This window comes from Nycticebus coucang, chromosome 6 (assembly GCF_027406575.1).
Source record: "Nycticebus coucang isolate mNycCou1 chromosome 6, mNycCou1.pri, whole genome shotgun sequence".
Classification (NCBI taxonomy): domain Eukaryota; kingdom Metazoa; phylum Chordata; class Mammalia; order Primates; family Lorisidae; genus Nycticebus; species Nycticebus coucang.
Genome location: NC_069785.1, coordinates 85,769,213 through 85,834,767, shown reverse-complemented (window position 1 = coordinate 85,834,767; position 65,555 = coordinate 85,769,213). Strand labels below are relative to the sequence as shown.

Below are 65,555 nucleotides of genomic sequence, written 5' to 3'. Positions count from 1 at the left end.
TTTAGCTCTTTTATGTTTACATGGATGGAGCTGGAACATATTCTTCTTAGTAAAGTATCTCAAGAATGCAAGAAAAAGTATCCAATGTACTCAGTACTTTTGAGAAACCAATATGCAATCACCCCCACTTTCATATGAAAGATAAAACACAACTATCGCCCAGAATGAAGGAGGAAAGAGGAGAGTGAGGGGAGGGGAGGGGTCAGGTAATTTGGGGGTGCAGGTAATTTCAAGGGTACATGTCAAATCTATTAAGAGTAGAGTATAAATACGTCTTAACACAATAAGTAAGTAAGTGAGGTGAAGGCTATAGTAAACAGTTTGATGTAAGCATTCCAAATTATATATAAAATCAGCACATTGTACCCCAGAAATGCATTAATGTAAACAGTTATGATTTAATAAAAAATTATTGAGAAATAAAAAAAGATTATAAATATTTTAAACCTGTTGTAAAGCAAACTCTGATGTAGCTCATCAATTCTGTCATTATTGTATAACAGTAGTCATAAAGCAGTCAATACAGACATTAATGAACATCTGCATTATCATAAAACAAAGCTAGCTCACAGGTTGGAGTTCACTCACCCTAGCATGTGATCATGGTTGTAAATAAAGATCACGTTTTACTTCTTCCTTCCAATTAGGATGCCTTTGATTCCTGTTTCTGGCTCACTGTACTGGCCAGAATGTTCAGTGCAATGCTGAATGACAGCACTGAAAGCAGCATTCCTGTGTTGTTCCTGGTCTTAGAGAGAAAGCATTCAGTTCTCCCCATGACATCTGTTAGCTGAAAGTTTATCACAGGTGCTCCTTGTCATGCTGAAGAAGTTCCTTTATATTCTTAGTTTGCTGAGAGTGTTTTTAAATTAAGAATGAGTATTAAATTTTTTCTCATGCCTCCGTCTACTGAGATGGTCCTATAATTCACTTTTGATTTGTAATATGGTGAATAACAGGGATTTTTGAATGTTAAATTAACCCTGTGTTCCTGGGATAAACCTCATTTGTTTATAAGGTATTATCCTTTTAATATATCTTTGAATTTTATTTGTTAACATTTAGTTTAGATTTTTTTAAAGATTTCATTTCTTTTAGAGCCATCTTATTTTATTTATTATTTCAGATTAATATGAGGGTAGATGCCTAGTAATGGGATTGTGGGATATCTGGAAGGTCTGATTTGAGTTCTTTGAGGATTCTCCATACTTCTTTCCAAAGAGGCTGCATTAGTTTTCACTCCCACCAAAAGTGTAAAGCATTGATAATGAACTCCATTCTGAAAGACAGTCAACATAAATAGAGTTATGAGACACTTATACACCAAGGTTGTGAAACCTTAATGAGGGGCTTGTACAGTACTACCAACATAAGCACACGGTTGTGAGTTTGTAAACTTAATTGTCAGGCTTCATATGTCATTCTGTGACTTTCTTTTATTTGCTCAGTATTTGTGAGATCAATCTATATTGACACAAGTATATTTGGTTTAATTTACTTTGCTTTTTATAATATTCCATCACATAAATGCTGCAACATCAAACTCTTTGAAAGCTGTTATGATACTCCTAATGGCTTTTGTATTATGTAGACATATCCACAGATATTCATTTTGTTTTTTATTAATATTGAAACAATTAAAATACAAAACCAGGGTTTATATGTTTATTTATTTGGTAAAAACATCCAACCTATATGGGGCACTGATATTTGATATCCAAAATATTTCCAAGAAACATTCACTTATTTCAGGCCCACATTGACTTTATCTTCCAATATTTCCTTGTAATTCATCTACTGCCATTCACTTGTGTTTTACTGAAATTCATCTTCCATATAGAATTTAGAGTGATTTACTTCGGTGAAAATGGGATAATTAATATCTCTTTGAAATACTAATATCCAAGCACATGAAATTTCATAGAAGGATTTCTGCTATTTCTTCCTTGTCTGCATTTTTTGCTGGCATCCCTGAGCTTCTAGAATGCCTGGCTCACCAATCCCTCTACTGTAGACAAATACATATACATACGTTTTTTCAGGAATTTTTCTCTCTCGCTTTCTGCTTCCTCTCCTGCTCTTATCCTTTCCTGGCACCTACGCCCTTTAATTTGGCTCATCTAAGTGTCAACTCAGACATGATCTCTGGAAAACTCATTTTTGACAGTTTTATTTATATTCCTTCCAGCTACAGCATCAATAATTATTCAGTAAAACAGATAAAGAGTGTTCCAGAAGTTTTGAAATATTGTGCTTACAGTCCAGGGGCAAAGGGTAGAGACATGGCAAGAAACGACTTACAGTTTAGGTAGGAACATTGCAGTAGAGATGACACTAGAGTACTAAGGCAGCCCTGAGGATGGAGGTGCCTATTTATCTGGCGAAACAGCAGGAATCAATGAAGGCTTCATGTAGCAGTCTAAGGCCTTAAAAGATGAAAATAAAATTGTTAGAATAGCAGAGGAAATCTTTTCATATGTAACAAACAGGATGTACACTGATGGAAATATAAAAAGTAACAGAAGTTTGTGAATTATTAATTAAACAACATGCACAGCATGCTGTTGAACGGTACTATTATGAAGTAGAGAACAATCTACAATGTTATTTTATATGTGTATTGTATATTTAAATTATGTTTTTCTTCTAACATTATATGTATATACATTAGGTGGATAAATCTGTGAGTAAATCTGTGATATGTCTGTATTTGTTGAACCTTGTGACATCTAGTTCCCTTTGGGTGGTTTTGTGAAGTTTTGGATAATTAGAAGTATTTTTTCATCAAAGGTTTCTCATAGATCACAAATATCTCAGTTTTGTGAATATTTTCTTTCATGATATCTAATCTTTTTTTTTTTTTTTTTTTCCTATCTGGTGTAGTCTGCCTCTCTGACATTACAATTTACACGTCTATCAGTACAGGTTTTTTTAATTTTTAATTTCTTCCATGTCTATACTTATCTTCTTAAGATTTACATAGGGATAGGGTTGCATTACTTTAAAACAGCTTGTCCCTTTCTGCTGTTGCTTTTATAATTTGAGATAATACCCTATGCAAGAGGCAAGATGTATTTCATGATTATCTTATGCAGTCTGTGTTTTTCCATCCTTCATTATGAGAATGGACACTTCCTGGCGCTATATGAGCACCAGGCTTGGTTTACCTTGATGTTGTTTAGATAATTTTTCTCTTAGTCTCAAATAATTCCTAGCACACATGCACAGTTGCCTATTCTGATAAATACCTGAGAGGGGAATCTCCACACATCTCCAGGATTCTTTCACTATACTGCTTTCTCCTCTTCAGTTGCTATCCTGTGATCACTGTCTGCTTTGGTCTTTTCAGACTCTCCTTACTCAACTACAATTAGGGGAGTCTGGTAGCGTGTAGGTCAGGCTTTTTCTTTTTTTTATTTTTTTCTCCAGGTGTGCTTTCCTGAAAACTCTGTTAAGACAGGGATCTGTTTTTTTATTTTTTTTCTCCAGGTGTGCTTTCCTGAAAACTCTGTTAAGACAGGGATCTGGGGCATTCCCAAGGCTTCCTTCTCTTGTTTTCTATTTTTCAAAGATCTTTGTCTTTGTTGCCTAAATTCTACTGTCTTAATAATAACTGTTTAATGTGTTTTGGCTGGGTTTTTTTTTTTGGGGGGGTAAGGGGGAAGATGGAAAATTAACACCTGTTCCTCTGTCTTGGCTAGAAGGAGATTGCAGTAGAACTTCAGCACATGCTATGGACTGGCCAGCATGCTTTTATTCTTGCTTTACTTTACTGCTTGCTTCTCATCCTTCATTTGTCAGTATGGCCATCTCTTCCTCAGAGAAATCTTCCCTGGGCCCAGTATAGATTAAATTCTCTTACATAACATACTAATTTTCTTACAGAATCTATCTGAATTAATAATTGTCACTGTTTTGTCTTTTTTTTTTTTTTTCACTTTACTTCAAGCTAAATAAGAGCAGAGGTCCTGTCTAGTCTGTAGAGCTCAGTATCACATGTCCGCCACGGTACCCACTGGGTTATATATGTATAATGTGTGAGTGAGTGACTGTGAGAATGTGAAGCCCTTTATATATAAAAACTGTTCCTGTATTCTCTTTCTTTGTTTTCATACTGATATAGATTCTTTTAACCAATTGGAAATTCAAAACACAGCTCTTCCCTATAAGAGCCATGCAGAACGTAATAAAAATTATTATAAAAAACTTACAGATAATATCAAAGCACTGGAAACTATGATTATTTTTCTAAAAATGAAGCTATCTAAAACGAAAGGAATAAACTTACAGTTATACCATCAAAGATGTGAATGGCAGCAAAAACTCCACAGTTTGAGGTATGAAATCCTAGCTTTAAAGAAACATTTGAACTATTTATTTAGAACTATTTATTTGAAATATTTATTTATTTATATATTGGAGAATTTTTGACATTGCTGACATATCATCTGGTATTTAATAGGAGAGAAGTCATCTTAGTCTTCTGCGGTATAAAATTCTTGGAAATAATAAAATAAGTTCTTAATTGTAATTACAATTACTGATAATTAAATGTATATTCTTTTAAATCATAATTCTAATAACTATATTAGAAGTTCACCTTAGGGAAATCTCCTTTTATTTAACAAATTGAATTTGGAATTTTAAATATTTGTATTATAATTAATACTGTTATGAACATTTTTACACAAGTCTTAATTTTCAAATTATATGCCTTTAACATATTCTTCAATATAGAATTCTTGGGTTAAAGTAATCTAATGAAAATGGCTTTGATCAATATTTTGAAATGGTTCTCAGGAATGTTTATGCAAATTTATAACTCAACCAACAGAGTTTCAATTGGCCTTTTTCAACCCAGAAGAAGTTTCTTAAGGAAATTACATAGTTTGTTTTCATAATGCAGGGAATGAAAAGGAAAATGGAAAGTGACTACTGATTCGCTTGTTCAACATCTCTCCTACACAGATAAAATTAATTTAAACTTTTGTGTTGAAAACATATATTATTCTTCATTGTTTAATTAAATATTAGACCTTGTCTTTCCCCAAAAGGAATTTCAGAATTGTTTATAATATATACCAGCATCAACAAGTACCTTGAAATTATCACTCAAAACAGAAACACAGAACACGTGGGTAGCAAATATAAAAATAGCAGTCTGCAATTATATGTTGTGTGAGAGACATCGGAATGAGTTCTCTTACACTGCCAGTGACTTTCAGGAATGCTTGTGTTGTTTTGTGGAGATGAACATTTCCCTCCAGTGAATTCATAAACTTATTTATAAATGGTAAATTTTGGTTAGTTTACACTCCATGATCTGTCCCAGTTTGGGAGTAATTATGACTATGTAAAAAAGTAATTTTCAACTTATACATTTGAAAATTTTCAATATCCTTTTCAAGAGTAACTAAACTAACAGAAACTTACCAATTAGGAGAATGTTCTTTCACATCTACTTTTCATGTGTACATGTCTTTTGGGAGAAAATGAAGTGAGATATTCAAAACCTTAGAACTAGAAAAAACAAATATTCAAGAAAACAGACATTTTATTAGATAATCAATGAATAGATGAAGAGTCAGGTCTCAAAATGAACTTTTCGCTAACAAAATGAATTTTAAGATAAGTATATTTAACTGCAGATTCACACTAAAAGAAATGGAAGAGATGAGAAAAAATGATTCTATAGCATTTGAACAAATTAAGGAAAAGTTAACAAGAGAAATAGAGCAACATAGAAAAGAAGTTGCGATAAAAGAAGAATTGGAACACAGACTGAGAGCCCAAAATGTGGAGTTGGGAACCCTTAGAAATAATCTGGAGGTAAATTAATCTTTGGTTAACATCACATTTATTATTTTACTTCATCACTATTAGTTGTGATGTCTCTTTGATTCAATGCTTATTGTTTAGTTATAAAACAAACCAAAATCTTGCCTTAAAAATTAACTATGATATTTATAGCTAAAGTTGTTTATTATAAATCTTGGCATCCAAGTAGTATCTTATTTCAATACAAAGAATTTTTTAAAATAATATACCATAATATATACTTAATGATGACTTATTAGGTGTTTTGTTCCTAGTAAAACAGTTCAGTGATTTTTCCCCTATTTCACATTTATTACAACTTCAAACATTATGAAGAGGAAAGAAACAAAATGTATTGTAATCTAAAGTAATCTCATGATTTTCTAAGAAGACCTCTGCAAATTTTATCTTATTTGTCATTTGTGTTTTGAAATATAAGGCTTATTTTGCATTTATCTATTTATTCCAGAGAGGTAACTGTGATTTGGTAGATGAGCCTCGTGGGTTAGGATCAGAAGACTGAGGAAAATCCTACAAGGGGCTTATACATTTAATCTCTCCTTTTCAGAATTGTGATCAGTAACTGAGTTAATTGATATATAGAGAAATGCTTTGCACAGTGCCTAGATTTGTCATTTATCAATAGATATAATTGTAATAACTTGGGATAAAAATGTTAGAAGAGTAGAATATCTATAGAATGCTCTCAGAAAAAAAACTTAAAGAACGTTGGCAAATTTTGCCTGTTCTAGTGTACGCAGAGCTGAGGCTCCTACTATGGAGGGGGATGTAGTTTAGACACCAGAGTGTACACCCAACTTTCTAGTGTGTCACAGTTATTAGAGTTTTGTGCATTTGGATTTGTTGTCATTCAAAGAAAGCCTTTTCCAATTTGGAGATTCATAAAAATTCTTTACTGATTTCATTTTTGCTTTCACAGATTCATTGCATTCATGTAAATTTTTGAACTTAAAGGAATTTATGCTCTATAAGGTTTGAGGTTTGGATCCAGCTTCTTTGCCCAGTTAGCTGCTTTTTACAACCCTTTCATTTCATAAATGTGCATGTTATTATTTACTTTCTGGGGAAATCGTGATATTTTATTGAGTGATAGCTAAAAGTTTCCTTTCTTTTACTTAGAATTGTCAAAGGCATGAACATGAAAGAGATCTCCTGAACAAAGAAATTGTCAGACTAAGATTGAAAGTAGAAAGAATGAAAATGAACAATGAGGAGATAGACAAGAAACACTTGCGGGACTTGGAAATCATCAAAGACAAGACTGATGATCTTCAAAATGCTGTAAAGCTCAGTGAAGAAAGGTTAATGAAAGTAACAGCCCAGTATAATGGCCAGCTCAACATACTACGAGACGAGAATAAAGTGCTACAAGCCAAACTGGAGGAAGCGAAAGAAAACCAGGAAAAACTAGAAGCAGAACTTGAATCCCACCGTCTCAGACTGGCAGATGCTAACCATGAGCGTCACCAAAGTCAGGTCTCCCAAAGAGACCTTGCCTTCATTGTCCAGAGAACAAAAGAAGAATGGTCTGGTACACTGGAATATATGAACTCTCGTGCCGAAACCCTTTTCCAACAACTCTGTGATGCAGAAGAGAAATTCAGTTGCCTGCAAGCTGAGTTTTGTCACATGAAAGATGCTCTTCGAGAGAAGAGTTTTGCTCTAGAAGGTGCACAGAGAGACCTGATGGAAGCACAGTTGGAAAAGCAGAACATTCAACTGAAGTATCAAAGTGAACAAAGAACAGTGAGTATGTACATTGTAAAGCAGGAGTCTTTAGAGCAGAGACTGTCCGGACTGCAATGTAAAACTATGTCACTTCAACAACAGCTGGATGATGTTCACAAGGATTCTGCAGATAAAGAGAAGGCAAAACACAGCAGAGACAGCCCGTGTGCTGCAGTGGTGAAGGCTCTTGAAGTAGGGCATGAAAGGTACAGTCTGCTTTTGGAAGAGGAAAACAAGAAGTTGCTTGATGAATGCAATCACTTAAAAGAAAGGCAGTACCAATATAAAAAAGAGAAAGTGAAAAGAGAAGTAAGTATCAAGAAATAAACATTTTTCAAACTTCCAAAAAGAAAAGTGAAGTGGTATTTGGTAGTGACTAAGCATCGTATCTGGTTGAATGTGAGACTATCTAGATCTATATTTGTGATATCAGCCTAGAAACATACCTTGTTTCCAGCAAATAAAAGTTAGTACTGAGAGATGTTTTACTTTGAGTAAAGACAGTGTGTCACTTACAACATTTTAAGAGTTTAAGTTATAAATTGTTAATAGACATAGAGTAAAAATGCTGAAATCATAATTTTAGTGTCTTTATGTTGCCTCATTTTAAGACAGAGCCGAAGCAGAAAAAAGTGAGTAGGAAGCTGAGTAGGGGTAGGAGTTGCAGGAGTTGAGATTAGGGAGGGAGGTGGAGGCCAGCTCACTTAGGGCCTGCAGGAGCCATTGGAATTTTACTTTTATTCTAAAATAGGGATTATTGGGAGAGTTTGAGCAGAGGACTGAATTTGTGAGAAACTTTGAGGCTGATCTGAGCTTCTAATCAAAAAGAAAGAAACCATTTTACAGGGTAGAATTTGCCACCACTATCCCATCCACATGCATATGATCTTTTGTTATGCATTTCACATTCCTTTTAAGCCTTCAGTTGGTCCTTATGCATTTCACATTCATGAGGGGAGGAATGAATAGAGGACTGAATCTGTTGTCTGAGCAGTAGAATACTGACTTGGGGGGGAGGTAGCACTTTCCTTAATGTTCTTAGCCAAATTTAGTGGTCAACAGGAATGTGTACGCAGGAGGAAAAGAAGGTGAGTCAATGCAATGTATGTGATGATAATCTTCAAGGTATATATGTTAAAGTTAAATATTATTAACACATCCTAATAATAAAGTGTTTATAATATCTGCAACAAAAATATCTTACCAGGCAGTTTTGAGACAACTTCGCCAAGAACTGTGTGATACCATGCAAAAACTATCCAGATCGGAGACGTTACTAGAAACTACATCACGTTGTCACATTCATTTAGAAGATGAGACCCAACATTCAATGAGAAAAATAAGTCAGATGACAAACCAAGTATGTACATAATTAACATGCCACCCGTTAATCTAGAGCTGATCCAATAAAATAAAGTGTTTTAGAACACTAGCTGCAGGTGACAGCTTTCTTTTTATATTTTCATTATGAGTAGTTTTGTACAATTTTATTATCTTTATCATGTACTTATTTCTTAAATTCTGACTTTCATTCTTCCACTTTTCCTTAAAATTACTTAGAAATATACCATATTTTCTTATAATATATGCCCTTAGGAAAGTCGAGGATTATGCATCATTTTTCACAGAAGTTGTGAGACATTTTTCCTGTTAAGCAGTAGTTTTCAGTGATTTCTCTATTGCCATTGTGAGGCAAGCCAGATTAAATCAGGGTAATGTCTAATGAAATGTTCCAGAACATATCTTCAATTTTGTGAATGGATACAAAATCTGTGTATACTTATTTCACGGATTTCAAGTTAACTCATAGAGAAAGGCCTTTATATTCTTGTCTAAAATGAAAATGCTGCTCGGGAGGCTGAGGCAAGAGAATCGCTTAAGTCCAGAAGTTGGAGGTTGCTGTGAGCTGTGTGAGGCCACGGCACTCTACAGAGGGCCATAAAGTGAGACTCTGTCTCTAAAAAAAAATAAATAAATAAATAAATAAAATGAAAATGTTTTAGGTTAATTTATAAACTCTTTGCAAAGTTAATTGTCTTCATTTCCATTTCACTTTAATTATATTGTAAAAGCACAGAAATATTCAGGTCTTGGATAGGAGGTACATCCAAAATAAAGAATTAAGAAAATTATCCAGATCCTGCCATTGGATTTTTAAAAGCAAATGTATTGAGGTCTCATTCACATACCATGCAGTTCACCACTTAATGTCTCTTAGTATATTCACAGGGTTGTGGAACCATCATAACAATCAATTTCAGAACATTTGCATCAATGTGAAAAGAAACCCCACATCTTATAACCATAACCTCCACCCTAATCTTATCCCTCCACTTTCCCCAGGCCTGGGCAACCACCATCTACCTTTATCTCCATAGATTTGCTTATCTAGACAGTTCATTTTTGGGGTGGCGGGGTGGCGGGGTGGGGGGGAGGGAGACTTTATCAATCAAATTTTATTTTATTTTTTTCCAAGGGACATATTATACATCCTCACAATGTGCACAATAGGTGAGATCTTGCCTCGTGCCCTCCCTCACTCTGCCAAACGTTCCCCACCCCGCTTCACTCTACCCACAAACTGGACTATAAGAGTGTTTTATTGTTCTTATGAGCATGTAATTGTTTATATATTGATTTCATATAGGTATGGAGGTATGGATTTCATATTGGATATTTATTTTTCTATTCTTATGGTACTTTACTAAAAAGAATGTATTTCAATTCCATCCAGGTAAATGTAAAAGATGTAAAGTCTCCATCTTTTTAATGGCTGAATAATATCCCATGGTATACATATACCACAGTTTGTTGATCCATTCATAGGTTGATGGACACTTAGGTTGCTCCCACGACTGGGCAATTATGAATTGAGTCACAGTAAACACTCTAGCGCAAATGTCTTTGTGGTAAAATGATTTTTGTTATTCTTGATAGATACCTAGTAATGGGATTGCAGCATCAAAATGGTAGGTCTACTTTTAGATTTTTGAGGATCCTCCATACTTCTCTCCAAAAAGGCTGTATTATTTTGCAATCCCACCAGCATGGTAGAAGCGTCCCTTCTCTCCATATCCACAATAGCATCTGTAGTTCTGGGATTGCTGGGGTTAGGTGATATCTTAGAGTGGTTTTGATTTGCATTTCACTGGTGATTAAAAGACAATGAGCATTTTTTCAAGTGTTTGATGGACATTCGTCTGTCATCCTCAGAGAAGTTTCTGTTCAAATCTCTTGCCCACTTATAGAGAGGGTTGTTTATACTTTCTTATGGTTCAATTTGAGTTCTGTGTATGTTCTAGTTATCAGGCCTTTGTCAGATTCATAACATGCAAAAACTTTCTCCCATTTGAAGGCTGGCTGTTGGTTTCATTTGCGATAGCCTTAGGTGTGCAAAAGCTTTTCAGCTCGATCAAGTCCCAGGTATTGATTTTTGGTGTTGCTGTAATTGCTAAGAGGGTCTGTCTCACAAAGTTTTTTCCCAGGCCAATGTATTCAAGTGTTTTCCCCCACTCTTTCCTAGAATTTTTATTGTTTTGTGTCTTATAATTAAATCTTTCATCTACGAAGAATCAATTTTTTGTCAATGGTGAGAGGTGCAGGTCCAGTTTCAGTCTTCTACATGTGGATAACAAGTTCTTCCAGCACCATTTGTTAAATAAGGATCTTTTTCCTCATTGCATGCTCTTTGTAGGCTTTTCAAAGATTAAATGGCGATATGTGGCTAGGTTCATCTCTAAACTCTCTATCCAATTTCATAGATCTACATCTTTATTTTTGTGCCAGTACCATGCTGTTTTGTAGACAGTTCTTATAAATGGAGCCATATACTACTTAGTCCTTTGTGACTGGATTCTTTCACAAAGCGTGTTTTCAGGATGAATCCATGTTGTAGTATGGATCAATACTTCATTTCTTTTCATGGTCTGGTACTGTTCTATTGTGTGGTCCTACTGGTGATCGATTCTTCACTTGCTGGACCTTTAGGTTTGTTTCTACTTTTTGCCACCAATGCATCATAGTCCCATGAACATTAATTTAAATGATATCAAGCGGACGTGTTTTTATTTCCCTGCCATTGACTATCATCCTCAGTTAGTTAGCAGATTTGACCATCTCTCTGCCTTGCTCATGCTGTGCTTCCCGCTTTTTTAGCTTCTGATCATCTAACCTCATTCAGACCTGAGCACAATTTTTCCTTCTTCATGAAACTTTCTCTGAGTGTTCTGACTTTCGTTGACTTTATTCTTTAGTACTTGTTATCTAATCTGTGCAGAATAAGTTAGTCCTTCATTTTGCATTGCTTTTTTTAATTTTTTTATTATTAAATCATAGCTGTGTACATTTGTGCAATCAAGGGGTACAATGTGCTGGTTTCATATACAATCTGAAATATTCTCATCAAACTGTTCAACATAGCCTTCATCGCATTTTCATGCTTATTGTATGTAGACATTTGTATTCTACCTTTAGTAAGTTTCTCCTGTACCCATTCTAAGATGCACCGTGATGTGGCCCCAGCCCTTACCCTCCGTCCACCATAACCTCCCCTCTCCCTTCCCTTCCCTTGGTCCTTTCCCCATATTCTTGAGCTATAGTTAGGTTATAGCCTTCATATGAAAGCTATAAATTAGCTTTATAGTAGGGATGAGTACATTGGATACTTTTTCTTCCATTCTTGAGATACTTTGCTAAGAAGAATATGTTCCAGCTCCATCCATGTAAACATGAAAGAGGTAAAGTCTCCATCTTTCTTTAAGGCTGCATAATGTTCCATGTTATACATGTACCACAATTTGCTAGTCCATTCGTGGGTTGATGGGCACTTGGGCTTCTTCCATGACTTAGCAATTATGAATTGGGCTGCAATAAACATCCTGGTACAGATGTTTTTGTTATATTGTCATTTTTGGTCTTCTGGGTATATACCTAGTAAAGGAATTATAGGATCGAATGGCAGGTCTATTTTTAGATCTCTAAGTATTCTCCAAACATCCTTCCAAAGGGAACATATTAGTGTGCATTCCCACCAGCAGTGTACAATTGTGCTCTTTTCTCCACATCCATGCGAAGATCTCTGGTTTGGGGATTTTGTTATGTGGGCTACTCTTATTCAGGTTAGGTGATATCTCAAAGTAGTTTTGATTGGCATTTCTCTGATGATTAAGAATGATGAGCTTTTCTTCATGTGTCTGTATTCCGTGTGTCTGTCTTCTTTAGAGAAGTTTCTCTTCAAGTTCTTTGCCCACCCTGTGATTGGATCACTTGTTCTTTTCTTGCTAATACGTTTGAGTTCTCTGTGGATTCTGGTTATTAAACCTTTATCGGAGGTATAACCTGCAAATATTTTCTCCCATTCTGAGGGCTTTTATTTTTTCATGAAGAGTCATCTTGTTCAATTATAAATTTGCTTAAGGTGAGAATAATATCTAAGTTGTATATAAAACGAGCACATTGTACCCTATAATTGCATTAATGTACACAGCTATGATTTAATAGCAAAAGTTGATACGTCTATAAGTTATCCTTATATAAATTGAAAATGTTTTAGATTAACATTTGTTAGTATATAATTAAATACTTTATACTATACTGATAATTGATATAATAAAATTTTATTCTAAATATATTTTAAGCAATAAAATATAAAATTGGAACTTTTTATTAAAAAAAACAGAAAAAAACTCTTTCTTGCTATTGTTACTAATTTTCTCTATTTGGGATATATATTTCAGTAACTTTTCCCAAGTTATTTTATAATTAATAGATGGTATTTAACAGAATTTAGTGAAAAGTATTTTGTAAATATGTCTAGCTGTGATTTATCCATTGCAATATCTTCCCAATGAAGTTTGTAATTGGGGAATTAAGGAAATTATATGGAAAGAAGGTGAAGGGGAGTCTCAGGGAAACTTGCCCTTTTCCCCTAGGTTGATGTGCTGAAAAGATCAACTCACAGTTATAGTAGATTAATAAGAGAAAGGTTTATTTCCAAATACCATGCACATGGGGGGTATGAATGATTGCCCAATGTTTCAGTGATAGTCAGTGGCTTTTAAAGATGCCTTTTAGAAGGGAGGGGGGAGAGAAACTGTAAAATATATGTGTAGCAAGTGGTTGCGAGGGATGATGGGTAGATGGAGGGAAACAGACTGAGTTGCAGTTTAACCTGAGAGACAGGTCTCAGTGCTTCAAAGGACATTAGGGCCAGGCCTATGTGATAAGGACTCCAGCAGCCCCTTTTCTGATTCTAAATCAAGTTATTCAGGTTTTATAGAGGAGAGACTAGTGCATTCTAATCAAAAATGGCCTTTTCATTGAAAATATTCTCTATACCAAGGAATTATATTTTGATTTCCTTATCTCCTTCAAAGATATACATCTGGAAAGTACTCTATGTCTTTGCTTATCTCCTCATGTAATCTTATTTAATATTGATAAAGTTTGAAATATTTCCTGTAGTTCTTTCTTATTGTTCGTTGCTGTTTCAACAGTAGCAAGAAAATATTTTTCTGTTTTTTGTTTTTTTCTTTGTTTGTTTTAATGAGTTAGGGCCAAACCAGTCTGCTTCTTTCCTGCTAATACTAATTTAATTTCCAAGGAAAGTGTTCAACCAAATAAATAAGTGAATGTAGATGCAACCAGCAGGAAAAAAAATATATTCATATCATTCTCACTATAGAAAAAAAATTAAATTAGTACTCCTTCATTACAAAGTCAGAATTGGGACTTGTAGATTGATAATTGCCTTTCCAACTGAAAAGCTCTGGCCTTTCTGATCTACCACAGCACATGACCTTAACTTGATCATCAGAGTGCTTGCTAGTGCAGCCCATCATATCCAGTTGCTGGGAATGAAGTGATCAAGGCACCTTGATTTATCAATGGAGTACAGTGTTTTCAGGTTGAGGCTATTGCCTGGGGTCATGTAAGTTCCATACAACTCACTCTAGAAGATGCTCTGTGCACTGCAGTGCATGGTCATCCATCCCACTGATTGCTATGGAGACAAGTAAGCCATGAATTCTTATGAGTGGACGAAAACACTGCTGGCTACTGGAGTTGGTGACTGTTATCTACAGAATTTGGGACTGTTGTGGGCATCATGCTATGCATTTATTGCCCATTTCAGTAGTGTGGAGATAGTTGAGTGCAGCTTTCGGGGACCATTTTCATTGGCATGTCACCTGCCTAAACTATAAAATTAGAACATAAAATACAACAAGATGTTAATAGTAAATATTATATGCCACTCACCATGTGCCTCACGTTTTTCTAAGTGCATTATGTGTATTCCCCAGTTCAGTCTTCCCAACATCCACATGAGGAAATCAGTGCTATTCTGTCCATGTTGTAGATGAAGAAACCAAGTTGCTAATTTGCTAAAGGTCACACAGCTAGTACTGGTGGAGCCAGTACTCAAACCCAGATCTTTTGGCCTCTGTAAAGGTCCACCTCTCGAACTATTCCATGAGACATCTGGTTGTCATCTGAAGCATACACACAACTGAGATGTGAGAGAAAAAGGAAAACCTGGTCCCCTTGCTCTGTGGGAAGCTGAAGGGTGCTGTCCCCCATGTAGCAGTGCACAAAGTTCTAGCCTTTTCTCTATTTTCCCTGTAAATTGGCTCAGAGACTACAATGTGTCTATGAATATGGACAGTTAGCATTTACCAACTTGTGCCTGTCTACTTGCTCATGTTCACAAAAAGAAAAAAATAAAATAAACATCTGGTCACGATGGTTAGTAAAACATAGCTTTGACGTGACTGGGTAGGTTAAGTGGTAATTTTAACATAATGGCCTCTCCTTTGTCATGTTTAATTGCAAAGTTTAATAGTCATCCTCACAGTTTAAGGCGACACATTTAGATTAAATTCTCTCCTAGTGAAAACTTAAGCCTTGCGACTTAACTTTGGGGTTGACATTCTCTGTTGTACTTTTCTTCCCATTTATTTTTAAAAGTCCTTTTCCTTTTCCTAAAAGAAAAGATGATGGTGAGTGTTAGATGCTGAAAGTATATAAGTTGCCTTGTTACAATAAAATTAAATGTGAATAAAATAAAATAATAAAAGTTGATGTTGTGATCTTAGAATACAAAATATACATGCTTATCATAATGTAATCTTCTCTTTCCCCATTTTATCAATTTTATAAATTTGAGTATTTATCTCATACAATATAGTTTGTAAAATTAAGAATAGTGTATTTATTGAGTATTTAATAGTATTTATGTAATACAATATAATTTGTAAAATTAATAATAATACAATATAATTTGTAAAAGCAAGAATAATGTTGTGTTTTCATCCTATAACAGGAGTAGATAACCTACTCTGGGAAGGGCCAAATAGTATATTTTAGGTTTTATGATCCAGAAGATTCCTGTTGCAACAGCTCCACTGTGCAGTGATGGCAGAAAAGTATCTATAAATAATATGCAGAATGAAGGGGTGTGTCAGAGTTCCAATGAAATTTAGCTAAAAAATCTCTTCAGGTGATGAGCAGATTTGTACTAGATCATTATTATTTTTAATGCAAATAGTGTGTTAGTCTAAAAACCTTGTTTTCTATGTGCTACATTTTTTAGCTGTCCATCCAGTGAGGGAAATGTGGGTCATTTCCAAGTGTAAACATTTTTCTAATCTTTGTTTTAGTTTCAAGAAGTAGAGGATCAACTCAAAGAGGAAGGACACCGTGCCGAGAAGATGCTAGACCAATGGAAAAAGTATGCTTTCAAGCAGCAAAAAAGAAAAATAAAAAGACTTGAGTATTATAAAGAAAATAAGTGTTACAGTTTGAGACTAGTGCTAGTTGTAATAGTAACTATATCTGTGTGAATCTTAGGAAAATTTTCAGCTTTAAGCTATTTTGAAATGCATATTTTTTTTTACTTTGTTTCTAAATTTTGCACATTATGCATGGACATTGCTAGAAAAATGATATAGTTGCTTAATCATCTACTTTTCAAATATCTAAGGATTCACATAAACATACCTTCAAGTGTTTGTTCAAAAATTGCATGATATTTAAAAAAATTATCTGACATTAATTATTTTAAAAATTATATTTTAGGATCAAAATGGCAAATTCCAAATTAAAACTTACTGTCAAAGACCAAGCCGAAAAACTCAACCAGTATGAGAAAGACTTGTCAAGTGCAAGTTTCGTAAGTTAATCTCTTATTTTAGTTCTGTGGCAGAATAGGCCGAGTGTATCTTACTCAAAATGCTTTGGACTAGAAATGTTTTGGATTGTGGAATATTTGTACATGCATATTGAAATATCTTGGGAAGGGAATTCAAGTCTAAACACAAATTTATTTGTAATATATACACCATATTCACACACCCTGAAGATAATTTTATGTAATGTTTTATAATTTTGTGCATGAAGCAAAGATGTTTTCACTGCAACATGGCACATGAAGTCAGATGTCAAATTTTCCATTTGGAATGTCATTTTGACCCTAAAAGTGATTAGGATTTGGGGGCATTTTGTATTTTAGGTTCTAATATTAAGATGCTCAACCTGTAGTACAGATGCTCACTGACTTTCAATGGAGTTATATCCCAATAAACCCATCCTCACTTAGCCTAGCCTACCTGGAACATGTTCAGAGCACTTACATTAGCCTTCAGTTGAAAAAATAATCTAGTTGGGCGGCGCCTGTGGCTCAAGGAGTAGGGCGCCGGTCCCATATGCCTGAGGTGGTGGGTTCAAATCCAGCCCCGGCCAAAAAAAAAAAAAAAAAAAGAAAAATAATCTAGTATAAGTCTGTCTGTAATAAAGCATTGTATGTCCCTCATACCACATATTGCTAGCCTGGGAAGGATCATGAATCAAAATTCAACATACATTGAAATTGGGGTGTTTCATATCATTTTAAAGTCAAAAAAATTAAGGTGGCCATCATCATTATGTCAAACTTGCAAGGGCTTCACATCATTATGGAGTCAAACAATAGGAAGTTGGAGGATCCCAAATCAGGGACAACCTGCGTATAAGAATATGGTAGACAATATGAAAAACGTCTCTGATAAAAATATCTATCCCCTTCATAGTGATAGTACTTATTGCAAGTAGTGCCTGTCCCCTTGACTTTACAAAAGAAATTGACTTAATTCCTAAAATTAATGATTTGGGTAGTAAGATTTTTATAAAAACATTGTCATAGCCCAAGAATAATATTTTTATGTATACCACATTTCATTTATCCATTAATCCATTGGTGGACATTTTGTTTTTCCAAGTGTAAATTATTTTTAATCTTTTGTTTTAGGTGCAGAAATCTCTGGAAGATCAGTTAGCAGAGACTATAAAATGTAAAAGGATGATGGAAGACCGCATGCAAAGGTACAGTTAAAAGCAGCACACAAAATAACTTGAGTATTCATAAAGCAAATAGCAGTGTAATATGAGATTGTATCTGTTCAGATAATAAGTATGTTTGTGTGAAGCCAAGGAAAGTTTCAACTTTAAGCTATTTTGAAATGCATGCCTTTGTATATTTTTTCAAAATTTTATACATTTTCCAAAAATACACCTAGAAAAATACCTTTGCCAAATCATCTGCTTTGTTAATCTTTGAGAAATTCTCTAATTATGCCTTTAGATATTTGTTCACAAGCTTTATGGCATTTTAAAAATTTATCTGTGATAAGAATTATTTTATAATATGTATTTTAGCCTTGAAAAAGAAAATTCAAAAATGAAAGTAAACTTTGGAAAGGCACTGGACTGCATTGAGAAGTACGTGTCATCTGCAAGTTCAGTAAGTCAATCTCTTACTTTCTATCATACTTAAAAGAAATTTTTTTTCTCTACTAGTACAGGCTGTACATTCTGCACCCCAAATGCCCAGAAGTATTTCAGATTTTAGAATATTTATATATACACAATAAAATATCTTGAGGATGGGATCCAAGTCTAAACACAATATTCAATAATGTGTCATGAACAACTTATGCACAAAGCCCGAATGTAACTTGATATAATATTTTTAAGTACTAAATTTTGCATGAAACAAAGATGTGTGTTTTCAATGAAACCTGTCACATGAATTCAGATGTGTAATTTTCCACTTGTGCTGTCATCTTTATATGTAAGATGAATAACATTTTGAAGCATTTTGGATTTCAGGTTTGGAGATTTCAGGATAGATGCTCATCCAGGAGCACAGGGAAGGGCCTAGTCAGTGCCTGCAGGTAGTGCTGAGAGGTAAAGCAAACTAAAACTCAAAGATATGGCCTTGATGGCCCTCTTTTTTAATTGGAAGTGTAGGATTGTAAAAGATTTTAGTTTAAAAAAGTGATGAAAAATAGATCTCTGGATGAGACCTTGTATTAAGGAATATTAATACACGGTCATGCCATGGAATCCCAGCACTTTATGAGGCCAAAGTAAAAAGGCCAAGGCAAAAAGATTACCTGAAGCCTGGGCCTATCTCTACAAAAACTATAAACCAATTAGCCCATCATGGTGAACTGTAGTCCTAGCTCCTTGGAGGCCCAGTCAGGTGAATCACTTGAGCCCAGGAATTAGAGACTTCATCAAGCTGTGATGGTAGCACTGTACTTGATCTTGGGTGACAAAGTTATACCTAGTCTCAAAAAAAAAAAAAAAATAGAGTTCAAAGCAAGGGGAGAAACAGGATGATAGAAAAGCTGTAAGAGGTGATTCATGCCTGTAATCTAAGCACTGTAGAAGGCTTGAAACCAGGAGCTGTAGACAAGCCTAGGTAATGTGAGAACAAAAAGAAAGAAAGAGAGAGAAGAAAGAAAGAGAAGAAAGAAATGAAGAAAGAAAGGTAGGAAGGATGGAAGGAAGGAAGGGAGGGAGGGAAGGGAAAGAGAGAAAAGGAAGAAAAGAAAAGAAAAGAAAAAAGAGAGAGAGAGGAGAGAGAGAGAAAGGAAGAAAGGAGGGAGGGAAGGAAGGAAGGAAAGAAGAAAGGAAGTAAGGAGGAAGGAAGGAAGGAAGGAGGGAGGGAGGGAAGGAAGGAAGGAGAGAAGGAAGGAAGGACCTGCAGGTGGTGCTGAGAGGTAAAGCTAACTAAGACTGAAAGATATGGCCTTGATGACCATCTTTTTTAATTGAGGAAGGAAGGGAGGGAGAGAGGGAGTAAGGAAGGAAAAGGAAAGAAAGAAAGAAAAAATAATTATCCAGGTGTGGGTGTGGTGATGCTTCCCTATAGTCCCAGCTATTCAAGAGGCTGCAGTGAGAAAGTAACATGAGCCTTCATATTAGAGGTTGCAATGAGCTATGATCATGGCATTGTACTGAGTCAGAGCAAGACCCTGGCTCAAATAAAAGAAAGTTTAAAACAGAAATAAATAAAATTTAAAATAGAAAGTAAAAGTAAAAATAAATGAAAAGCTGCAAGAAACAGGGAAAAGGCATGTTTATTATAGAGAAGTCTTAAACTTTGTGGGGGTTTGTTTTGTTTTGTTTTTGAGTTTGTTAGGGAAAGTCCCTATTATAATTGTTTCTCACTCTGGGGAGATGTGCCCTATGTTCTTACATGTGCCCATTAGGAGGGACCACGCTGATCCCCTTCCCTTCTCCCCCTTTTTCCTCCCCCCTTAGCTCAACTGGAGTTAAATTGACTTTTTGTTTTGTGGGGGCATGTATTAGTTGGTCTACCAGCTTCCTATTACTGTTGAATCCATTGGATACTTGCTTTTCCATTCTTGTGATACTTTACTAAAAAGAATGTTTTCTAACTATCCAGATGTACATTCTCCATCTTTTTATGGCTAAGTAGTATTTCATAGTATACATATACCACAGTTTGTTAATCCATTCATGAGTTGGTGGGCACTAGGGTAGTTTCCACATCTTGGTGATTGTAAACTGAGCAGCAATAATCAAATGCAGATGTCTTTATGATAAGGTGCCATTTTTTTCTTCTGGGTAGATGCCTAGTAGTGACATTGTGGGATCAAATGGGAGGTATAATTTGAGTTCTTTGAGGACTCTCCCTACTTATTTTCAAAGAGACTCTATTAGTTTGCAATCTCAACAACAGTGTAAAGATGTTCACTTTTCTCCACATTTGCACAAGCATCTCATTTGGGACCCTGTGATGTAAGCTATTCTGAGTGGGGTTAAGTGATATCTAAAAATGATTTTGATTGTATTTCTGTGATGATTAAGACCATTTTTTTCATGTTTCTTAGCCATTCATTTGTCTTCTTCATAGGTTGTATTCATGACTCTTGCCCAGTGATAGATGGGATTGTTTATTCTTTTTATGTTGATTAATCTGAATTCCCTGTGGATTCTAATTATCAACCCTTTGTCAGATTAATAACCTGCAAATATATTTTCCCATTCCAAAGGTTCTTTATTTGCTTTAGTTTTTTTTTATTTTTATTAAATCATAGCTGTGTACATTAGTATGATCATGGGGCACCATAAACTTGGTTCGTAGACCGTTTGACACATTTTCATTACACTAGTTAACATAGCTTTTGTGGCATTCTCTTAGTTATTTGGCTAAGACCTTTACATTCCACTTTTACTAGGATTCACATATTCCCTTGAAGATTACTCAATCTGTTCCAAAAGGTAGAAAAAGAAGGAAGACTACCCAACACGTTCTATGAAGCAAACATCACCCTGATCCCCAAACCAGGAAAAGACCCAACAAGAAAACAAAATTGTAGACCAATATCACTAATGAATATAGATGCAAAAATATTCGACAAGATTCTAACAAACAGAATCCAGCAACATATCAAACAAATCATACATCATGACCAAATCAGTATTATCCCAGGGTCTCAAGGCTGGTTCAATATACGTAAATCTATAAATGTAATTCAGCACATAAACAAATTAAAAAACAAAGACCATATGATTCTCTCAATCGATGCAGAAAAAGCTTTTGATAACATCCAACATCCCTTCATGATCAGAACACTTGAGAAAATTGGTATAGAAGGGACATTTCTTAAACTAATAGAGGCCATATACAGCAAACCCACAGGCAATATCATATTGAATGGAGTTAAATTGGAATAATTTCCACTCAGATCTGGAACCAGACAAGGCTGTCCATTGTCTCCATTGCTCTTTAACATTGTAATGGAAGTAGGCTCAGTGCCTGTGGCTCAAGCGGCTAAGGTGCCAGCCACATACACCTGAGCTGGCAGGTTCAAATCCAAAGCAGAGGCCCACCAAACAACAATGACAACTACAACCAAAAAATAGCCAGGTGTTGTGGCCAGCACCTGTGGTCCCAGCTACTTGGGAGGCAGAGGCAGGAGAATCGCTTAAACCCAGGAGTTAGAGGTTGCTGTGAGCTGTGATGCCACTACACTCTACCCAGGGCGACAGCTTAAGACTCCATCTCAAAAAAAAAAAAATTGTAATGGAAGTTTTAGCCAGCAAAATTAGGAAAGAAAAGGCGATCAAGGGTATCCACATAGGGTCAGAAGAGATCAAACTTTCACTCTTCGCAGATGATATGATTGTATATCTGGAAAATACTAGGGACTCTACTACAAAACTCTTAGAGGTGATCAAGGAATACAGCAGCGTCTCATGTTACAAAATCAACATTCATAAATCAGTAGCCTTTATATATACCTACAATCGTCAAGTTGAAAAAACAATTAAGGACTCTATTCCATTCACAGTAGTGCCAAAGAAGATGAAATACTTTGGAGTTTATCTAACAAAGGACGTGAAAGATCTATATAAAAAGAATTATGAAACTCTAAGAAAAGAGATAGCTGAGAATGTTAACAAATGGAAAAATATACCATGCCATGGTTGGGAAGAATCAACATTGTTAAAATGTCCATATTACCCAAAGCAATATATAATTTCAACGCAATCCCCATTAAAGCTCCACTGTCATACTTTAAAGATCTTGAAAAAACAATACTTAGTTTTATATGAAATCAGAAAAAACCTCGAATAGCCAAGACATTACTCAGAAATAAAAACAAAGCAGGAGGAATCACTCTACCAGACCTCAGACTATACTACAAATCAATAGTGATCAAAACAGCATGCTGGGCAGTGCCTGTGGCTCAAGGGGATAGGGCGCTGGTCCCATATGCCAGAGGTGGTGGGTTCAAACCCAGTCCTGGCCAAAAACCACAAAAACAAACAAACAAACAAAAAAACCAGCATGGTACTGGCACAAAAACAGAGAAGTAGACGTCTGGAACAGAATAGAGAACCAAGAGATGAATCCAGCTAATTACCGTTATTTAATCTTTGACAAGCCAATTAAAAACATTCAATGGGGAAAAGATTCCCTATTTAACAAATGGTGCTGGGTGAACTGGCTGACAACCTGTAGAAGACTGAAACTGGACCCACACCTCTCACCATTAACCAATATAGCCTCTCACTGGATTAAAGATTTAAATCTAAGACATGAAACTATAAAAATACTAGAAGAGAGTGCAGGGAAAACCCTTGAAGAAATTGGGTTGGGCGAGTTTTTCATGAGAAGGATCCCCCAGGCAATTGAAGCTGCTTGAAAAATACACTATTGGGAATTGATCAAACTAAAAAGCTTCTGCACAGCCAAGAACACAGGAAGTAAAGCAAGCAAACAGCCCTCAGAATGGGAAAAGATATTTGCAGGTTATGTCTCTGACAAAGATTTAATAACCAGAATCCACAGAGAACTCAAACGCATTAGCAAGAAAAGAACAAGGGATCCCATCACAGGCTGGGCAAAGGACTTGAAGAGAAACTTCTCTGAAGAAGACAGGCACACGGCCTTCAGACGTATGAAAAAATGCTCATCATCTTTAATCATCAGATAAATGCAAATCAAAACTACTTTGAGATATCATCTAACTCCAGTGAGACTAGCCTACATCACAAAATCCCAAAACCAGAGATGTTGGCGTGGATGTGGAGAAAAGGGAACACTTTTGCACTGCTGGTGGGAATGTAAATTAATACATTCCTTTTGGAAAGAGATACGGAGAACACTTGAAGATCTAAAAATAGATCTGCCGTTCAATCCTGTAATCCCTCTACTGGGCATATACCCAGAAGACCAAAAATCACATCGTAACAAAGATATTTGTATTAGAGTATTTATTGCAACCCTATTCATAATTGGTAAGTCATCAAAAAAGCCCAAGTGCCCATTGATCCATGAATGGATTAATAAATTGTGGTATATGTACACCATGGAATATTATGCAGCCTTAAAAAAAGATGGAGACTTTACCTCTTTCATGTTTACATGGATGGAGCTGGAACATATTTTTCTTAGTAAAGTGTCTCAAGAATGGAAGAAAAAGTACCCAATGTACTCACCCTTTGAAACTAATGTAGGACCTTCACATGAAAGCTATAACCCAGTTACAACGTAATAATAGGGAGAAGGGGGAAAGGAGGGAGGGAGCAGGGAGGGAGGTGGAGGGTGGGGGATTAATGGCATCTTGCTTTAGTTTTTGTGTCCTTACCTGTGCAGAGACTTTCCAGCTTAATTAAGTCCCATTTGTTTAATTTTGGTATTGTTGTGGATTGCCAACTGAGTCTTCATAAAATCTTTCCCCAGGTCTACATCATCAAGTTTTCCCCTGCACTTTCTTCTAGGACTTTTATCATTTCATGTCTTAGATTTAAACTTTTATCCATCTTGAATTCAATTTTTGCAAGTTGACAAAAAGTGCAGATCTACTTTCAGTTTTTATGTGAATTATCCAGTTCTGCCAGTACCATTTATTGAATAGTGATTATTTGTTTGGTTTATCAAAGATCAGATAGCAATAAGAAGCTGGTTTCATCTCTACGTTTTCTATTCTGTTCTATATGCCTGTATTTCTATTTTTGTGCCTGTACCATACTGTTCTGATAACTGTGGATTTACAATATAATGTAAAGTCTGGTAGAGTGATACTTCTGGATTTGTTTTTATTATTAATAATTTCCTTGGCTTTATGGGTTTTTTTATTGTTTCCATACAACATGCAGAACTCTTTCTTCCATTTCTTCAAAGTATGATGTTGGTATTTTAATGGTAATTACATCGAATCCATACATTACTTTGGGTTTTATAAACATTGTAACAATGCAAATCTTCCCAGTCGTGTACATGACATATTCTTCCATATATTCATGTCTCCTGCTATTTCTTTTCTTAGGGTTTCATAATTCTCTTTGTAAAGATCTTTCATGTCCTTGGTTAAGTATATTCCCAGGTATTTCACTTTCTTTGAAGCTGCTCTGAAGGGTATTGTGTCCTTGTTTTCCTCTCATTTTAATTGTTATTTGCATACACAAAGGCTCCTGATTTGAGCACATTGATTTTATACTCCACACCATTACTCTATATCTTGATCACTGCCAGGAGTCGTTTAGTTGAATCAGTTGGGTTCTCTAAGTATAAAATGATAACATTGGCAAAGAGTGAAAGTTTGACCTCCTCGGCCATCATTTGTATCCACTTAATGTCCTTCTCTTTCCTGATTGCATTAGTTAAAACTTCCAGAGCTATGTGGAATATCAGTGGTGATGGTGTACATCCTGTCTAGTTTCAGTTCTAAGTGGAAAACTTTATTCAGTGTGAAATTGGCTATGAGTTTGTCCCAGAAGGCTTCAACCAATTAAGAAATGTGTCATCTCTGCCTATTTTCTTAAGTGTTCTTGTTAGAAAAAGATGCTGAATATTGCCAAATGCTTTTTCTGCATCTATTGAGAGGATTTTATGGTCTTTATTTTGGCTTCTATTGATATGGTGAATTATGTTTATGGACTTGTGTAGGTTAAACTAGCTTCATCTTAGCATCACTGGGATGAAGCCGACTTGATTATGACATAATTTTTTAAATGTATAGATAAAATCTATTTTCTAGGATTTTGTTGAGTATATTTCTGTCGATATTCATTAGTGAAATTGGTCTGTTGTTCTCTTTTTAGTTTGGTCTTTTCTTGGTATTGGTATCAGGGTGATATTTTCTTCATAGAACATGCTAGGGAAGGTTTCTTTCTTCTCAGTGTTTTGGAATTCATTCTGCATGGTACGTATAAGCTCTTCATTGAAGATTTGATCAAATTCTTGTGAAGCCATGTGGTTTAGGGATTTTCTTTTTGTTGTTGGAAGCTTTTTTATTGTTATTTAAATTTCAGTGCTTGATATTTGTCTGTTCTAGAGCTCTATTTCTCCCTGGTTAAGTCTAGGGACACAGTGTGATTCCAGGTATTGGTCCATTTCGTCCACATTGTCAAATTTCTGGGCATAGAGTTGCTTGTAGTAGACAGAGATAATCTCTTGTATCTCTGTGGTATCTGTAGTTATTTCCCCTTTTTTTGTTTCTGATTGAGGTTTTAGAGATTTTAATGCTATCTTTCTATTTAATCTGGCCAAAGGTTTATTGATTTTATTTATCTTTTCAAAGAACGAACTTTCCATTTTATTGATTTTCTGAATGATTCTTTTGTTTACAACTTCATTTATTTCTAATTTAATTTTGGTTATTTCTTTTCTTCTGCTAGGTTTGCAATTGGATTACTCTTCCTTCTCCATTTCTTTGAGATGATTCATTAGGCTGTTGATGTGCTCTCTTTCCATATTTCTTATGTTGGTATCTAATGCAAGAAATTTCCTCTTATGACATCTTTTTCAGTATCCCACAGGTTTTGGGAATCCGTGGCTTCATTGTCATGCTGTTCATGAAATCTAATAATTTCCTTCTTTTATCCTCCTTGATTCAACTGTCGTGTAGCATAAAGTTTGTAGTTTCCAGGACTTTGTGTGTGGATGAAGGTTTTTGTTGCAATCGATTTCTATCTTTATTCCCTGGTGGACTGAAAAGATGCAAAGTATTATTTCAAATTTTCAAAAAAAATTGTTGAGGTTTGATTTGTGTCTGTGGGCTGGAGTATGATCCATGGGCTGATAGAAGAACATATTCTCATTGGCTTTGGGGTTGTGTGTTCTATAGATGTCTATTAAGCATACTGATCTAGGGTAGCATTCAAGTTCCTTGTTTCTATGTGTAGTTTCTGTTTAGTGGCTCTGTCCAGTTCTCTTGGAGGAATGTTAAAGTCCCTAGCTACTGTGGTGTTGTAGGATATTATATTGTTCAGACAATTAGTGTTTGCTTCATAAATCTGGGACCATATAAGTTGGGTGTTATATACTTTTAGAATTGAAATGTCCTCTTGTTCTATTTTTCTCTTGACCAGTATGTAGTGACCCTCTTTGTTATTACTTACTTTTTTGCTTTAAATACAATTGTCTCTGAAAATAAACTTGCAACCCCTCCTTTTCTGATTTCCTTTTGTTTTTTAATATTTTAAATATATTTTCCTTCATTAAATCATAACTGTGTACCTTAATGCATTTATGGGGTATAATGTGGTGATTGTACATGTTGAAGGATAAAACAAGACTAAGGATGAAGGCCTGGAAAACAATAATTCAGGCAAATGGTAATCATCTCCTCGCTTACTTAACTGCTGGTTCACCCTGAGTCTTCTTTTGTCCTTCAACATTAGGTGTGTTTCTAGAGACAGCATATAGATGGATTGTGCTTTTTTATCCAGTCACCCAGTCTGTGCCTTGTCAGTGGGGATTCCAAGCCATTCATTGAGAGAATTGTTAAGTATTGTGGAGTTCTATTCACCTTATTTTGTGAAGGTCCATTGCTTAATTTTATTTTTTGCACCAATGTGGAAGCTATGTTTTGTTCTTCAGTTTCTGGGTGTCTACTTTTCTTGGAGGTCCATTGTGATGGTCAGTATGGAGAATGGGTATGAGTATTTCTGCAGAGCTGGACGTGTAGTGGCAGATTTCATCAATGTTTGCATGTCAATAAAAGATTTGATTTCTCTGTCAAATTTAAAACCTAGTATACAGAATCAGGGCTGAAAATTGTTGTATTCAAGAAAGTTAAATGTCAATGACCACCTTCTTCTGGATTACAAAGTTTCAGCTGAAAGGTCCACTGTCACCCTAATGGATTGGCTCTTATAATTAAATTGGTGCTTACTCTTGGTTGCGTGCAGAATTTTCCCTTTAATTTTGACCTTGGACAGGTTCATTACAATGTGTCTGTTGAGATGAACCAGAGTTTGATATGCATCTAAGAGGACTGTGTCAGAATCTTGGTGATGCTTGGGAAATTTTCATTTACAATATGCTCTAGAAGGGCTTCTATACCTTTGGGTTATTTTCCTTTCCCCTCAGGGATCACTTTTATTTGTGTATTTGTATACTTCATGAATTTCCATAATTCTCTAAGCTCTGCTTTTACTCTTTTCTGCCTCTTTAAATGCCTGAGTTAGCTCAAGAGACACATCCCCTAGCTCTGAGATTCTTCTTTCTCCATGATCTAATCTGTTATTTGTACTTTCTACTGCATCTTCAACTTCCCTGGGTGACTCCTTTATTTCTTTAAGGTCTAGTACCTCTTTCCTATCTTTTATTCACTTCTTAAGTCAATTTTTGGATTTCCCTTCAGTGATTATCCACTTTCCCTTCAATTCCCTTCATCATTTTTGCCATCCATACTCTAAATTCCCTTGATGTTACTTCCATAATTTCCTTCTAGGTAGGATCCTCTATGGTAGATGCCTCATGGTCCCTTGAGTTTAGGGGTGATCTTTTGGTTTTTCGTGTTGCCAGATTTTTTTTCTTGTTGGTTTTTCCTCATATGTGCTTTCTTCTTTATCCATATCCTTCCCCTACTTTTTCCTCTCACGTCCTTCTTCTTAAATGTTCTTGTCTCTGTGCTTGAATGTTGGAGTGGCCTTTTGGTACAGGGACAAAAGGAAGAAAAGAGAAATGAATGAGAAGTGAGAAAAGAAACAGAAAATAAGGGTGAAAGAAAAAGAAAAGAAAGGACAGGAAGAGAAATACGGGAGTAATAGTGGTGTTCAACAGGGTGCATTGACCCATACATGCAATTTCAGGACTCTGAGGGGCCAAGGAAGTTGGGTTCTCCACAGTCAAGAGCTCCTTATCAGCCTGACCAAAAGCAAGACCTTGCCTCCACCATATACAAAAGGAAAACATCTTTGTGTCACTGGGGGGACCTACTAATACTGTCCTTTGGAAGTCTAAAGTGAGAAGGACACCCAAGCCCAGGTTTTAAGGCCTCCTTGAGCCATGCCAATGCCATGGACCCCCAGCCTAGGCCCCAGAGCAAGGCTCTGTCCCATAAATAAAATACAGAATGAAAGAGAACAAAACAGATGAGAATAAAATTAAGAAAATAAATAAAATTATAAACTTTGGGGGGAAAAGGAGGGATAGAGGGATACCTTAGTTTTCATTTGAAAAATTTATGAAGGAAAGATGAGAAAAATCTAGAAAAAGGAAGGAAAGAAAAAATAGAAAAGTAAGTTTAAAAAGCAAAGAAATGCTAACACAAAATGGAATCCTTATTATACAAGAAATTAAAAATGAAAAAATAAAACACAAGGAAAGAAAAACTTAAAAAAATTAGAAGGAAAAAATTTTAAATATACATAAAGATAGCAATATATTACCTGGACTTCAGGTGGCACTCTGGGGGTTGGAGATGCAAAACAAACATGCTGATTCTGCTATATAAGATGGATGTGGGAAGCCACTGTCTAGTTGCTGAGGAAACCCGCTTCCTTCTTTCTGACTTATTATCCCTCAGTCAGGGCATGGTGGTTTCATTAACATTCAGGCATAGCAGGGTGGGGGCCTGAAGCTTTTACCAGACTTTTTAGGATACACACCTCAACTTTCCAAACAGTGCCCCTTGGCCACAATGTGGCTTTTCTGGGATGTGAGAACCATCCACCTCACCCCAAGGATGGCTACCCAGCTCATCAGGTGCACCACAGCCAGTCACGTGCTGGGACCCTGCAGGCTGTTTCTTCCCAGTGGCCCTCCCACAATGACAGCCCTCTGATGGCAGCCAACCTAATCAAAGTTACACCCTGCCTGGTAGTTCAATCCCTGCCACTGGGCACCATTCAAGTTCACTCTCTCACGCAGGCTCTCCCAAGGCAGCTGTGGTGAGCACCCAAGTCCAAAAAATCTGCAGGACAGTACTTCCCTGTCTTTACCCCTCTGCCAGAGGGTCGGCCAGCCTCTGCAAGCAGGCACCTGCTTTCCATGCTGGTCCTACACTGCTCCTGACCTCCTTGTGAATGTGTAGGTGATTATATACTGATTTCATACTAGTATTGAATACACTGGATACTTTTTTCCCCATTTTTGAGATACTTTACTAAGAAGAATAACCTAATTTACATAATGCAATGAGACATTTCTAAACTATTAAGAAAAGCGTACGAATGCCTTACCACATCAAATAAGTAAGCGAGGAGATGGTTCTGTTAATCATTTAAATGTAAGCATTCCACGTTGTCTATCAAATCACATTTTACTTCATAAATGCATTAGTGTACACAGTTACTATTTGATAAATAAAACAAAAAGAAAATCATTTGATTATTAAGAGAAGTTAACATAGATCCACAGGAAAGAAAAAACTGTGATTTAGAAATTAGACCACACTCTTGAATTGTTCTTAAGATACACTATTTAACATTTTTAAAATTTAAATTGATTCTAATATTCTTTGAATGATCATATTACATGAGTTCTAACATAATGATTCCTTTTGTATAATTATATTTAATATTGAATTATATTAACAGCTTACTTTTTTTGTTGTTTTTATTTTTGAGACAGAGTCTCACTCAATAGAGTAACCTTGTGTCACAGCTCACAGCAACCTCAGACTCTTGGGCTTAAGCAATTCTCTTGCTTTAGCTTCCCAAGTAGCTGGGACTACAGGCACCCACCACAATGCCCAGCTATTTTTTTTTGTGTGTGTGTTATAATTGTCCTTGTTTGGCAGGCCTGGGCTGGGTTCAAACTCACCAGCCCCAATGTATGTGGCCAGCACCCTAGCTGCTGAGCTATAGGTGCTTTGCCAACTTAGTTGATCTTGATGATGAACATTTGCAATGTATGCTTTCTCCCCATGTTTAAACTTACTCAGGGCATCACTGACTCAACACATTAAAAAATAAATATACAATAACTATTCATATTATAATTCTTTAAAATGTATCCTTTCAATTTGTTTTAGACTGGAGCATCATCTCAAGGAAAATTAGAGCATATTGTTTCAGCAGGAGCTCAGATGAAATCCTGTATTGCATATCTGGAATCTGAAATCTCTGTAACAGAAACTTCTCGAGAAGAAATCAATGAAACCACATTTCGGAAATACAAGCAACTCTATCTAAAAGAATTGAAAATTAGAAAATTGTCATACAAAAAACTAAGAGAGTAGGTCAAAACACAAAATCATAGAAAATAAATTAAGTTCATTAATTTTCCTCAATGCATAATTTTTTAGGGAGGGAAGCTCATGAAATTATTTGGAAATAAAAACAGGTCTTAGTGAACTTAATTTTGAAATATTCATTCAGAGCAGTTTGTTTTTCTCCCTTTTTATGATTTTATATGAAATTTTTTCATATGAATTATTATGTAGTGAACCTGATCTCTTATTCCTTCAGCTAGATATTTTTGTAGCTTTATAATTTAGACAGTGATATTGTTATAAATTTCTTGCCACCATTCCACTAGGTAAAAATATTAATGAGTTTCATTAATCTAATGAAGATTACAACTTAAACCCAAATAGTCAAGTACTACAACTATTCTTTCAGCATCTTCTGGCACCTGGAAAATTAACTTTTCTTGGCTGTCATCTTTGGTCTTGGCACTAGTGGGCACCTTGAGAAAAAATTTCTGGTATAGTTTTTCCACTCAACACAAAGGCATATTTGCAAAACTTGCATACTTGATTAACACAGAGATAAAGGAATGGATAATTCACGAAGTTCTTAAAAATAATGCCATGGTCAGCCTGAGGTATGGAAGACACACAAAAAGGTTAGGCCCCACCACTCATGCCTTGGTAACAGTGTTAGCAGCTAATTTCCACCGGTGCTTGCTGAAGTTCTTCTTGATCACCAACTCAGCCATCTCATTCTCACCTAGAAGTTGTTGCTCTGAATTATCTCTCAGTGCCCAATACTTAACTTTCCCCATATAGTAGGTGAAATGTAAAAGGGTGGCAAAAGCAAGTGCTTGAAGAAGTCTTTGAGGAACTTTTTTTTTTTTTTTTTTAATCTTTGTACTGGCTTAAGAGAATAAGTTTTTCTCTAACTTTTTTGTTGTGGAATGTTTAGTATAGTCAAGCAAATTGATATATTCCCTATTGCACATAGTTGCTTTCCAAACATAAGTATTTCTAATGATACCCTCAAGTGTTTATTATAAAGAGAGCCATTACAGAAGGCAGCGAGCGTACCCTGTTGATCTTTGCATCATTGACAGCCATACCTCTCCCCTCTGCACTTGAACTATTTTCTTATTAGAAACTATTTTCTTATTTAGAATGCTTTTATAACTGGAGTTGCACAGAGTAGGCCTGCCCTGACACATTTTCAGTTACAAAACACTGTTTAAATGGACATTTTATTTACACTTATGCCAACTTCTTAATATTAAATTGCAAGCCACTTAGGAATGCTTTAGGAAAAATGAAATACTAACCACTCATCTTTTGCAATCTTCATAGAATTCATCAGAATCTAACAGAAGACACTGCTGATTTGCTTGATGAAAAAAAGAGTAACAGATCTTGATGTATCACTCTTGCCATAAGGTCAGTTCTAGATTCACTTGTATTGAAAATATTTAAAAAGTGTAGTTTTCAACAGAAAGTTTATTTGAAGGGAACCTTGGTGATCTGCCTCAAGCCCAGAGATTTCAGATAACAGCCTAGTGAACTACCTAACCAAAGTTAGTTATGTTATCTTTTTTTCTTTTGAGTTTCAAATTTCTGACGTAACTTTTCTTTTTAATTTGTTGAAATGCTGAGTTGTTTAATTGACTTAACATGTTAAGCAAAGATCATAATTATCTACCTTAATTATGAAAAGAAACAGAAATTTTATTTTAAGTCCCTGGTGCTCTCATTTTCAACAGATACCCATTTGTTACCTTGATGGGATAAATATAACTAAACTGATGCATTTTACATTTTTTATTTTTTAATTTTTTATTAAATCATAAAGAGATAGATCTTAACCTGTATGATGTAAGCATTCCAAATTGTGTATGAAATCAGCGCACTGTACCCCATAAATGCATTACTGTATGCATTTTACATTTTCTAAAAAGCTACATTTAAGTTACATTTAGGGCATTGAACATTATTGCCTAATAATCGAATGAATACCCATAGGTGTTCTGAGTTACTTTGTAATTGATTTCACTGTGACTGTGTTTCATAACACTTCAAGGTTTCCTGCACCATCTAAAGTGTTCCACCCCTAATCACAAGGGAATGATTGCCATCCAAAACTTTAACCACATAGGATGTTTACTACCTATAGGAATCCAACATAGACACTTTTTATGAATTAAATAAGCCTGTAATACAAAGAAATATTAATTTCTGTTTCTAATTAATTTCTTTTTTTTTTACTTTATTACATAACCATATGTCCTTAATTACCATTGAACTTATGGCGGTTTTGTATCAAGTTTCATAAAATGTATAGCTTTCTGGGCAATTGTATTATACTTTTTAAATAGTGAAATCAAGCAACTAATTGAGCTTTTAAAATGAAGTTTACTCATGTCTCTCTATTTGACCATTGCTTGAATGATCGAAGACCAAGATGGCAAAAGTATCAAAGATGTGTAAATAGCAATGACAACCAAAGAGAATCAATTAATTCCTCCTACTCAGAATTTCTTGTAAAGGAACACATGGTTCCCATTTCTCTTGGAGATGTAACAAGAACCTGGTATTATAGCCATTTTATTTTATTCATAGTAAGAATTCATTTCTGCAAATCTCAAAATGGATCTGATGATGACAAACTGTGTCAATTGTAGAGGCCATAAAGAAAAAGTTACTTCAACTGTGTTGTCCGATTTAAATTGCTTATCTAATGTTTGGCCATTTTTACTCTGGGGGACATTACGAAGGCCATTCACAGGAACACATTCCTGTGGGAGTCTGAGGCAGGATGAGCTCTAGAGCCCAAGCAGTTCAAGCTGTGGCGTGCGGTGATCATCCCTGTGTATAGCCACTGCACTCCAACCTGAGCAATATAGCATGGCCCTGTCTCAAAAAGAATTTACAAAAAAACATAAAACATTTGTTTGAACAAAAACAAATAGCAACTAATTTTCATGATGATTTTAATACTTAAATGGCAAAATACTAGCTTACAAATTTTTCTTCATTATTTGGCTTACTTAGTGTTTGTTTTTTTAGAAAAAAAAACATGAGATGATCAGGGTCTACGTACTTCCGAGTCATGAAATTGAACTACTGGATATAAAAAGAAAATGAGTGTTAAATACTCTGCAAATATAAAATGTCCTCATTGGCTCTTACCAGGAAAGTCAGATAATGTATCATTTTATAGAATAATGATGAAAGAATGTATAAGTACAGATGCAGTGAAAGGGAAGATTTTGGAGGAAATATTCTCCCATAATTTTTCGGAAGGAAAGGAATGTTTATTTTAAATGTGTATATTCCTTGCATTTTCTCTGAGTTATATTTAAAAATCTGTGTGGTTTTATCAATGTGCAGAAAGTAGCTGAAAAAGAACTCCACGTTCAAGAAGGTGACCTAAAGCCCATTCCCGGGCTGAAGCTAATTTCCTTTTTGACTTTAGACAAACTACAATCTCTCTGACCCAGTGTTGCCTCTAATATGAATTTAGGGGGTTGATTACATTAATGAGTTTTATGGGTTTTTGGAATTTTTTTACAAATATAAATTTTCTTTAAAAAATGCATGAAACCATATTATACAAAACAGAAACACAGTCGTCTGGCTAAAGGAGGCATGCTGCCTCTCTAGGTGTGACTTCCTTGACTCTTAATCCTACAGTGTTCTCTCTAGACACTTAGATTTCCCTGGGACATAGATTGTAAGTTACCAGTTATGAGAGAATCTTCTTAATTAGCTAAAATTTGCTGATACATTTGTGTTCTGTATATAATATTACAATATTCCTATATTTAAGAATGAAAAATTAGAAACAAAGTTGCAAATGTGCTCCTAATATTGATATTGGACTTCAAGCTACCCCTGCCACCTGAAACCTAATCTCCACCTGCAAATAAACAGAAAGAACATGGAGTAGGGGCAGTGCTTTTCCTACAAATCATTGGTGCATTGTACTCCATAGGGAGCTAAGATAGCTTTTGACTTAGTATTATGTATGAAAATATTAGCAGTTCATTAAGCTTTTTTATTTCCTCTGGCAGTCATCAGTTTTTCCTAAGATATTGCTCTACACACTTCACAAACCATTGGTGGTACCTTGTCAGTGATCAATATCACCGAGATATTTTTCTCCCCCTTTTACTTTTGTCATCTGTACCAGGCACTGTATTAAATAATTCACTTGGGGACAATGATTCTGCATTTCTATTAAGAGAAGTATGAGGAAAAATACATGACTTAATAGGAACATAAAAATAAAGTGAGAGAGGGCAGCGCCTGTGGCTCAGTGAGTAAGGCGCCAGCCCCATATAACGAGGGTGGCGGGTTCAAACCCAGCCCCGGCCAAACAGCAACCCAAAAATAGCCGGGTGTTGTGGCGGGCGCCTGCAGTCCAGCTGCTCGGGAGGCTGAGGCAAGAGAATCGCTTAAGCCCAAGAGCTAGAGGTTGCTGTGAGTCCTGTGATGTCATGGCACTCTACTGAGGGCGGTACAGTGAGACTCTGTCTCTACAAAAAAATAAATAAATAAATAAAGTGAGAGAGACTTTTTAAAAGTCCTTTAATATTTGACAATTTTCACTTGTGAATACAGACAAAATAACTGCAGCCTCCCATCATCTAGTGCAAGAGTGGAGTCATCATAGATCAAGATCTTATTCCATAACGTACATATACCACAATTTGTTAATCTGTTTCTGGGTTAATGGGCATTTGGGTTGCTTCCATGACTTGGCAATTATGAATTGGACTGACAATTTATAATTGAGGTGATGGTTATGTTAATCAGTATGATGTAAGCATTCCATATTTTATATCAAATTAGCACACTGTGCCCCATAAATGTACATAGTTATGATTTAATAAAAAAATACTTAAAATATGAAAAAATCAAGATCTTTCTTGAAGATTTTAGGTGCCCTCCCAGAGATGCTCCTTCCCTTTGGCCTGGGTCTGTCTCTTTCCCTGTGAGCTCTCACATCTGACCTGGTGTCTCTTTCCCAAGGACAGTTGCCCTTGCCATCACTTATGTGGGAAAGTATTCAAAAGCCAATGAGAGGCAGGAAGAGAACTGATTCCAGGGTTGGAATAAGAGCAACTACTTCGACCACGTGCTAAGAGTTAGGAGGAAAGATGACCTCTCCTTAAATATGGTATATAAAAAGTATTCTCCATCTAGAGAAAACACTCCTTTAGCACAGAAGTAAGCAATCTGTTGAGAAGAGTATTTCATTTTTATATGAGTAAAATGTATATAAAACAGTTTGTGAATCAGGCATAAAGGAGTTAAAAAAAATCCACACATATGTAGCGAATATTTAAAAGAAGAGCTCCCTGGGGAAAGCTAATAAGATTACACTAGTAGTTCCTTAATTCAAGTCATGTAAGGATGTGCATTTTACATAGTCTTTATTGATGGTAATGTGAGTATTCATTCTGTAAAAGCTTCTCTTTATATTTGGTATTAAAGTTTTACTTTTATAAGACCTAGTTAGTATGGTTTCATTATGTATTTTATAATCCTGTCAATAATATTATCACAGAAATGTTATGGAAAACAATCTATGAAAATATTAGGAAACCATTTTAACTTATCTCGTGTGGGCAAAGTGGCCTGTGATTCCAACACTTTTGGAAGCCAAGGTGGGTTGATCACTTGAGGCCAGGAGTTTGAGTCTAGTTTGCACAAGATAGTGAGACCCCCAATCTCTACAAAATGTTTTATAACATTTCAAAAAAATTGACTTTATGTCTATAATTTATAAATCCCTTGGATATTATATTATCAACACAAAACATTAACTATATTCAGTAGAGTATTTGAGATCCTATTTTTGGCACTTAGTAAGAGAACACATTTTATACAAGAGTTAAATAAGAATACTCAAGATGGAGACACTTGCAATATAGTTTGTTTCACACATTTAATAATTTACCTAACAACTGTAATTAATCTAATATTAAAAAATGGCAGTTATTTCTGAAAAAAACAAAGATATGATTAACAAGTTATTTATACTTTTGCGTCTAATCCTGTTACACAAAGTCTTGAATCAAAGAAACTAAGTTTGAAAATGAGCTTTAACCTGTATTTATTCTTTTCTTCAAGCAAATTTTCTGAAGTTTTTGTATCTGTATGAATAAGGAAAGGTTAATAATAGCACAGATGGCATAATATTTACACTTAATCTTTTGTCAGTAGAATTTGGATAGGAAATTACGACAATGCCACTTCATGTATATGTTTAAGATTCTGAGATGAAAAGTTATTAGCTTTGAACATACTTAAAATTCTAATTTTCTAAAACTGGAGAGTGCAAAGATCATTTTTTTTTTTTTATTAAATCATAAGTGTATACAATGATATGATTATGGGGCATCATACACTCACTTCATAAACCATTTGACACATTTTTATCCCAGTGGTTAACATAGCCTTTCCGGCGTTATCTCAGTTACTGTGCCAAAACATTTATATTCTACATTTACCAAGTTTCGCAAATACCCCGTAATATGCACCACAGGTGTGATCCCACCGATTCCCCTCCCTCTACCCACCCCCCCCTTTCCCACTTCCCCCTATTGTTAAGTTGTAGTTGGGTTATAGCTTTCATGTGAGAGTCCCAAATTAGTTTCATAGTAGGGCTGTGTACATTGGATATTTTTTCTTCCATTCTTGGGATACTTTACTAAGAAGAATATGTTCCAGCTCCATCCATGTAAACATGAAAGAGGTAAAGTCTCCATCTTTCTTTAAGGCTGCATAGTATTCCATGGTATACATATACCACAATTTATTAATCCATTCGTGGATCGATGGGCACTTCGGCTTTTTCCATGACTTAGCAATTATGAATTGGGCTGCAATAAACATTCTGGTACAAATATCTTTGTTATGTTGTGATTTTTGGTCTTCTGAGTATATGCCCAGCAGAGGAATTACAGGATTGAATGGCAGATCTATTTTTAGATCTCTGAGTGTTCTCCATATATCCCTCCAAAAGGAATGTATTAATTTGCATTCCCACCAGCAGTGCAGAAGTGTTCCCTTTTCTCCGCATCCACGCCAACATCTCTGGTCTTGAGATTTTGTGATATAGGCTAGTCTCATTGGAGTTAGATGATATCTCAAAGTAGTTTTGATTTGCATTTCTCTGATGATTAAAGATGATGAGCATTTTTTCATATGTCTGAAGGCCGTGCGCCTGTCTTCTTCAGAGAAGTTTCTCTTCAAATCCCTTGCCCAGCCTGCGATGGGATCCCTTGTTTTTTTCTTGCTGATGCGTTTGAGTTCTCTGTGGATTCTGGTTATTAAACCTTTGTCAGAGTTATACCCTGCAAATATCTTCTCCCATTCTGAGGGCTGTCTGCTTGCTCTGCTTACTGTGTTCTTAGCTGTGCAGAAGCTTTTTAGTTTGATCAAGTCCCAGTAGTGTATTTTTGAAGCTGCTTCAATTGCCCGGGGGGTTCTCCTCATGAAATACTCACCCAGACCAATTTCTTCAAGGGTTTTCCCTGCATTCTCCTCTAGTATTTTTATAGTTTCATGTCTTAAGTTTAAATCTTTAATCCAATGAGAGTCTATCTTAGTTAATGGTGAAAGGTGTGGGTCTAATTTCAGTCTTCTGCAGGTTGCCAGCCAGTTCACCCAGCACCATTTGTTAAATAGGGAATCTTTTCCCCACTGAATGTTTTTAATTGGCTTGTCAAAAATCAAATAGCGGTAAGTAGCTGGATTCATCTCTTGGTTCTCTATTCTATTCCAGATATCTACTTCTCTGCTTTTGTGCCAATACCATGCTGTTTTGATCACTATCGATTTGTAGTAAAGTCTGAGGTCTGGTAGTGTGATTCCTCCTGTTTTGTTTTTATTTCTGAGTAATGTCTTGGCTATTCGAGGTTTTTTCTGATTCCATATAAAACGAAGTAATGTTTTTTCAAGATCTTTAAAATATGACAGTGGAGCTTTAATAGGGAGTGCGTTGAAAGTATATATTGCTTTGGGTAGTATGGACATTTTGATAATGTTGATTCTTCCTAGCCATGAGCATGGTATGTTTTTCCATTTGTTAACATTTTCAGCTATTTCTTTTCTTAGAGTTTCATAGTTCTCTTTATAGAGATCTTTCACGTCTTTTGTTAGGTAAATTCCCAAATATTTCATCTTCTTTGGCACTACTGTGAATGGGATAGAGTCCTTAACTGCTTTTTCAATTTGACTGTTGTTGGTGTATATAAAGGCTACCGATTTATGAATGTTGATTTTGTAACCTGAGACGCTGCTGTATTCCTTGATCACTTCTAGGAGTTTTGTAGTAGAGTCCCTAGTGTTTTCCAGATACACAATCATATCATCTGCGAAGAGCGAGAGTTTGATCTCTTCTGACCCTATATGGATACCCTTGATCGCCTTTTCTTCCCTAATTGCGGTGGCTAAAACTTCCATTACAATGTTGAAAAGCAATGGAGACAATGGGCAGCCTTGTCTGGTTCCTGATCTGAGTGGAAATGATTCCAATTTAACTCCATTCAATATGATATTGGCTGTGGGTTTGCTGTAGATAGCCTCTATCAGTTTAAGAAAAGTCCCTTCTAGACCAATTTTCTTGAGTGTTCTGATCATGAAGGGATGCTGGATATTATCAAAAGCTTTTTCTGCATCAATTGAGAGAATCATATGGTCTTTGTTTTTTAATTTGTTTATGTGCTGAATTACATTTATAGATTTACGTATATTGAACCAGCCTTGAGACCCTGGGATAAAACCAACTTGGTCATGATGTATAATTTGTTTGATGTGTTGCTGGATTCTGTTTGTTAGGATCTTGTTGAATATTTTTGCATCTATATTCATTAGTGATATTGGTCTATAATTTTCTTTTCTTGTTGGGTCTTTTCCTGGTTTGGGGATCAGGGTGATATTTGCTTCATAGAACGTGTTGGGTAGTCTTCCTTCTTTTTCTACATTTTGGAACAGGTTGAGTAATATAGGTACTAATTCCTCTTTAAAGGTTTGGTAGAATTCTGACGTGAAACCATCTGGTCCCGGGCTTTTCTTTTTAGGGAGGTTTTGTATAGTTGATGCTATTTCTGAACTTGATATGGGTCTGTTCAACATTTCCACTTGATTCTGGTTAAGTCTTGGAAGGTGGCGTGCTTCCAAGTATCGGTCTATTTCCTTCAGATTTTCATATTTCTGAGAATAAAGTTTCTTGTAATATTCATTAAGGATTTTTTGGATTTCTGATGAGTCTGTGGTTATTTTGTCTTTGTTGTTTCTGATTGATGATATTAGAGATTTTACTCTTTTTTTCCTGATTAGGTTGGCCAGAGGTTTATCTATTTTATTGACCTTTTCAAAAAACCAGCTTTTTGATTTTTTGATCTGTTGTATTATTCTTTTGTTTTCAATTTCATTTAATTCTGCTCTAATTTTGGTTATTTCTTTTCTTCTACTGGGTTTGGGGTTGGAATGTTCTTCCTTTTCCAGTTGCGTGAGATGTCCCATTAAGTTGTTAACTTCCTCTCTTTCCGTTCTCTTGAGGAAGGCTTGCAGTGCTATAAATTTCCCTCTTAGAACTGCCTTTGCAGTGTCCCAGAGGTTCTGATAGCTTGTGTCTTCATTGTCATTTTGTTCCAAAAAATTGGTGATTTCTTTCTTAATCTCATCTCTGACCCAGCTATCATTCAGCATAAGGTTATTTAACTTCCATGTTTTTGTATGGGTATGCAGATTCCTGTTGTTACTCAATTCAAGTTTTATTCCATGATGGTCCGAGAAGATGCATGGAATAATTTCTATTCCTTTAAATTGACTGAGGTTAGACTTGTGACCTAAAATGTGATCAATTTTGGAGTAAGTTCCGTGGGCTGATGAGAAGTATGTGTATTCAGTTTTGTTGGGATGAAATGTTCTGTAGATGTCTGCTAAATCTAAATACTGGATGGTTAGGTTTAAATCTAAGATTTCTTTGCTCAGCTTCTTTCTGGAGGATCGATCCAACACTGCCAAGGGAGTGTTGAAATCTCCAACGATTATGGAGCTGGAGGAAATCAAGTTACTCATGTCTGTTAGAGTTTCTCTTATAAATTGAGGTGCATTCTGGTTGGGTGCATAGATATTAATAATTGAGATCTCGTCATATTGAGTATTACCCTTAACAAATATGAAGTGACCATTCTTGTCCTTCCTTACTTTTGATGGTTTAAAGCCTACTGTATCTGCAAATAAAATTGCAACACCTGCTTTTTTCTGATTACCATTTGCCTGAAATATGGATGACCATCCTTTCACCCTGAGTCTGTATTTGTCTTTTAAGTTGAGATGTGACTCTTGTATGCAACAAATATCTGGCTTAAGTTTTTGTATCCAGTCAGCTAACCTATGCCTCTTTAGAGGACAGTTTAAGCCATTCACATTGATGGAGAGTAAGGATAAGTCTGGTGGAATTTTGGGTATCGAGTTTTTCAAAGGTCCAGTGGACATTTTGAATCCTTTCGCCAGTGTGGAAGTTGGAGTTTGATCCGAAGTTTCTGAGTGAGTTTACTTTTGTGGTATAGGATTGGGTTGGTCATTGTGGAGGATAGGTCTGAGAACATCCTGAAGAGCTGGTTTACTTATGGCAAATTTTTTCAACATATGAATGTCATTGAAGTATTTAATTTCTCCATCATAGATGAAACTCAGTTTAGCTGGATACAAGATCCTGGGTTGAAAGTTTTTTTGCTTTAGGAGATTAAAAGTTGATGACCAGCCTCTTCTTGCTTGAAAAGTTTCAGCAGAGAGATCTGCAGTTATTCTAATATTCTTACCTTTGTACGTTATAGTTTTCTTTCGCCGGGCTGCTTTGAGAATCTTCTCTTTCATGTTAACTTTAGTGAAGCTAATTATGATATGTCTGGGAGATGGCTTTTTGGGGTTGAATCGTGCTGGGGTTCTGAAGCTGTCTGCTATCTGAATTTCAGATTCTCTAGGCATGTCTGGAAAATTTTCTTTCATAATTTCATGTAGAAGGGCCTCTGTGCCCTTGGCTGCCACGTCATCAGTCTCCGAAATTCCTATAACCCTTATGTTATTTTTTTTCGAATTATCTGAGAGCTCTCTGAGTGAGTGATCCGTTTTTGCTCTCCATTTCTCTTCCTCTTTGAGAGATTGGGAGCGTTCGAAGACTTTATCTTCAATGTCAGAAATCCTTTCTTCTGCTTGCTCCATTCTGTTACTGAGGGATTCTACTGTATTTTTCATATCTTTGAGGGCTGTAAGTTCTTGTTTCAGTGTGTCTAAGTCTTTGGTGGTTTTGTCTTTAAATTCGTTAAATTCTTGAGACAGTTTTTGAATTTCTCCTCGAATTCCTAATTCCATTTTATTAATCTTGTCTGCAAACCAAATTCTGAATTCGACTTCTGACATCTCAGCCAGTTGTTTATGAATGGGATCTTCAATCACATCTGCCGTATCTTTTCTTGGGGGGGTTGATCTATTCTGGTTATTCATGTTACCAGAGTTTTTCCGCTGATTCCGCCCCATGGTTTACTCCCTTTGGTTTTTCCCCTGGGGTTTTATCGAGGGCCCGTACAGTGTTGTGGCCTGAGAAACTGGGGCCCTGTCTGGTGTGGTGTAGCAAAGTGGTTCTGTCTTGTTTTCAGCTGGTTTCTGTTCAATCCTATTGCAACTTCTACTCTGGCTTGAAGTCTCAGCTGTGTGAAAAATCAGCAATTAAGTCACCCCGCCTGCCCACCTCTGGCCCCAGTTGGAAAAGGAGAATCAAACCTTCCTACAATCACACACCCAGGGCACCGCCTGAAAAGTCCTCAGTCTATTAGCCCAGTTCAAAAGGTCCGAATCAACTGTCTCAATCGGCACTTGTCTCGGGTGGAAGGGTTCAAGAGGTCTCTGGGAACTGGATCACAGGGGCCTGGTGACTCCTCTGAGACAGCTCACCCCAGTGCAGCGTGGAGTCAGGAGGAGCCACCCCGCAAACAGAGCAGTCTGGGAAGGTTGACGTCTCCTTCCCCACTTTGCCCCTCCATCGGACCCAGTCACTGGTATCTCTGCAGATGGCTAACCCAGTTGCCTGCAGTGAACAGACACTCCAGGGGTTTGCACCTGCCTGAATCGCGAGGAAGTCTGCCAGGCCCCCGCAGACTGCCGCTATCTAGCAGGAGGAGATGGGGCCTGACATCTTTGAGTGTTTGATGCAGGTGATGGGAAGGAGGTGTTCACTCAGGCTTAGCCCCGTCCCTGATGGATGCTGCTAACAGAACAGAACAGAACAGACAACTTTGTGAGGTTCTGTCTCTGTTCCTGTCGTCGCCTACAGGAGACGGGCTGTTTTGAGTTCAAACGTCTTTGCTGCTGGAGAATTGCGTCTGAACACCTCTCTGGGTCGGCCCCGCCCTGGAGGCTTCTGGGTTTGTGAGCCGTGACACCGGTGGCCTCCTCTGGTTGCCCAGGGAGACAGGGGGTGTGGCCTCAGAATATCCAGAAGTGAGCGTTCTGCCGTTAAAGAAAAAACGGCTGTTGATCTACCTCCAGGGAACTGCTGCTCTGGTGTGGGCACTCAGGCGACCCTTTTCTCCTCTGTCCCGCGCCCCAGAGTCAGCACTGAGCGGCTGCAGTTTGTGCTGGGTCCACACCCCTTAAGAGATCCCCCAAGAATCAGAACTCTTGGGGGATGGGCCCCCAGACCCGGATTGGGAGTGGGGCGGGGGGAAGCTAGAGTTTCATTCAGTTTCACGCAATACTACGGTCCGGGGAGGGCTCCTGCACTGCACCGCAGGGAAGTGCCGCCAAGGCTTGATTTTCCCTCAGCAGAGTGCCCTCTCCTCGCTCACGTATCCCAGAGTCAGCGCTGACCTGACGCAGCTCAGGCACTGTGCACTCCCCTCGAGAAATCACCCAAGGAGCCGAACTCCAGAGGGATAGGCCCTCAGACCCCGAGTGAGAGTAGGGGCTCTCAGCTCTCAGCGGGGAGGCCAGAGTCTTATTCAGTCTTGTGCCCGGGGAGGGCTCCTGCACTGCACCGCAGGGAAGTGCCGCCAAGGCTTGATTTCCCCTCAGCGGAGTGCCCTCTCCTCGCTCACGTATCCCAGAGTCAGCGCTGACCTGACGCAGCTCAGGCACTGTGCACTCCCCTCGAGAAATCACCCAAGGAGCCGAACTCCTGGGGGATAGGCCCTCAGACCCCGAGTGAGAGTAGGGGTTCTCAGCTCTCAGCAGGGAGGCCAGAGTCTGATTCAGTCTTGGGTCCCCTATGCCCGGGGAGGGTTGGTGCACTGCACCGCAGGGAAGTGCCGCGAGGCGTGACTCCCCCTCATCCCGGTGCCCTCTCCTCACTCGGCGCGCCTCAGAGTCAATGCTGACCAGTCGCAACTCGGGGACTGTCCACTCCCCTTGAGAAATCACCCAAGGATCCGAAGTCCTGGGGGACAGGCCTCCAGACCTCAGTGGGCGGGAGGGGAGCGCCGGGGATTCAGGGTTGCCGGCAAAGGATTCCCAAAGTTTTATTCAGCCCTATGTCCGGCAGGAGAACGCCAGGGCACCCCAGTAGGGGAGGTAGGTCCAGTTTTTAGAAGGTCTCTCCCGTGGAGTGTAGTGGGAGGGCCTTTAATTTCTGCCCGCTTGTTCAATTGTGGGGCTCCAGAGCCGGTCTCATGGGGGAGGGGGACTCCCGTCCGCTTGGTGGTGGATTTTGTACCTTTTGTTTGCGTCCTTGTGATCACAACTTGCCTCAGCGGTGTTGATGTGCGTTCTTCAGCCTTCTCTCGTGGTGAGGCTCAAGTCCACCAGGATACTTACTAAATTCCTGTCCCTTAACTCTCCTTCTGGACGGGAGCCTTTGTTGAAAGCTGGCTTCAGTCCGCCATCTTGTCTCCCTCCCCCGATTTGCTGACTTTCAATGAATTTATGAACTCACAAAATGAATTGTTCTGTTAACTGGTGTTCATCAAAATGAATCTTGAAAATTACCGCTTTTCAAGCAATGACTTTTTTGGTATTAGTGACTGTTTACTAGTTCTCAAAATAATGAGTTGATCCAATAGCAACTAATTCAGTCTGGTTTTAATCCTGCGCGGCTGGGAAAGGAGAAGGGGAAGACGCGGCGGCGGCGGCGGCGGCGGCGGCGGCGGCAGCGCCCGCAAAGATCATTTTTAAGAGAAAATCAACTAAAGTGAAAAAACTGATTCAACTTTTATAAATAACAGAGTTTTGCTGAGAATTAACAAAAAAAACATAGATTACAAAATATGACTTGAGTTGTTTGACCTTTATATTAATAAATAGAAAAATCAGGGCTCTGAAATGATGTATATTCAATAGTAAACCTATGGTAATTGTATTTTATCAGATTATTATAAATAGCATTACATTTTGATGTTCTCTAGTACGTAAACTTAAAATAAGCTGGAATTTATTTTCATTCATGTGATTATTCTTTTATTTAAAAATGCTCGTCAGATCTAGTTTCTAAATTTTTTGTTTAAAGGACGCATTTTGTAAGAAATATGTCATTCCCATGATAATATCTCTTGTTTAAATTAAACATTATAAATAATATTTGTCTTATTTCAGATCTAGGATTTGTTGCCAACATTTATGAATTAAGTTAAGATTAATTATTGATTTCTGAAATGAACTTGATAGAGCAAGTGGCACCACTCTTTATTGTGTGGTCAAAGGATACTACATTACATTTTTTTTTTTTTCTCACACACATCTACTGAAAACTGTGAACACATAGACACTCATCATGAAGAGTGTACACATGCTTCGTTTAATGCATCATGTTTCACAGCTTTAAACATCTTGGGAGGGAAGGCTATGCATCTTCTTCTCTGGCTTTACACTTCCTTCACTTCTGCCATTTCTGAGGGATTCTCAGCACACTGAAGCTATTCCTGGAAAGCAAAGGACTCACCAACTTCTCAGGTTTACCTAGTGATTTAAGGCCAAAGTCCCCAGACACATGTAGTAACACTTAGTCAAGCCATTATAGCTCATTAGCAGTCACTTGACAGGTGACATTTTCAATGTCTGGTCATTTACTTGTCATTAGTTTTCTTTTGCCCTTAGGAAAAGTACCAAATTCCTTAGCATGGGAATAAAAATACTTAAATCAATTTGGTTTATGTGAAGTTATTCAGCTTTATCTCTTAGGACATACTGTGCTCTGCCCCTGTCTTCTAGCAACTGGCTCAACTAAACCACTTAGGATTCCTCATGTTCTTTCCCCACCCCCATCAGCTGTATGTGTTAGCTTCTTCCTCACCATTGTCCTTCAGGCAACCTACATATTGTCTCCACCAAAAAGCCTATAATGCTGACACAAAACTAGGATGGCTTCTGTGTGCATGTTTCAGTACTGTCCTGATTTGTGCCTGTCATGGTGTCTGTGACTCTGGAAATGGCCTGTCTCATTTTTCAGGTTATTGTAGACATTTGTTGAGGGATGGACTATATTATATCTTGTAATTTCAATGCTTGCCACAGTACCTTAGCATAGGACTGTAGAATAGATGAATGAAGAATGAGAAAAGGAGAAACTGATAATTTAACCACAGTGATAATTAATTTATAATGAATATGTAGCATTAGGCATATTATTCTTGATAATTTTTCATTATTAACATAACTGTGCAGATATAGTTTTAATCCTCTGTAATATTGGATAACTTCTTAATTCTTCTTTACTGACTTATACTCAGTTAATTATGAAATCTTTTAGTCAAAAATTCTTTTTTATTTCCTAGCTGCTTCTGAATATGCATCTGGATTCGACATATCTTCTCCTTTAATCATATGATGTGTTAAATGTAAACCAAGTTCTAGTTGGAAAAGCACATGAGAATATATACAAATTTTACAGAAAAAAGTTCCATAATCAGAAAGATAATAAAATGTTCTTACTGGGCTGTTTAAATGGTGTACTGTTTTTCATTCAATGTATCACATGGGAGAATCTTTGCGAAAAGAAAATAATTTATACCATATCTTTATAATAAAAATTTATTTATGTTTTAAATAATGTTTCTTGGCCTATTAACTATTCAGTGAATTTTGCAGTTGAAGCCAGTATTGCTGCGTTTCCATATACAAACTGCCCTCATGCCGGCTGCTTAGCAACCAAACCACCAAGTTGTCATTGATATTTCAGTGGAGTTGAGAGTTAGGTTATTTGTATTTTATAGCTAGTATAATATGTAGTAATAGATTCAAATTTATTTTTTAAAATCTTTATTAAATCATAACTGTGTACATTAATGCATTTACAGGGTACAATGTGCTGATTTGATATACAATTTGGAATGCTTACATCTAACTGATTAACATAACCGTCTCCTTGCTTACTTATTTGTTGTGGCAAAAACATTCATACTCTATTCTTAATAGTATAGAAATGTATCATTGCTTTGTGCACATTAGGTTGGATCCCCCAAAAACCCTTCTTCCTCCCAGCCTCCTCACCCCTCCCCTCTCTTTCCTCTTCCCTCCTTCTTTCTGGACTATAGTTATGTTTTACCAATCCTATATGTTGGAGCCCAAGATGCCGTGTCTTCGTCCCAACCTAGGGCCATAGGAGCCGAGACCCTAGGTCTCCAGCCAGCCCACTTAAGTGTCTGGATGTGGGTTGCTGTGCCAGTTTACTCAGGGTAAGTCTTGTTCAGGTCTTGAGTGCCAAAGCACCTTAGAAGTCACAGTCAATATTAGCAGAAGTGAGCATCTCAGCATCAGTCTTAGTAGGAGAGCACCGATCAGCCATCCTCTGAGCAAGAATAGGAGCCAAAGGATGAGCCCTTGCTAACTTCTCCTGAAGCTATTTATAGAAGTAATCCTATGGTCGCCTATGCACATCTAACCAATGATGTGCATTCTTTCATGCTCTCGTGCATCTCACTAATGAGACCCAATGATGTTAAATCCTTCCCCAATCTCTTATTGCCAAAGTATTTCTCACAGGTGCCTTCTATACCTATGAATGTGTAGGTTATTATATACTGATTTCATAGTAATATTGAATACGTTGGATACCTTTTTTCCATTCTTGAGATACTTTACTAAGATGAGTATGTTCCAGCTCCATCAGGTAAACATAAAACATGTGATGCCACCATTTTTTTATGGCTGCATGGTATTCCATGGCCAAATGTTTATTGCAGCCCAATTCATAATTGCCAAGTCAAGGGAGTAATCAAGTGCCCATGATAGATTCAAATTTAAACAGACATTATTTTGGTTTACCAGTACTGTGGCCATTGTCGATGTTTTGATTTATTACAATCATTACAGTATCATCAAACAAATATATTTTTTTTTAATTTATGCACTGACTTATATAGCTCTTCCTACTGGAAGAGCTGGAAAAGACTGTTAGTAGGATTATTACCTCATTTCACAATTTATGTTTATGAATAGATTTTTGATATCTGAAGTCCTTTATGAAACAGTGTTAATTATGAGATATATAGCATGAAGGAAGAAATAATAATGTATCATGAGCAGGGTTTGGATGATAACCCTTTGACTCCAAGGTTCCAAATGGAGAAAATAATTCCAGTGATATCAGTTGAGAAACTATGACTGGTATGTATCCATTTTCTTATTAATCCTTATAATAACCTGGTCAGTTATGAATTAGATATCCATTTAACATTTTATGTCAATAATATTCAGAAGGTGTATATAACAAAGTTTCATGTTAGACAGTAACAGACTAGAATATAAACTTAGCTCTATCATCCCAAAATTTCAGATCCACACTCACATATTTTAGGGACAGATACTGAGTAGAAGTATGACCTGAATGTGTCTTTTCTGAAATGAACCATCAGAGACCCTGTCTCATCAATACATCCTCACATGGTCACTCCTGGTAGGAGTGTGCCCCCATGTGCCCCCACCAGAGTAGTGTCTCCACCACTCTCACATTACCCCCAGCTCTGCTCAGGTTCACATGCATCTGACATACACGTAGAAGAACAAAATTATCATGCCTCTCCAATTTTCACCATTTCCAGTGATCAGGATTCCAGTCCCAACTGACTCCAAATGTCACCCTTCCCATGGCTGTGTCACAGAACATCATTAGAATGTCAGCCAGTTTTAGTTATAGCATCACAAGTCACCCAATGACCTTTAAACTTATTTGGTGTCCTAACATGTCTTGTTATCTTCATAAAAATTTCAGATGTTGCCCCAAGACTTTTGAATCTTGTAAATTCTCACATTCCCCATGAATTTTTTCAAGTAGATTCACCTCTTACTACCCTGGTGATTTAAAGAAATGCTTCAAGTTACTGTCACAAAGTCAACAAATATCATTGGAGTAAATCCCACGAGGGACAAATCTCTTTAAGTTGAAAGCTTGTCTCTTTGATTTTGTCCAACTATATTCCCCTCTTTCCTGCTCTGTAGGAAAATATTACTGATTGTGTCATCTTTCCTAGCCCCTCACTGCTACTTTCCCATCCAATCCCTTTAACTTGATGTCTTTATTTTTAAAATGAAACCTCCCTGCAGTGCATCTTACAAGGGTATATGTGAAACTTAGTAAATGTGGAATGTAAATGTCTTAGCACAATAACTAAGAAAATGCCAGGAAGGCTATGTTAACCAGTGTGAAGAAAAAATGTCAAATGGTCTATGAAACTAGTGTATGGTGCCCCATGATCACATTAATGTACACAGCTATGATTTAATAAAAAATAAAAATAAAAATAAAATAAAATAAAACCTCCCCTAAGATGGCTTTCCTGTAGTTCCTGCCCTGTGTCTTTTTGTTGTTGTTGTTTGTTTGTTTGTTTCCTTTTCAAAATGAATGCAAATGAACAATACACATTTAGTTACATTCTCCTCACTCCCCCACACCTTGGAGTTACTAAGATCTCCAGGATAGCATCTGGCAGGAGGCTGAGCCAGAGCTGACTCCTGGTGGCTGTGTGGTGTATCTGACTGTCACCCAGGGAGATGCTGTGGGTGATGGTGACCCCCTAGTCAGCTCCTGCACAGTGTCCTGCCTGGAGCTGTGCAAGCACGATGACCTGCAGCTGGTCCAGGAGGCATGACAGTGATGGCCCTGTCTGCCGGTATTTCTCCTTCTTCCTTCTTTCTTCTTCTTCCCCCCCCCTTTTTTTTTTTCATTCCTGCTGCTTCTGCACATGTTACCCTTTGCTCTGCAGATCACAGACAGATTTGAGTCTGTACTGATATCCAACCCAGAATGAATTAAAATAAGACTGTGAGGGCTCAGAAAGAGCATTAGGGCTGAAGAGCAGCACCCAGCACCCCTACCTGCCAGCCATGACTGGGCACGAGCATGATGGGCCACGAGGGCCCTAACCCCAACTGCCCATTCACACCTAGGACCAGCTACACCTATGGCCACTTCTTCTCACAGGGAAATGTGATGGGACTTCCCAGGTGAGATCAGAGAGGTGGTCTCATCTGTCCTGGCCTGCCCTGGGCCATCCTGTGTTATCTTGGGCCCTATCTGCCAAAATATCTGAGATGTCAGGGGTGAGAGCTGAGCCACGACCTTCAGTGTTAGAAAAGACTCCCATCAGGGCTTCCTGAGTCCAGGGCTTTGGGCAGTCAGGAAAGAGCAGTAACATCCCTTGGATGACAACTGCCAAAGGAGCTGGGAGGGAGCTGTCTCTGGAATGTGAGTTTCTGGTTCCCAAGGTTGCAGATTCTGCTGGGGTCTATTGCCTAGGAAGTGACGTCACCTCTAGGGGTCCATTTCCTGGGCTTCCTTTTCAGAAAATCCTTCCGAAAGGTTTCTGGGCTGCTGATTGCTCAGCCTCCACCCCTATGATGAGGCATAGCTCCCCCACAGTGCCTGGGACAGGCCTGTGCAAAGCCAGGGTCCAGCTTAAGGAGACAGAGCTTGGTGAGTCAACCCAATTTCTTCTTCTATCCAGTTGTACAGACCTTAGTTGGCCTCTCAGGGCCTTCCCAATCTCCCTTTTAGCACAATGGGAATTTTAATTCTAAAATGTGTTATTTCTTTTTTCAGTTTTAAGATAGGATTTGTTAGATAGAAAGGAATACAGAGTACATTGGATACTTTTTCTTCCATTCTTGAGATGCTTTACTAAGAAGAATATGTTCCAGCTCCATCCATGTAAACATGAAAGAGGTAAAGTCTCCATCTTTCTTTAAAGCTACATAATATTCCATGGTGTACATGTACCACAATTTATTGATCCATTCGTAGATCGATGGGAACTTGGGCTTTTTCCATGACTTAACAATTGTGAATCGGGCTGCAGTAAACATTCTGGAACAAATATCTTTGTTATAATGTGATTTTTGGTCTTCTGGGTATATACCTAGTAGACGAATTATAGGATTGAATGGCAGATCTATTTTTAGATCTCTAAGTGTTCTCCAAACATCTTTCCAAAAGGAATGTATTAATTTGCATTCCTACCAGCAGTGTAGAAATGTTCCCTTTTCTCCACATCCACGCCAACATCTATGTTAACCAGTGTGATGAAAATGAGTCGAACTGTTTATAAAACCAGTGTATGGTGCCCCATGATCGTATTACTGTACACAGCTATGATCTAATAATAATAATAAAAAAAGAAGGAATACAGAAGGAATACAAAGCACTGGAGCTTCCAGCAGAGGGGGAGGAACCAAGTCTGCAATGTGTTATTTTTAAACAAAATAATCTTAAAAACAATATAGATTTGAGATTTATTAGTTAATTTTAAATTAAAGTGTCCAGATCTTGTTGAAAGAACAATTATATCTGAATCAAGGTTCATGTTTTTTTTAATAATTGCGTTTTGTATTCTCCCTTTCTATCCTCATCTTAGAATGAAATTTCTCATTTAAATCTGAAAATTATCTTAGTAGTCCTCATGTTATTAGAAGAGTATTACTATAGTACTTATTTACTGTATTTTAGATTTTCTGGTGGTCTTAAAGTTTTCTTTTTGCTTTTGCTGGTTTCAAGGGGCAGTTAAACATTGAGCTTTCTAAATAGGTCTAGAAGAGTAAATAAGTAAAGTGATTATGGAACATGAGACACGAAGGCTAACACAATTCTATTTTTGTGTGTTGAATGCCTGGTACATAGTACTAATTCTCTTCCCTTCAAAATATAAATATTATGGTGCTAGAATTTATCTATGTCCACCAAACCTAAATGGGCCTGTTCCATTAATAATTTTAAACTACCTATGAGTGTTTGTAGGGCTCACTCAAATACATGTTTGTTTATATATACTGTATTCTAGCCAGAATAATTTTAGATCTGATCAGGTAGTAGCTATAATAAGAAAAACAGGTGCTTAAAGCATTCTCATTCATTTTAAAATCTAAAATTATTAAATTATAATGAGATCCACATGGAGTGAAATATCAAATATCATTAGATTATAACTAAAATTCAGATTAATACTGAATTAGTAGAATTTTATAGTAATATAAAAAGCAGATTGTCTTGTATCCATTGCTGACAGTAGACACTTAAATACTTATATCAGTTTTTCCCTAGTATGTATGTGCATGTTTAAGGAAAAAATATGTAAGTATATATATATGTGTGTGTGTGTATATATATATGGAGATACATATATATCTATATCCACACACATACACACTTTTTTTCTTCACTCAGAGCATTTATTGAACACTCTGGCAAAGACGCTGTGGTAGATAATGGAGTTATAGAGACGAATCAAGCACTGGCCTGGCCTTGACAGAACTGAAGTCTTTCTCTTCCACTCTGAAATGTTGCCCAGACAAGAGGCAGAATGAAGTGTAGGATAATTCTTCAAATTATCATTTTATATTAAGAGAAAATACTACATTTGGAATTCAACACCTTTGGTTGAGATGTGTTTTTTTTTTTTTCTTGTTTTGATAGAGATGGAGTTAAGTGAAAGGAGCTTGTTTTTCTGTTGTGTCTTTAAATCTTTTATTTTTAATTTACTCCCATTCAATTATTGTTACATTGACATTCACTTCTGTATTTGATGACTTCACTCAATAATTTTGCTCTTTCAGAACTAGAAATAAACCTTTATTAATGTTTAAAATGTTAGCTATCAAAGTTCTTTATTTAGTCTGTGGATTCCTTTTAATCAAGGCATTGAAAACTGAGATCTGCATAGAAAATTCTTAGTTTTTTCTTTAAAAAGTAAAAGAAATATTATGTATATGTATATATGTATATTTGAAGCCTTTATTTCTCAGCCCGCTTACTGAGAAAGCCAAAGATAAATGAAATCATGGTATAGTCATAGAAACAAATTTTAATACCATTTTACAGTAAAAATATCAATATACCATTTCTACATGTAACATACAAAAAAAAAAAACCTCTACAAATGTGAAGTTGATTATAAGTGGCCTTATATAAAAGAGTACTTCCTGTAACTCAACTTATGTAAAGTTTCAAAATAGGCAAAGATAATTTATGGCAATAGAAGTAATGTAAAATGTTTAAAGTTTAGAAAGGGGATAATGACCACATGCAGACATATGAGACAATAGTAAAGGGTTTTCTGAATGTTTTCTTTTAAAAATTCACTGTTTTATATTTATAAATTATGCACACTTGTGTGTGATATACTTAAGTTAAATACATGTTAAATTATCAAGTTACTAGCTCAAAAATCATTTTGAAAGCCATCCATTTTTATTTTTGCCTTGTATCTGGAAACAAAAAAAGAGCTAATGTCCAAATATGTCAACCTCCATCATCTTCTACTCAGAAATTTTGAAAGGCAGATGTGTATGCTGCCATTATTTTGTTTGTAATATGAAAAGAAATTAAGACCATGTCTATACACATACTCATATGGTCTCGTATGAGAGAGATGAATGTACACAATGACCAGCAAATTGGAATCATACTAAAAGATCATGTTTATGAGGTTGGAAGGAAATAAATTCCAACCATTGGGAATCTGATAAAAGATGTAAGGCATGAGGGCAGTGCCTGTGGCTCAAAGGAGTAGGGTGCGGCCCCCATGTATGCGAGAGGTGGTGGGTTCAAACCTGGCCCTGGCCAAAAATACAAGGTATGAAGTTTTATTTTTAATAATTGGGAGTCTTCAGAAAGTCTTAATTCACAATCAGTGAAACCATTGGTGTATGTGTAAGAGACTCATAGTTTAACCGCATGGTTATTTCATCTATTTTTTTTCCAACTGACAACACTCATTTTTGAGACTCGACAAATTTAAACCCCGTTAGACCTTCTTTCAGGTTAGGATTTTATTGCACCTAAGTCTGGAATATTGCCTGCCTGAGGGAATAAGGACAAGGAAACCCCACTTCAGGGAGGTCTGCACAATGGGAAGCACAAGGGGAGCAGCCATATAGGTAATTTATAACATCTGGCTAAAGGGACTTGGCAAACACTGTGGGAAACATACTAATTTCAAATGCAAGAAGGAGAGCACTCACTAATCAACATACAAAGATCTGCATAAAGCTCTTTATCTTCTATTGAGGCTTTTTTCCTTGGATTTATGCTAGAATTGACATTTTGCTCAGGATACTGATTCTGACGGCTTTAGGCCTATCTCACCTATGGTGAGTATAGAACTGAAGAAGTCAGTATGTCTTCTTTTTCAATTTTACTGTATTTTTAACTCTTTCCCACTTATTGTTATTTGTATGTATTCATGGGGTATAAGTACAATTGTGTTACATAGATATACTGCATTGTGGTGAAGTCAGGGCTTTCCATATACATGTCACTGAAGCAATGCACATTGTACCCACTAAGCAACCTCCTATCCTCCACCTTCCTCCCCCTTCCAAAATCCATTGTTCCACACTCTGCTCCTGTGTACATGTATTATTCAGCTCTCACTTAACAAGTGAGAACATACAGGATTTGTCTTTCTGTGTCTGAGTTGTTTCACTTAAGGTAATGGCCTGCATTTCATCTATATGGCTGAAAAAGACATGATTTCATTTTTTTTTTTACATCTCAATAGTATTCCATTGTTTATATACCCCACATATTCTTTATCCAATCTGCCATTGATGCACACTCTAGTTGATTCCATATTTTTACTACTATAATGGTAATATGTTGGATAAACATATTAGTGCAGGTGTCCTTTTAATGTATTGGTTTCTTTTTCTTTGGGAAGACACCCAAAAGTGGATTATGGTATATGTATACCAGGGAATATTATGCAGCCATTAAAAAGATGGAGGCTTTACCAGGTTTATGTTTGCAGGGATGGATCTGGATCATATTCTTCTCAGTAAAATATCTCAAGAATGGACCAAAAACAAACAAACAAACAAAAAAAAAAAACAATGTACTCAATACTATAATGAAATCAATATATAATCACCCACACTTTCATACAAAAGATAAAACACAATTGTGGTCCAGAAAGAAGGAGAGAAGAGGAGGGCGAGGGTAGGGGGTGGGGTGGATAGGTGGCAGGAGGTAATTGGTGGGACCTCACATACTGTGCATATTGCAAGGGTACATGCCAAATAATACTAAAGTATAAATGTCTAATCACAAAAATTAAATAAGTGAGGTGAACTCTATGTTAACCAGTTTGATGTAAATATTCCAAACGATATATAAAATCAGCACATTGTACCCCATAAATGCAGTAATGTACACAGTTATGATCTAATAAAAAGACAAAGGAACCCCAAAGTGGGATTGCTATATCATACAGTAGTTCTAATTTGGTTCCTTGTGAAATCTCCATACTGTTTTCCATAAAGGTTACAATAATATTCATTCCCACCAATGCTGTATAAGAGTTCTTTTTACTCTAAATTTTCCCTGGCATGTTAATCTTTTGTCTTTTTTTATTTATTATTATTATTTTTTAATTTTTTTTGCAGTTTTTGGCCAGGGCTGGGTTTAAATGGGGGTAACAGTTTTCTGTTGTTGTCAAGTTGTTCGAGTTCCTTGTATATTCTGGATATTTGTTCACTGTCAGATGTATAGTTTGCAAATGTTTTCTTCTATTCTGTAGGTTTTCTGTTAATTAGGTTGATCATTTCTTTTGCTGTGCAGCTTCATCGTTTCATTATGTCTCACTTTAAAATTTTTGTTTATTGCCTGTGCTTTTGAGGTCTTAATCATGAATTATTTGCCTAGACTAACATCCAGAAAAGTTTTCCCAGGTTTTATTCTCCCATTTTTATAATTTCATGTCTCCCATTCAAGTGTTTAATTCATTTATTTTTGTATATGGTGGGGACATAGGTCTAACTTCATTCTTTTCCATATGAGAATTCAATTTTCCTACACCATGTGTTGAAAGAGTGTCAAATATTCCTTAGTGTTTCTTCTTGTCAATTTTGTCAAAGATCAGTTAGCTGTATGTGGCTTAATTTCTGCGTTCACCATGATGTTTCATTGATCTACATGACTATTTTTATATGCACTGTCCCATAGTGTTTTGGCCACTATATCCTTCTAGTATAATTTGAAGTCAGGCAATGTGATGCCTCCAAATTTTTTTCTTTTTGTTGAAGATTGCTTTGTCTTTTCTGTCTTTTTTGGTTCCTTATGAACTTAAGAATTGCTTTTTCTAATTCCATGAACAAGGACATTGATATTTTTATAGGGATTGCTTTGAACATGTAAATTCCTTCAGGCAGTGTGTTCACTTTAACTACTATAGAACCTTTGTAAGTTGACCAGCCAAGGGACTATAGAAAACTGGGCAGCATATAGAGATGGTCAGCATAAGGCACTTGGCCTACTGTACCAGTATGTCCATGTGGTACATGTCCAGTCTATAAAAATTAGGTCAACTTGAGAATTGAAAATGCTGCACTGGCATGGGAAGAAAAGCATGCTCCCTCCTCAGCTCACACATTCACAGCACAATGGCTTGGAAAAGTAGCAAGCCCCTCAGGACACCCCCACCCCATCCCTGGAGGACACTAAACCCCAGGCCAAGGATCATTGCTGACCTAGTGGAAGATGGCCATTTGCACCCCATCAAAGCTGAAAGGCTGGCCTAGGGGCTGCAGGGCCAAGGGCACTTCAGCACAGCTGCCTCAAACACATCAAGATCCAGGAGAGTAACCGGCCACTATGAGGCCATGAACCTTTGCAACCATCCCACACTGTGACAAGAGCCTCCACTCCCCAGTGAGGACCCCTCCCAGCCTCACTTATTTATAAACCAGCAGCAGGCAGTGTGTGGCTGGCCCTTTGTACGGGCAGCCTCAAGGATGTTACTGGATGCACATTCAAGCACCTGGTAGGCGGTTCCTTCCCAGTGACTTGGCGGCAACCTGGGCCAGGCACACTGACATACTCAGACGTGCTCCAGCTCACAGATGGCTGCCTTAAAACTACTCCCCTGTGGGCTGTGGTTCTGTGCCTCTTCCCATGCCTCTGGAGTGCCTGGTCCCAGGAACGTGTTTGCAATTTTTCTACCAGAACTCCAGTGGAAGCTGTAAAACACAAACCCAATGGTGCAACAGTTCTGATTGGTGGTTTTGGTCTGTGTGGAATTCCAGAGAACCTTACTGGAGTAAAAGGACTAGCTGCAGTTAGCAACCATGCAAAGGTTGACAACTTTGGACTTCGATACAAGCAGATAAAATGTATGGTCTACTCCAGTGGGGAGAAAACGCAGAATTGGAATGACAGTACTTATCTGGTGAATTAGAAGTAGAGCTGACACCTCAGGGTGCACTTGCAGGGAAGATTCCTGCAGGTGGGGCTGGGGTTTCTGTATTTAACACCAGCACAAAGTATGGGATCCTGGTATAAGAAGGAGGATTCCAATCAAATACAAAAAAGATTTCAGCATCATCACTGCCAGCAGGTCAAGAGAGGTGAGGGAGTTCAGTGGTCAGTGCTTTACTGTGGAGGAAGCAATTACAGGGGCTTTAGCTTTGGTGAAAGCCTGGAAGGCAGAATGAGCAGGAAATGTAATTTTCAGGAAAATCAGGAGGAATTTCAATTTTCCAATGAGCAAAGCTGCAGCAATAACAGTGGTAGAGGTTGGAGAAATTGTGGATATTGGCACATTTGCTCCAGAAGACATTCATATTCCTCAGATTTAGGTATCTCACCTTATAAAGGGAAAAAACAATGAGAAAATAATTGAGTGTTTATCAATTCACAAAGATGTAAATGGAAAAGCCAAATTTGGGAAACCTGGAGATGATTTAAGGGAACGTATCATCGAGTGGGCAGCTCTTGAGTTTGAGGATGGCATGGTCCATATCCAATACAACACGAAGCCAATGAAGATCTAATCAATGCAGGCAGGGAAACAGCTGTTATTCTTTTTTTATTTGTTTATTTTTACATAATATACATGTGTTTATTAGGTTTCCATTTTTTTCCCTTCACAAAATTAAAAAGGCTTAAAATTTAATAACAATAACAATGTTTAAGATAAGGACTAGAAACAAAAACCTCGTAAAGAATGAATGAACATAAATACATTCAGAAAAGAAATCAGACAATTGCTACATCAAAATATTAAGCAATAATGATAATAATGCAAAGAAAGTAACATTCACATTGTCGGATAAGAGTATGTCTATAATAGAATGCTTTGACTCAGATTCAGGATGGAATCATTAGTTAATTTATTATTTTTTTTAAGTCTCAAAAAATAGACAACTGATATTTATAAATAAAAGTAAAAGATAATTTCGAAAAACAGATCATGCCAAATCTTCTAGATGATAGAAAAAGAAAAAATACTTCAAGATCATTCTACTTGATCTGTGTACACCTGATATTAAAATTGGAGAAAATAGGGCGGCGCCTGTGGCTCAGCGGGTAGGGCGCAGGCCCCATATGCCGAGGGTGGCGGGTTCAAACCCGGCCCCGGCCAAACTGCAACAAAAAAATAGCCGGGCGTTGTGGCGGGCGCCTGTAGTCCCACCTACTTGGGAGGCTGAGTCAAGAGATTCGCCTAAGCCCAAGGATTTGGAGGTTGCTGTGAGCTGTGTGACGCCACGGCACTCTACCGAGGGTGATAAGGTGAGACTCTTTCTCTACAAAAAAAAATAAATAAAATTGGAGAAAATATATTATTATAAGGGGGAAATTACAAACATATGTCACTTATCAATGAGGATGCAATATCCTAAACAGCATATTAACATGTCTTTTATCTCCAGCCATGAATCATTTGCAATGATTAGAGGGGGAAATGTCAATCTAACAATGATAGGAACAATGCAGGTTTCCAGATAAAGTGACCTGGCTAACTGGACAATTTCTGGGAAGATGATAAAAGGAATGGTGGTGCTATGGATTTAGCATCCAGTGCCAATACCAAAGTGGTGGTCACCAAAGAGCATTCAGAAAAAGAAAATGTACATAAAAACATGAAGAAATGTACCTTACCACTGACTGGAAAGCAGTGTGTCAACTGCATTATTACTGAAAAGTAATATCACCCAGGTTATCTGTGAATCCATCAAACAATCCAAGAATGCAAGTTCATCGGTCCCAGTGATGTCTTGTTCCTGGAGGAAAGCATCAATCAACTGAAGACCATAATTATTTTAAGGCTTAAATCTGGATTCACACACAAGCTGTGTTCCATGAGGACAAGAAGAAAGGGCTAACTCTGGGCTCTAGGAAGGCCTGACGGGAAGACACACAGAAGAGCACCAGGTATGACTTTTTCACTTTCAGCAAAACTCTTGCAGTGAAACAGATCACAAACTGAAATGTGGACACCTGTCCCAGGCTGGATGTTTTTCATTTTAAACCCTTTGTATTTAAGGTTTCAACTGCTCCAGGCAGCCTAGAGGAAGAAGGCTAAAAACTAGAAAGGTTTACTGTATACTAACGAGCAGTACCTGATTAGTTTTCTTCTAATATTTCAGGCTTTATGCAGCCATTTAAAATTTATTCTCTTAAAAGTACTCGACAGAGGTGGGCAGGAAGATGGCCCACTAGAGGCAAGTTTCCCCAGAGGCTCCTGACCAGAAGGGGAGATTCTGGACAGATTTGGCCTCTGAAACTGAAAGAGGGGAGCTGAGATAGGAAAAAAAATAGACAAGCACACATGATACCAGCTGTGTAAACCTGTGATTCCAAGAAAGAGGTGCTAATGAACAAATTCCAGGTAGAAAGCCTGTTACCAGGAGAAAAAGAGTCTCCTCCCCAAAGCAGGAGGCATGCTGCATTGTTTTCTCTGCAAGTGAGAAGGGGACAAAAGACCTCTCATTTTACCCCCTGAGTGAGAGTGAGAGCTGCTAAATACTGGGCCTCTTCCTCCTCCAGAGTGGCCCCCCCATAAGCCTAGGCATTATCCTGCTCAGCATGAAAATAAATACTCTTCCTGCAATTCTGAACTTTCATTCCAAGCTTTCCCCCTTGTCTGGCAGTCTGAAGGTCTACCTCCTGCAGAGCTCAGAGTGTGTGGCCATTCCCATGGTGGTCTGGGCATTCATTATATGGATAGAAGCTGGGAAACAGTGACTTCAGTAGAGGCAGAGAGGAATGGGAAGAGAGGGACATTTGGGAAAAGAAATGCATGCGACATTGCACTGAGGGCAGTAGCACTAACCTCTTTTCAGACTTTAAGGGTGGAGCCACTGATTCTGGTGCAGAGGTACTGACCCCTGTTAAGACAGAGCCATTACTACCTAATTGGGACTTTATTTATTTTAAATTTTCCCCTTCTTTATTTTTATTAAATCATAACTGTATACATTAATGCATTAATGGGATATAATGTGCTGATTTTATATACAATTTAGAATCCTTACATAAAACTTGTTAACAAAGCCTTCACTTCACTTAATTATTGTGGTAAGACATTTGTACTCTACACTTAATGGGTTTGATATGTACCCTTGCAATATGCATGATAGACGAGGTCTCACTGTTTTACCCTCCCACCCTCCAACCACCCTTTCCCTTCCCCTCCTTCATCCTGGGCTATATTTCTGTATTGTCTTTCATATGAAAATGTGCGTGATTATAAATTGGTTTCATAATAGTACTGAGTACATTGGATACTTTTTTTTTACATTCTTGAGATACTTTACTAAGAAGAATATGTTCCAGCTCCATCCATGTAAACATAAAAGGGGTAAAGTCTCCATCTTTTTAAAGGCTGCATAATATTCCAGGATATACAGATACCACAATTTATTAATCCATTCAAAGGCACTTGAGCTTCTTCCATGAGTTGCCAATTATGAATTGAGCCACAATAAACAATCTGATGCAAATATCTTTGTTGTAAAATTACTTTTAGTCTTTTGGATATATACCTAGTAGAGGAACTGCAGGATGGAATTGCAGGTCTCCTTTTAGTTCCTTAAGTGTTCTCCAAACTTCTTTCCAAAAGTAACATATTAGCCTCCATTCCCACCAGCAATGCAGAAGTGTTCCCTTCTTTCCACATCCACACTAACGTGTAGTTTGTTGATTTTGCGATGCGGGCTACTCTTACTGGAGTTAGATGATATCTCAAAGGGGTTTTGATTTTCATTTCTCTGATGATTAAAGATGATGAGCAGATTTTCATGTGTCCGTAGGTCACATGCTTGTCTTCTTCAGAGAAGCTTCTGTTCAATTCTCTTGCCCACAATGAAATGGGATAACTTGTTCTTTTCTTCTTAATAATTTTAAGTTCTTTGTGGATTCTGGTTATTAAGCCTTTGTCAGAAAAATAACCTGCAAATATCTTCTCTCATTCTGAGGGCTGTCTGCTTGCTTTACTTGCTGTGTTCATAGCTGTGCAGAAGCTCAGAGATCAAACTTTCACTCTTCACAGATAATATGATTTTATACCTGGAAAACCCCAGGGACTCAACTGCAAAACTCTTAGAAGTGATCAAGGAATATAACAGTGTCTCAGGATACAAAAACCATGCTCACAAATCAGTAGCTTTTATATATACCAGTAATAGTCAAGCTGAAAAAAACAGTCAAGGACTCTATTCCTTTTACAGTAGTGCCAAAGATGAAATATTTGGGAATTCATAACAAAGGATGTGAAAGATCTCTATAAAGAGAACTATGAAACTCTGAGAAAAGAACTAACTGAAGACATTAACAAATGGAAAAACATACCCCATGCTCATGGCTTGGAAGAATCAACTTTGTTAAAATGTACATTTTATCCAAAGCAATATGCAAATTTAATGCAATCCCTGTTAAAGCACCACTTTCATACGTTAAAGATCTGGAAAAATAGTACCTAATTTTATATGGAATCAGAAAAAAAATCTAATAGCCAAGACACTATTCAGAAATAAAAACAAATCAGGAGGAATCATGCTATCATATTTCAGACTATACTATAAATCTATAGTGATCAAAACAGCATAGTACTGGCACAAAAATGGAGAGGTAGCTATATAGAACAGAATAGAGAACCAAGAAATGAACCCAGATACTATTGTTATTTGATCTTTGATAAGCTTATCAAAAATTTAAATTGGGGCAAAGATTCCCTATTTAACAAATGGTGCTGGTAATTGGCTGGCAACATGTAGAAGACTGAAACTGGATCCACACCTTTCACCATTAACAAAAATTGAATCTTACTAGGTAAAAGATTTTTTTTTTTTTACCATAACCGTTTATTAAAGTAGATACAGAACACTTCTTTTCTCAAATTTCAATACTGTTTTACATGTTTTCTGTTTGTGAAACAACTCCTATTATGTTTATAACCCCAAATTTCAATTGTTAACAGATTAACTTAATATTCACTTGTCAAACACAGTTGATAATCTTCAGGGGAAAATACATCAAAAGCATATATACAATTATAGAAGTTCTTACTATACATGTAGCATGGAAGATGCATTTTATTACTTTTTACATATTCTAAAAGACATTCAAATGAAGATAAATAGATTCAAACTGGCTGACAGACTGTTCTGTTGGTTGAGGTCCTTCATTTTATTTTTTGTGATAAGAAAATCCAAAATTATTAACATTGAATTTCTCATCATACATTCATCTAAAAACAGTTAAACTTGTAAAGGAAGATTATAGATTAACTGGTTAATTTAGGTTTTTTATACTGGCTTATTATTAAATTAATTTATTGCTGGGGATATCTGCTAGAGAAGGAAAAATGTATTGGAGAAACTTCTTCCAGTTATTAGAATTTGGTAAAGAAACAAAATGAAAACAAAAGGAAAAAATAATTGCAAAGCCTTATGATGCTATTTTTTGGACTAGTCTTTTATGTTCAGATGATCGTTTTAAGTGTTTTCATTTTCATAAAGGTAAATACCTGAAAAGAAAGACACATTGTATATGGTTTTTCCCAAAATATAGCTTTTAAAAATATATATATATATATATCTATAAGCTAAAATTATGCAAAACCAATAAACAAAACACAGTATAGAAAGCGGAGGCAGCATATAGATTATAAAATGTCCCCACAGCAGTTGGGGGCTTCCCCCTCCCTTTACCTGTTTCATGATTTTATAATCACACCTAAGTATTATCAAGCCTGAAATAAAGGCACTACTGATAACAGGTAGTGCAAAAAAGCTCGGATATTTCTTTGAATAAAATACTTTTAAATGAGTAGATTAAAATGCAAAATGGCACATTTTTTCAACTCATTCCAGTGTCAAAGCTTAACCAAAAACCTAAATATACAAATGCAGTCTGGAAACATTTTAGTGCAAATATGAAAAGTAACGGCATAATTTAGTTACTTTAAATAAGGTATTGTATGGGTAGGGATTTTTTTTTATGAGGGACAAAGAATGTAATGGCATCTGGTGCAATGTCTTCAAACTTAAGAAAAGAAAATAAGAGGTGAAAACTCACCTACTAATTACTTAATTTATCAATCTAACTTATAAGGGGAGACTAAAGTGTGATTTGTGAAGAACAAAATATTTTCTTAGATTTGTTGATGGCAGCAAAAAATAACATATGAGTTCTCCTGAAGTCTGTACACAGAAGTCAGCATTGCAAGAAGAGAACATTAAACTTGCCGAGGAGCTGGGGAGAAGCAGAGACGAAGTCACAAGTCATCGAAAGCTGGAAGAGGAAAGATCTGTGTTCAATAATCAGTTGTTAGAAATGAAAAAAAGAGAATCCAAGTACATAAAAGATGCAGATGAAGAAAAAGCCTCCTTGCAAAAATCCATCAGTATAACTAGTGCCTTACTCACAGAAAAGGATGCAGAGCTGGAAAAACTGAGAAATGAGGTCACAGTGCTCAGGAGAGAAAACGCCTCTGCCAAGTCCTTGCATTCAGTTGTTCAGTCTCTAGAGCCCGATAAGGTGAAGCTTGAGCTCAAGGTAAAGAACTTGGAGCTTCAACTCAAAGAAAACAAGAGGCAGCTCAACAGCTCCTCAGGTAATACTGATACTCAGGCAGAAGAGGATGAAAGAGCCCAGGAGAGTCAGATTGATTTCCTAAATTCAGTAATAGTGGACCTTCAAAGGAAGAATCAAGATCTCAAGATGAAGGTAGAGATGATGTCAGAAGCAGCCCTCAATGGGAATGGGGATGAGCTCAACAATTATGACAGTGATGACCAGGAGAAACAGTCTAAGAAGAAGTCTTGCCTCTTCTGTGACATTTGTGACTGCTTTGAGCTGCATGACACAGAGGATTGTCCTACCCAGACACAGATGTCTGATGACCCTCCCCACTCTACATACCATGGCAGTCAGAGTGAGGAACGCCCGTACTGTGAGATCTGAGAGATGTTTGGCCACTGGGCAGCCAACTGCAATGACCACAAGACCTTCTGATGAAGCCTCAAGTCAAGAACTTGGCTTTTTCAGGCGTGTTAGTGTTTAAGCAATTTAACACCAGCATTGTGTGTACAGACTTCAGGAGAACACATATGTTAATTTTTGATGCCATCAACAAATCTAGGTAAAAGATTTAAACGTAAGACATCACACTATAAAGATACTTTGAGAGAGTGCAGGGCAAACCCTTGAAGAAATTCACCTGGCAGTATCCTTTATGAGGGGACCCCTCCAGGCAATTGAAGCAACACCAAAAATACATTACTTGGATATTATCAAAGTAAAAACCTTCAGATTGGAAGTTTAATGGGTGGGGGTGCTGACCGTGATTTGGACATTCAAGGGTGAAGCCACTGACTCCTGGTTGGGACTTTTGCCTGTGGGAGTGTGGACTCTCAAAGGGTGCAGTCATTGATGCCTGGTTTGGACTTTAAAGGGCTGGGCACTGACACCATGTTTGGACTTTGAAGGGTAAATGAACTGATTTCCAGTTCAGACTTACAAGGCTGGAGGTGCTGATGCCTTAGTCCTAACTATGGCTAGTGATCTTTTCAGAATTGGTCATACACAGGAGGGGGCAGTCTCCATCCTCTTGTGTATGTTGGCTGTAAATGTCTGTGGATTTCTACTATCTAGGAATTAAGAGACCCTTTGATCTCTCCCTACCAGGCAGTGATTGTACTGTCCAGGTCAATCTGTTGAGAACTCTAGACATGGGCTGTCCACCTGGGGTCTCTCTGAGGTTGAGCTGTGGTTGTTTTGAAGTGGGAAAGAACTGAATATCCTTCACCATCTGTCACTTATCAAAGGAAAAGTGACAATGTGTCTGGGTTCCTTTATAGATACTCTATGCTAGTCCATATATCTACATCTCTGTTTTTCTGCCAGTACCACGCTGTTTTAATCACGATAGACTTGGAGTATAACCTAAAATTTGGCAACGTGATGCCTCCAGATTTCTTTTTATTTCTAAGAATTTTATTTACTAATAGGGTTTTTCTGGTTCCATATGAATTGACGTACTATTTTTTCAAGATCTTAAA

The 65,555-nt window shown here is 37.0% G+C and overlaps 1 protein-coding gene and 2 pseudogenes across 1 annotated transcript; all 3 read left to right on the top strand.

Annotated features, from left to right (window-relative positions):
- The first annotated feature begins 5,673 nt into the window (after window positions 1-5,673).
- LOC128588765 (ankyrin repeat domain-containing protein 26-like) lies at window positions 5,674-46,787 on the top strand. The gene is made up of 10 exons (XM_053595583.1): window positions 5,674-5,829; window positions 6,958-7,875; window positions 8,774-8,926; window positions 16,224-16,294; window positions 16,642-16,735; window positions 17,849-17,922; window positions 18,256-18,340; window positions 30,630-30,832; window positions 32,136-32,222; window positions 46,562-46,787. The coding sequence occupies exons 1-9, from the start codon at window positions 5,674-5,676 to the stop codon at window positions 32,200-32,202; spliced, it is 1,821 nt and encodes a 606-aa protein (XP_053451558.1). The 3' UTR covers window positions 32,203-32,222; window positions 46,562-46,787.
- A 10,326-nt stretch (window positions 46,788-57,113) lies between these two features.
- Window positions 57,114-59,198, top strand: LOC128589133 (succinyl-CoA:3-ketoacid coenzyme A transferase 1, mitochondrial-like; annotated as a pseudogene).
- A 4,480-nt stretch (window positions 59,199-63,678) lies between these two features.
- LOC128588764 (CAP-Gly domain-containing linker protein 1-like) lies at window positions 63,679-64,509 on the top strand (annotated as a pseudogene).
- The last annotated feature ends 1,046 nt before the right edge of the window (window positions 64,510-65,555 follow it).

Excerpts from the sequence above, each read along its gene's own strand:
- LOC128588765 (XM_053595583.1), top strand. The coding sequence starts at position 5,674 with ATGAGAAAAAATGATTCTATAGCATTTGAACAAATTAAGGAAAAGTTA. Across the intron at positions 8,927-16,223 it reads TAAGTCAGATGACAAACCAA|TTTCAAGAAGTAGAGGATCA; the intron begins GTATGTACATAA and ends TCTTTGTTTTAG. Across the intron at positions 18,341-30,629 it reads ACGTGTCATCTGCAAGTTCA|ACTGGAGCATCATCTCAAGG; the intron begins GTAAGTCAATCT and ends AATTTGTTTTAG.